We start from the raw sequence: 71460 nt of genomic DNA on the forward strand, positions 1-71460 counted from the left end.
TTGCTATTGTAGGTAGGAATTGCGCACAAAAGACACACACAGGAAAAACACGAGGGAGACTGAAAGAGCGCAAACTATCAACTGGTGTTTATTTGATTCAGTGCCGCTTTATAGGCAGTGTGCACACGTGCCTACAAAAAGGGGAAGGAGAGCATAAGGAGGCAAATCAACCCTGCGCGACGATCCACCAAAAACGCTCAAAAAAATTCTTTTCCGCGTTGTACAATGAAACGGAGGTGTCACTCACATATTTATCACCTCTTGCCTTGATGTGGTATGCCTCTAGAAGTTCACGGGAAACTTTGTCATTGCTCCTGCCCAGAATTCTGATATTATTTAGCAGTGGCTCACAACCGGTGCATGCAATGCAATGAGCAGGCACATTTGCTCCTTCTCTATTCCTAATTGAACGCTGATGCTCCCCTGCGCGTTCCTGCGCGTTCATTCACGCAGCGTCCTGTCTGGCCCACATACACGCGCCCACACAGGGACTCATACCCGAAGATGTAAGTTCTATGGTCGGCATCCTAAAAACCGCGAGCGAGCCTTTTAAAACGCATATGCAGGTACCTCAGATCGGAACTCTGGCGTCAAGTGCGCAGGTTCCAAGATCTTTTGGGAACGATTTGCTATGCCCTAGACCAGGTCTGGCTAGTTGAAATCAAGCTATGTGCTGCCAGAAGATTTGCTGCTCAGTTGATTGAATTTAGGTGGGCTCAGTGCCTGCACCAGGTCCGGGCTTATGATAGAACTTCGTCCAAGCCAATCCAGGGAAGAGGTCTTCAAGTCCTGGGAGACGTTGCGTTACCTGAAGAAGTTGCATGTATACTCAGCAAGGGTTCTCGAAGGAAGCGCGTCTACGCATACAGCACTCTGAACAATTCGTTCACGGCTGTACAGCTACGAGCCTACGGTCCCAGCTCACGACCTGCTAGCACTTAACCGGAGTGTTTCAAGCAAGGTTGAACAAGAAGATCGTGAAAAGTGCCTCCTGGAAGGAGTAGAAGCTCTAGCAAGAACAGTGAACACTAAACACACCAAAGACCCGACCAGAAGTGTTGTCTCTTTCTTCAGGGAAAACAACCTGTGGTTGCTACAGGCTGATAAGACTGGAGGGTTCGTCGCTTTACGAGAAGAACCGTTCAACGAAAAGGCTGGCCAAGTGATCGCTAAGAACTTTGTACGCGTCAAGCCCAGTGCAACAAGAATCAAGAGCAGGGCCGCGGCTCTGTGCAGTGATCTTGATTTAACTAAGCTGGCAAGATCGATAACTGATTGCAGGAAGAGAGCGTTATCGGTCTTCTTCACCGCAAAGACCCACAAGGACTCAGTGCCGTTCAGAGCAATTGTTAGTGAGAAGGGTTCGTGGCAGTTCCTAATAAGCCAGTATTTGCAGAAGCATCTGAGTGGGTTACAAGTTGAGGACCCATTTGCCACAAAAACCTCCGGTGATGTTGTGCGCTTTTTGAAATCCAACGCTCCTATTGGCTACGCATTCTCTGTAGATGTGGAGGATTTGTTTTATTCCGTGCCTCATGATGAATTGTTTGTTGCCGTCAGAGAATGTATTGAGAGGACTGGTGAAGTAAGTTTTCGAAACTAAGCCGGTGTGCCAGCAGACAGCTTCATTTCCTTGCTAGAATTTTATTTGCAAGCCACTTATATTTGTTTTAACGATGACTTTTACATTCAACGACAAGGCATTTGCATTGGATCCTGCGTCGCACCGACCCTCTGCAATATTTTTTTAGCCGCTATTGACCGATCCCTGAATCAGGTGTTTAGTAACCAGGGTGTACTTAAGGCATTTAGATACGTTGACGATTTTCTAACTGTTTTATCTAAACAAAAAACCTTGACCCCCACTCATTCAGTGGATAGCATTTTAACTCTTTTTACACGTTATGGGAAGGGTTTAAATTTTACGCACGAACTTCCGAACCATGGTTCGCTGCAATTTTTAGATCTCAACCTAGAGATTGGTTTGCATCACATCTGCTGGCACTACGCACCGAGAGCGCAGAAAGGGCTCCTTCCCTATGATTCTGCCCACTCGAAGATAGTTACGAGAGCCATAGTTAGCTCGTGCCTGGAATCTTCTCTGACGAAGTCATGCCCGCATGCAATGCACACCAGCTTTCATAATCAGATAAACAGGCTGCTTTCAGCCGGCTTCCCCTGCGAGGTCATCTCAGCTGTGGCCGAGAACCTTCTTCAGAAGGTAAAAAAAGGAAACCGCGCCAACAACGAGGAGCGATTGCCGCGAAGAAAAACTACGGTCATCCCGTATATGCACAAGGCGGCCCACAACATAAAAAAAGTGGCAAATAGGCTTGGCGTCCCTGTGGTGTTTTCGGCGCCACGCAAGCTCGCCGGGTTGTACCCAAGGATCAGCGCGGAAAGCGCTCGACGAAGAATATGCGTGATAAAGCATGCGGCACAATTCGTAAAATGCGCCACGGGCGTTGTGTATCTCAACCCGCTCAAGTGTGGTCGCGTGTATGTGGGCCAGACAGGACGCTGCGTGAATGAACGTGCAGGAACGCGCAGGGGAGCATCAGCGTTCAATTAGGAATAGAGAAGGAGCAAATTTGCCTGCTCATTGCATTGCATGCACCGGTTGTGAGCCACTGCTAAATAATATCAGAATTCTGGGCAGGAGCAATGACAAAGTTTCCCGTGAACTTCTAGAGGCCTACCACATCAAGGCAAGAGGTGATAAATGTGTGAGTGACACCTCCGTTTCATTGTACAACGCGGAAAAGAATTTTTTGGAGCGTTTTTGATGGATCGTCGCGCAGGGTTTGATTTGCCTCCTTATGCTCTCCTTCCCCTCTTTGTAGGCACGTGTGCACACTGCCTATAAAGCGGCACTGAATCAAATAAACACCAGTTGATAGTTTTCGCTCTTTCAGTCTCCCTCGTGTTTTTCCTGTGTGTGTCTTTTGTGCGCAATTCCTACCTACAACAGTATGCACCAACTCGCCCAACAAGAAGTTCTTCTTAACTACCAGTTTTTATAGAGGTCTAGAATCTGCTTTTTTCATTCGTTAATCAATCAACTACTTTCTGCGATTTTGACCTGCCTTTTAGAACTCTTCATTTATTTACTTAGTCCTGAAATTCCCCTGGGCAGGTGTTTTACATGAGGGTTGGCGATCTTTACAGAAGAATGTTTTCAATGGCGGTCATGAAATTCATCGCAGTGCAGTGATTAATTGCCATTGAAAACTTTCATCTGTGAAGCCACCCAACGCTCGTGTAAAACGCACTGGAGTGGCGTACAACTTCTTCAGGCAGGTCATTCCAGCCTTTCGCTATATGTGGAAAAAACGAGTGAAGATGCGATGATGTGCGCGTGCGGAGGGTATACGAGGGGGCACCCAAAAGAATCCGAACTAATTTTTTGAATCGGCACAGCTTCTGTGGTACCGCGTTTTGCCACTAGGAGCGCATAGAACGAACATTCCAGAGTCAGTAAGCCGAGTGCCGTCGCTAAAGGAGGTCAGACTAGTTTAGGCAGAGCTTTAGAGTGACGACTGTTTTGGGTCAGTGTCGTTTTTGCAATGGCTGATCTTCGTGAACAGCGTGCGCCGGTGAGATTCTGATTTTTTCGCCAAAAAACTGGAACGGAAACTCTTGAAATATTCAGTAAGACGTTCAAGGACGATGCTATGGGTACAACTCAAGTGTTCCTGAATCAAAGCAACAATCGTGCCAATGAAAAACTTCAAATTCACCGCGCCTCAAAAATGCTCGTCAGGTGAAACCAAACCTCAAAACAATGCTGATTTGTTTTTTCGACGTGAGGAGTCGTCCATTCAGAATTTGTTCCGCGGGGTCAGACAGTTAACCAGGCTTTCTACTTGGATGTTTTGAAAAGATTGGGCAACAGTGTGCGGTTGAAGCGGCCTGATTTGTGGCAGACAGGTGACTGGTTTTTCCACCATGGCAATGCCCCTGCTCACACAGCCCTGTCTCTACGACAATTTTGGACCAAAAATGGCATGACCTCTGCTCCTCAACCCTCATACTTACCCGACCTTGCCACGTGCTACTTTCTTTGTTTCGTAGAATGAAAAGACAGGTGAATGGAAAGCGTTTCGCTGTTGTTGCTGAGGTGAAGAAAAAACGGAGGGACTGTCAAGCATCACAAAAGATGAATTTAAACAATGTTTTGAAAAGTGGAATGAGAGATTCGACAAACGTATCATTGCAAGTGGAGAGTACTTTGAAGGAGATTGAAGGTCTGTGCTTAAAATGTGAACAAATAAGCTCAAACAAAAATAAGTTCGGTTTCTTTTCGGTACCCCCTCGTACTGACTAGGAATCACATGGTTCGGAATAAATGGCGATGAGGGAGATACAACGATGTTATCAACCGGAACATGATATTTACTATTTCGTTTTCTAAGCCTTTTCCCCCACTCTGAGTGAACACTCTTGCTGTGCAAGCATTTAAAACATTAGCTGCCAATCTGTAGCCTTCCAATTCCTTGAGGCCTTTTTCACAGATTATATATTATTTTGAGCTTCCCGCCATTCAAACGACACCAAGGCTATGCCGACCTGTACTGCCTCTTATGTGATTTAGCCGTGGGAAGCTAGCGCTAATTTGCCAACAGCTCTCTGATTTAATTCTAGCCTCGACTGGACTTCTGCCCTCATGCACAAAACTCGATTCCCTTTCTTGGTTCAGTCTGCGGGGAAATTACGCAGTATGTCGTCCTCATCTGGAAGAAAGGGGCGGGGAGAAAATAGTTCATTTCATGATGACGAGGTAGAGGTGAAGTGAAGGAAATATTTAGTGGACCTGTCGCACGTCGATCGAATGCCCTAAGCAATATCCTGGCGCTGGTGACAGCTCAGGTACGAGGTGAAATTCCGCAGAGTAGTGTCTTTTCAGTATACATATGCTAGCCTAACAAATGAAATGTACAGTGTTGACCAAGGTAAAAACTGGAATTCACATGTAATATCTGCACCACGCCTGGCTAGTTAGGTCTACGTCCTACGAGCGGCACGTTTAAATAGCGAGCTTACCGTGGCGTCTTCGCTTTATGCGCATCAAATCTAGTAGGGCCTGGGCGACTTCGAAAGTGGCTGAATAGCGATGTTTGGGGTCAAGTTCAAGCTCCGGAACCAACTCCACTTCCAAGGTGAACCAAGAGGGCAGCACCAAGGTCATTCCGTTTGCGCAGACCACCCTAAGAAGCCCTTTCAGTACTCACTTCGTCGCTGTGGAGCTGACCAGTCGAGGCGGCTCGACAAGCCCGAGAGGTAACGTTGCTTTCGGTAGGCCTGAGAGATCCTAGGCAAACAGCAGCGCGCGGCTGGGAGCTGATGTGGACACTGCCGAGTGCGATAACTGCTGCTGCCTGACTGAGGCTGGCTGATGTCCAGTGCTCCGCGAGATAAGAGCCTCGCAATCGCAGACAGGACAGAAACAGAAAGAGCGGTGAGTAATACTTGTTTATGTGACAAGACATGCATATTCCTGCTGTAGACGGCAGCCGCATGAAGATGCGAGGGCGTAGTTTCGCGGAGATCTCGTTTTCTCTTCTCACCCCCCCCCCCCCCCCCCCCCCACCAACCCACACCGTTTCCTTCGAGGGTGTCCGTTCCAGCGGTGGCATGAGAATCACAAAAAAAAAAAGCCGCTAAGGTTGTCGCAACCACGGTGGAAGATTAGACTTCGCAGAAAGAAGAGTTGGGAAACAACGCCGCTCTGCGGCGATAGTGGGAGCTGCCTGTCCTATTCTTTTACTTCTTAAAGTAGAGATGGCAGCACGCGCAATGCAGGCGTAGAGCACGTGGCGTAGAGTAACTGGAAATTTTTCTCCGGAACTCTTAAGGGCCACAGTGGGCCGGGATGTATTATAATGACATATTTGTTGGTTTATTGAGGTTTTACGTCTCAAAGCAACTCAGGCTAGGAGGGACGCCGTAGTGAAGGGCTCCGGAAATTTCGACCACCTGGGGTTCTTTAACGTGCACTACATCGCACAGCACACGGGCCTCTAGGATTTCGCCTTCATCGAAATTCGGCCGCCGCGGCCGGGATCGAACCCGCGTCTTTCGTGTCAGCAGCCGAGCGCCGTAACCACTGAGCCACCGAGGCGGGATTACATATTTGTGTTCGCACATAGTTTTCCGGCACCCTCTTGACGTCCTGTCTCCTGGTGCTCTTGGTTTGTTTAGATCCAAGGCCTCTTCGTGCTCCGGTTTCACCCTTGTTTTCAGACCACCTCTCTTTAACCAATGAACGCAAGCTACCACAGACATTACCACGCCATAGCGATGATCAGATCAGGGCCCTCTGATCTGTTAAATCATGGAACCGGAAACCGTCAATACGGCGCCCTACTGAAATCGAGAGGAGGCAACACAAAATTTATCTAAAAAGTTAAAATGCCCAAGAAGGGAAATACCCCTTCAATCGGCCAACCTTTGGTAATTCCTCGGGGAAAATGAAAAAGAAAGCTCAGTGTTGGCCGTATGTCTCCCGGGTAACCAAATCTAGCTGAAGAGAAACTTCTAGTCGATTCGTTGCGTTTGGAACAGCACGAAAACAATGAATGACAAACAAAGGCACTGGCTCACAACTGAGAATTTTTAAATAAGAAAAATGGATTTAATACATGGCAATCATCTGACCATGCAGAGCCTAGTGTGCATGAGCAGACAACTTCCCAGGCGTATTTCTCAAGCTGTCTCACCAGCCACATGTTGAAAGCCCTATCAAATCAGCCCCCTTCCTCTCTTTCCCTTTTGAGCACTAGGCTCTGCAAGGTCACTATTTGACTGAAATTTATTTTTTCTTAATAGAATATTTTTAGTTGTGAGTCAGGGTTCGTCTGTGTAACTTCTTTTATCGTTCGTCTTGTTCTCGCGCTTTTGGATCAGTAGTGAACTGTTACTGAATAGCCGAACTTTCCATTCCACTTCTCATCAATACAGCACCGAAAATCGTCTGTAGGAATTTGCGCGAATGTAAAACACGTATAACCAAAAGTAAGAACAGGAGAATCCGAAACTCTTATGCACCGCCGCAGCTCATATGTCTGTCGGCCTTTGTCTCGCGCTCATCCTTTGAATTGCCCCAAACTGTTTTTTAATGAAGCCGATCAAAAAAGCCGCCCCCCGCGTTCTAATCGGCGATGATCCCGAAGTCGTGGATCAATGACTACGGCATTTGGCTACTGATCCCGTAGGTCGCGGGATCAAATACCGTCGAGGCGGCCGCATTTCGATAGTGGCTAAGTTCCCGTACCACGCGTGTGTTCTGTGCGGTGTTAGCGCACGTAAGACAACCACAGGCGGCCATTATGAATCAGGCGTCATTAAGGCGTCCCTCGTGGCCCATGTGACGCTGCGGGAAGTTAAACTCCACATACCGTACCGAAGCGCGTCATACGATACCATTTAAATTGGTCTTCGAAGTAGACTGGCTTACAGGTTGGGCAACATATACTGCTTCTGCAGCTTATGGCCGCTATAAACAGTAAGAGCACAATAATATGACTTTGTTTCTCATGCATGAGAAGAATATCTATCGCATTCGAACCACAGTCACAAAATTTCATTTTAAAGGGGAAAACTGCATGCGCGGATGAAAAACGATAGTATATTAACAGCTGGCAACAAAAGGGAAGAAACGTGCAATAAGAATGCATTGTTAACATTTTGCAGTTGCAGCAAAACGACGCAACACGAAGTGGAAGCACACTGTGACACGAATACTGTTTAGATTATTTTGTTTAAATATTCCCTATTGTCAAGAAGGAAATTTACGCAATAACAATTAGGGACAAAAAATTTCGAGATCTTTTGTCGTCCTCCGCTGCGAAGAAGCTCTTCAGCAGCCCTCTAATTGTGAACCTACCTGCCATAGTCGTACCTTGGCCCGGCAGTCATATGCTATCTAGCCTTAAAATGTTTTAATAACTTCAGTTGTTTCGGTGAAACATGCATATATATTCTTCTTTACTGATTTTTTCTAAACTTTTCGCCACTTCACGCGTAAACAATGCAGTAAAATGCCCAGAAAGGTATTTACACTTCCAAGCAACACGTAAACACGTCAGCAATTTTCGCCAGAATGGAGAAGTCGCCTGCCAGTCTTGAGCCGCCAGCTACGACAGCACACACCTTCAGCCAACACACTGTAAGGAGCAAGGTGCATTCACAGGTACCAAACAAAAACATTAAAGCGCAGAACAATAGGAAAAGTCGTGTATTGTCCTAGCCAGTTGCCAAGCAGGCCCAATATGAGAAATGTCTCGGCAAAGGCGGATCCTACAAAGGATCGGTGTAAAGCCATCCATTACCAGTACTGCTTGAGATAGCACATGGCCCCTGTGGATACTATGTGGGCATTTTGGGCTGGGACAACCCTTCTAATATTTTTTGCGACCGCTGTGAAAAATATACGGGCAAATGCGACCTGGCCTTGCCCCTCTTGATTCCACATGGGTCCCACGTGGGCTCTGCAAGGCCCAACTATGCTCGAATTCTTATATCCAGTTCACGCTGATCCCTTGTGGTGTACTTCTAGGCAGACGCAGTGCAAATGTTGCCTTTATGTATAAAACATCAGGGCTAGTCAAAATAAAGCTGCCCGTAAAAAAGTGCTGTGGAATCTGCATGGGCCGCGGCGTGCTGAAAAGCGGACGTACCCACATGGGTCCCAAGTGAGGTTCTTGAGGGCAGATGCCATCGGCTTAGGTCCCACAGGGGCTTAGGTCCCGCAGTGGTGGGGCTGGAAAGCTGGTGTGCCTTCTTTTCCTTATGCCCTGATCGGTCATTTCTGCGGTAGTTAAGGGCAGTTGAAGCACACGTCTGGCCTGACGCAGACAAACCTGTTGGGTTTGTGGGGGCAATATATTCCCCCTGTGAGGAATATGTGCATTGGGATGGCGCCTGTAAGACCCACATCGGTCCCATTAAGGAACGCGAGTGGCCCCAGAACGCCCGCCTTGGCCCCCTAGAGAGAGAGAGAGAGACTCATTAATGAAATACAGAGAATTTAGCTGGCGTTTCAATGTCGCTGGCATGCTACTCTGCGTAGGGCGGGGAATTTGGGAGAAAAAGACAGGAGGGGAGCAGCGTGGAAGAGGTAAAAGAAAAAAAAAGAAGATAAAATGCGGCCATGAAATGGGTACTGAGGATGCAATGGCGAATATTGATGTAACCTATGGAATGATGGAGTGAATAGTCCGACAAATGGGCTGACGAAGTTCACTGCATGAAGAATGCATGAAGATAACGTGCAAGTGAATTTAAAGCTTATCGAGATGTCCAATCTCTTATAAATATGTAAATAGAAAGTTCATTGCAAGTCTCTGTTGCCTGAAACAGGCTAAGGGACCTAAAGCTTTGTCCATTGTTAGGGGCACTGGGCACAGCTTCTGCATGCAATGTTCATAGTACGCACGCTCGTTAGCATACGCAGGACACTCAAGCAGGATATGTTACACAGTTTCTATCGAGGCACAGTTGTCAAAATGCGGCCTGTGCATTTGTCTAAAACGGTATCGCAAGCAGTTTGTATATGCAGCATTTAGACGAAGTCGGTGATAAAGTGTTTCCAGTTGTCGAGGAATTCTGGGTGAGAGTCTTGATCTAAGATGTGGGTCGATTGAGTGAAGAAATTGGTACTGATGTGTCGGCTAACTCCAAAGCCGATACGTTTCTTCGTAAGCAAAACTTTTAGCCATTTGGGACGCTTCAGATTTCGTGAAAAAAGTTCGAATGTAGCTCCGATGTTGATGGCCCTTACGGGCCGCTTCATCTGCTTTTTCATTAGCCTGAATGCCACAGTGAGCAGGTACCCACTGAAATGTTACGCAGTGGCCTGCGGTAATAGCTAAATGATGTAGATACCCGATGTCCAGGGAAACTGGCTGGTGACTCGTTTTCTTGAGTTGGTTGGCCAGGATCAGCAGAGATGCTTTTGAATCGGTGAAGACAACCCAACGGCCGGCGGTTCGGCGCAGGATGTAAGAAACAGCTTCCTTAATGCCGTGAAGCTCAGCTGTCGTAGAGGATGTCCTCCGCTGCAGCCGGTAAGAAAGGGCATGGCCTGTTGAGGGCACATAAAGGCCACATGAAGAGGTTTCTTTAGTAGTTGAACCATCGGTGAAGATATGGGTGTGCTGCGTATATTCTTCGATTAAGTAGGCGAGAGTAGCTTGCAGAAGCGCTGCCTGTGGCATGCGGCTCTTTGCATTCACACCAGGAACAGACTTCTTCACCTTTAGAGGAGAGAGTGTCCATGGAGGAAAGGCCAGAGGTAGTAGTTTCTGTGGCTGATGAATTGTAGGGAGGGGCAGGAGCTGCACTGCCTGGCCAAAGCTAGAGTTGCTGTGAGTTAGGTGCAGTTTTGGTCGAATTGTTGGCCTGATTGAACTCAGAAAGGACCGACCGAGAATGGCTTCGCTTTCTTTGTGTCATGTGCCATAAATAGGTGAAATAGGCGCAACGACCCAACCACGCTGTGCAACCATTACTTTCGGAGGCATTATTTGCTTCAGACAGCAGATACTAAATGAGAACCCTCACGAGAGCTCAGTGGCTGTGGCGCTCGGCTGCTGGTCCCATGGTCGCGGGTTCGATCCCGGCCGCAAGGCCGCACTTCGAAGGCGCGAAGTGCAAAAACGCGTGTACTGTGCGATGTGAGCGCATATTGTGGAACCCCAGCGGATCCAGTTAATCCAGAGTCCTCCGCTACTGCGTTCCTGTTAGCCTCCGCCTAGCTTCGACACATTAAACCCACAATATTAATACCATTACTGCAAAAAATAAATTATAAATTGGTACAGTTTCTTTGTCTTTTTTTAGAATTGGAGCATTGCTGCATGCGGCAGAAATAAGCAAGGAATGGCGGGATTTTAGCAGCGGTAGAAATACTTAAGTAACAATAAATAGAGATTACACAAAAAGGCAGTGCGGAAATACAAGCGCTGGCTGGCATGCGATAACGATTGTGCCCAGAAAGGTGCTACTCCAATGAAATGTAACTGTGATGCAATGATTTTATGTTATGCCAATGCGCTGAAATTGTTCTGCTTTTACAAAAAAAAAAATGCCAACCACTAGCGGCGCCTTCCACACGCTATTCTAGGATTGCTGGATCTTGAATTCTCTGACAGGCCGTTTATACCTGTCAGTCGCTGTCAAACATCGGTTGTTTGGGGTCTGAGACGCGAGTCTTGTGCTTGTTGGCGCTCTTAAGTAGAATGCTTTGGCGGCGACATGCGTGGATCATTCACAGCAATTCGCCTCGGCTACACTGGCCGCAGATGGAATGAGGTTAGGGGGGGGGGGGGGGGGGGGTGAAGGTCGGTGAAGATGCGTTTTTACCAGTGAGTGCACGGATGTGCTCCCACCAGAGTGCGCATCAAGGGTGGAGGCTGCACATGCAGAAGCGCGCGCATGCGCATGCACAGGCACACGCAGGCACGCACCAGGGTAATTTTTGGTCAGAAGAGGGCATGTATTGTTATTAAGGCAGTAAAGAAAACAACTAACGTACTCTAACCCCGAGTGGGATTCCAGCAACAGAGAACCTTTGTTTAATGATGCGTTAGGTTACTCAGCCATCTCCGGAGCTTTTATTGTTGCCGCATGGAATATCAAGAACAACCCGTACCCTCCTCGTGCCTTACTTGACCGGGTCTACAAACTTGACCGGATGCATACTTGGTCTGTATACTTGCATACTTGACTGCATACTTGACTTAAATCACCTGATGTCTGCATACGGGCTCACGCCACCATCACTCCCTCACTCCGCTAGCACATTCATCAAAATTCCAAAAAGCGCTCACGTCAACAATGGGCAACCAGTGAGGAGGCTGAACCTGAGCAGCGTATACCTCCTGCACTAAAATGCACGGTTCTCTGAACAGTGACCTCGCTGAACGTTACGGTTGTGCGCGTTTATCCATCATGCAGCTTTTCCACAAGCTAAACAGTCTTATTAACAAGAAAATTTCACGCGGAATTTCCTTGTCTCTCATCACAGGCAGAAATCTTATAGTGTAGGCGTGATCTCAATGGCTGAAGTATTTCTCAAACGAAGATAGCATTACAACATAATACAAATAACTTCATTATTAAATTGTTTCTCGTTGCTCGCACATGTCGCAATTCACTGATGGCGGCACAAACAAATTTAAGCTGATATCTTAAGTTTTTTTCCCCACAAGCAGAAACATTACTGGGTGGTCAATGTCCCTGAGTTCGCTTAATTATGTCCCAGAAGAGCAGATTATCCCACCAACGCAAACGAAAGATCAATGGAAAAAGACCACTCGGAAGAGCGTAGGTCGCCGTATTGATAACTCGTGGCAGACGCATACCGCACTGATGCCAAGATGAAGGGCCCCAAATAGTCATCGGCATCATCGGTTACCTCCGCACTTTTACGGTCATCCTGCTTGTCCGTTTGTTTGATGGTAGTAGTGCCTGCGCAGTGTAACAGGCGTGCTGGAAGTTATTCGCTAAAACAAAGGCAAGAAAACAGCGTACCAGTTTAGTTTTAATTCACTGCATCCTTTTTCAGTTCACAGCTTGCATTAATTCGCAGCTCAGAGCTCACTACTCGACCTCGCCCCTTTCGTCTTGTCTCGACCTGGAAGTCAGCATTTCGGTTGAGGTGAAAATGCTGACCTAAGTCGCATTGCTTAGACCATTCGCCCACTTTACCTAAACCATACAGTTATTGTTCTCCGCAAAAATGAATTATCCTGCTCTTTCTGGGTATGTTGACGTTTGCCCGACAAGAAAAAAAAAACATTTGTGCTGTAATGAGGCGACTCGCACAATTAGTTTGTTTGTTTGTTTATGGGGTTTAACGTCCCAAAGCGACTAAGGCTATGAGAGACGCCGTAGTGGAGGGCTCCGGAAATTTCGACCACCTGGGGTTCTTTAACGTGCACTGACATCGCACAGTACACGGGCCTCTAGAATTTCTCCTCCAAAGAAATTCCAGCCGCCGCGGCCGGGATCGAACCCGCGTCTTTTGGGTCAGCAGCCGAGCACCATAAGCGCTGAGCCACCGCGGCGGCGTGTATGTTTGTGTGCTAACACAATAGAAGAACGGCAGAGCGTCACTGCTCCAGTTTTTATGCCAGCAATACAGAGAGACCACAAAAATTGGATTTTCTAGGCTATAACCGAACGCACGCAGAACCGTGCGGCGCAGTTCCTACGAAGCAGACAGCCTATATTTCTAAAAAAATAATTTGTCTGGATAGAGGGCCATGTTTAAACATGCGACGCTTTTTGTTATGATCCATCGCTGAGCACACATTACTAACGGGACCTTTTTAAGTGCTTGACAGTTTCATTAATCTCGGGAATTATTACAGCATTCATGTGTGGCGTTACCGCGCTTCGTTTTCCCCAGAGAGGTTGGGGAGGCTGATACATAATTTCGTTTGCATTCCATTCCATTCCGCCTCTTTTGCGACCTTCATAGCCACATGCGCTCACCGAGCTGTCGCTGTAATCAGGCAGATGGGCGGATGGCACGAGTCGCTGATAAAAGCGCTGAAAGATTTGTATGCCTGCATGTCACTGCTTGCCAACAAACTGAAGCCAAAGGGCACGGTTAACTGCTCCGAGAAGAAATTGCGCGGAAAATGGCGACCTTATTGTTTTCGATTTCTACCTGTACACGCGATAACAAAATTGTATCCATATTGCCGCGTCTACAACAATAGCCGCTCGGCGGCTGTTCGGCACGCAGCTCGTGCGCCACGCGGTTCGCTGCTGAAGAAGACGAAGCTCGACGTTCCATCCTGGCCGTCTCGGTGTGCGCTGGCATCACCTCGGTGTTGGCGTTCCTCTGCCGTCTGGACGCGGCGCTACCTGTACCAACTGCTACGTGACACTGGTGGAGGTTGCGGGCTCGACGTCCCATGTCCAACACCTCTTCAGACAGCCGCTCATCGAGTCCCGACCAGCTACCCCTTGTCTGCACGCCCGTTCACCGCAGCAGCCGCCGCCTCCTGGGACTGGTCCCAGAGTTTGGTCTTCTCCCAAAAGAGGCACGCACTCATCGACCTGGTGAGCATACCACCATGGCGCAGGCTAGCGCTTCACACTTGACGCTCCAGCAACCCCGCGTGCCAGCCAGCTTCCATGGCGTCACCTTCGAAGACGTTGAAGACTGGCTTGACCAGTTTGAGCGGGTTGCCGATTTCAACCAATGGAGCCCTGCGCAGAAGCTGCGGAACGTGTATTTCGCCCTCGAAGACGGAGCCAAGATTTGGTTCGAGAACAGGGAGGCCGATCTCCAAAGCTGGGATACCTTTCGCCAGCAGGTCCGGGACACCTTTGCTAGCACGGACCGCCGGGATCGTGCGCGGCGCCTCCTGGACGCCCGCGTCCAAAAGCCTAATGAGAGCGTTGCCATGTTCGCCGAGGACGTGACCCGTCTTTGTCGGCGCGCTGACCCAGATATGGCGGAATCCACGAAGCTCCGCCACCTGATGCAAGGTGTGAAGGACCAACTCTTCGCTGGTTTGGTCCGCAATCCCCCGCAGACGGTAGCCGACTTCATCAAAGAGGCGACCGCCATTGAGCGGGCCTTGCATCAGCGCTGCCGCCGAAATGACTCCTTGTGCGGTGAGCCAAGCGCCAGTGCGGCTTCTTTGAGCGTGTCCAGCGACAATGCGTCGCTGCGTGAGCTCATACGCGCGGTGGTCCGTGAAGAGCTGCAGAACCTGACCCTTGCCTCTTCTGATCCGACGGCTGCGGCTCTTACCGAGGTTGTGCGCGGCGAGATTCGCCAAGCATTTTCACCGCCTCCTCCAGTCATGCCGGAGCCACGACCCATGAGCTACGCCGCGGCTCTCCGTTCCGAGTTGCCACCTGTGCAACGCTTGCCGTACCACCCGCCGCCGCCAACCGCTCCGTCACCGTCATTCTACCAGCGGCCTCAGCGAGGACCTGCCATGCGTCCACCGGCCCGGAAGGCGGCTGTTTGGCGCACTTCTGATCAGCAGCCGCTCTGTTACCATTGCGGGGAAGCCGGCCACCTGTATCGCCGTTGCCCATACCGTGAAATCGGCCTCCGGGGTTTCCCACGTGACGCTCCCTGTCCCCGTTTCGGTGAGCGACCCCACGAAATAGAGGAGTACCTTGCTGCCCATGACACCACCTCTACCTGCCGACCCCGATCTCCGTCTCCCGCACGCATCACGTCGCCCAGTCGCCAGGCTTTCCCAGATGGACGGCGGGGCCGGTCTCCAAGCCCGCGCCGGGGAAACTGAAAGCGGCGACCTCAGGGGGGAAGGTTGCTGACAGCGGATATAACGAAGACCCCCGAACGCCGCCGGAGCGCGATGCCGAGATCCCGATGCCGCCGCAGCCCGATTCTGTGAACCCGAGTTTCCCTGACACCGATGCAGTTAGCGCCGACCTCCGCATTCACGTTGACGGGCACCCAGTGACTGCTTTAGTTGATACAGGCGCGGACTTTTCGATAATAAGCAAGCACCTCGCGGATCGCCTCAGCAAGGTAAAGACAGCATGGGATGGACCTCAAATTCGTACTGCTGGCGGTCACCTCATGACGCCTGTCGGAAGATGCACTGCTCGAGTCACCATTGCCAATTCTGCTTTTGTTGGCACTTTTGTTGTTCTGCCGCACTGCTGCAAAGACCTGATTCTCGGAATGGACTTCTTGCGTGAGCATGGTGCCATCATAAACCTTCCTGATCGTCTGGTAACATTTTCGACCCCTGGAACGATTTCAGCCGACACCGAACCACGCAGAGTGGCCCTGCGCATAATCGACGCCGATGTGACCGTGCCTCCGCGATCCTGTGCCCTCGTTACTGTCATTTGTGACGACCGGTGCAGTGCTGACGGCGTAGCAGAACAGAACACTGCGCTTGTGCTCTCTCATGGGGTCTGCATCGCGAGGGGTATCGTCACGCTACGGAACGGCCTGGCAGATGTCCTTCTAACGAATTTCGGGACCGAACGGCAACACATCGCCAAGGGCACTGCGGTCGCATACTTCGAGGGAATCGCTGAAATTAACGACTGCCTTGCCCTCCAGAGCGAAACGTGCAATTCTTGCACACCTCAGCTGATCCTCGACGTGAACCCAGACTTACCCCCAGCCGATAGGGAGAGCCTAGTCGGCCTACTGCATCAGTTCCAAGACTGTTTCTCGTCTACGTCGGCAGTCAAACAGACGCCTCTCGCTAAGCACCGCATCATTACGGACTACAGTACCCGACCAATTCGACAAAACCCATACCGTGTCTCACTGAGGGAGCGTGAAGCCATAGCTGAACAAGTCAAAGAGATGCTGCAGGATGGTGTTATTCAGCCGTCGAGGAGCCCGTGGGCTTCGCCTGTGGTTTTGGTTAAGAAGAAGGATGGTAGTCTGCGATTTTGCGTTGACTACCGGAAGCTTAACCAGGTTACCAAGAAAGACGTCTACCCGTTACCACGCATTGACGACTCTCTTGACCGGCTGCGGCACGCGCGCTACTTTTCTTCGCTGGACTTAAAAAGTGGTTACTGGCAGATCGAAGTTGACGAGCGGGATCGCGAGAAGACAGCGTTCGTGACGCCGGATGGCCTTTATGAGTTCAAGGTCCTTCCTTTCGGTTTGTGTTCAGCTCCGGCAACATTTCAGAGAATGATGGACGCTGTTTTGTCGGGCCTGAAATGGCAGACGTGCTTGGTATACCTGGACGACGTTGTTGTATTTTCGCCAACGTTCGAAGAACACCTCCAGCGCCTCTTGACCGTGCTACAGGCTATAAGATCTGCCGGCCTGACGTTGAAGCCCGAGAAATGCCACTTTGGTTATGAGGAGCTCCTTTTCCTGGGCCATGTCGTCAGCCATCGTGGAGTCCGGCCGGATCCTGCTAAAACAGCTGCCGTCGCCAACTTTCCCACTCCTTCGGACAAGAAAACGGTCCGGCGTTTTTTGGGCCTTTGCGCGTATTACCGGCGGTTCATTGCCAACTTTTCCCGACTTGCTGCACCGTTGACGCATCTTACAAGAGAGGACGTCCCATTCGCGTGAACAGAACAGCAGCAGCAGGCATTTGATGAATTACGGCGACGCTTGCAATCCACGCCTGTCCTTGGTCATTTCGATTCTCGTGCGGAGACTCTCGTCCACACAGATGCCAGCAACGTGGGTCTCGGTGCTGTACTCGTCCAGTGGCAGGACGGCGCTGAGCGTGTAATAGCATACGCCAGCCGCACTCTGTCTCGTGCTGAATTTAATTATTCCACGACCGAAAAAGAATGCCTTGCCGTGGTATGGGCTGTGACAAAATTTCGACCTTACCTGTACGGCCGGCATTTTCAAGTTGTAACCGACCACCACTGTCTCTGCTGGTTGACGAACTTACGGGATCCCTCTGGCCGCCTTGCGCGTTGGAGCTTACGCCTTCAGGAGTTTGACATGTCCATCGTGTATAAATCAGGGCGCCAGCACAACGATGCCGACTGCTTATCCAGATATCCAGTCGAAGCTGCGCTCGACGACGACGAACCGGACTTTCCTCTCATCGCAGCCGTAGACGCAGCGACTATTTCCAGTCAGCAACGTGAAGACCCGGCGTTGAAACCTCTCATCGACTTCCTGGAAGCACGTACCGAGGAGGTTCCCCAGCCCTTCGCAAGAACCCAGTCCTCCTTTTGTCTGCGCAACAACGTGCTGTACAAAGCCAACTTTTCTCCAACCGGAAGCGACTACCTCCTCGTCGTTCCAGCGAATCTCCGTGAAGAAATCTTGCAGGCGTGTCACGACGAGCCCACCGCAGGTCACCTCGGCTACGCCCGCACTCTGGCTCGGATCAAAAAGAGCTATTACTGGCCTAAGCTTGCAGCGACTGTACGACACTATGTGCGCACGTGCCGTAATTGTCAACGAAGAAAAACACCCCCTGTCAAGCCAGCTGGACTTTTGCATCCCGTTCAAGTGCCCAGACTCCCGTTTGAGCAAGTTGGCATGGACCTTCTCGGCCCTTTTCCAACATCATCTTCGGGAAACCGGTGGATTATCGTTGCCACCGATTACCTTACGCGCTACGCTGAAACCAAGGCCCTCCAGCGCGGCACAGCAGCCGAGGCTGCGAAATTTTTCGTGGAATGCATCGTCCTCCGCCATGGCGCTCCAGAACTAATTATCACAGATAGAGGCACCGCTTTCACTGCCAAACTCTTGGAATCCCTCATGCGGCTGAGTGGCACTACTCACAGGAAAACAACCGCCTACCATCCCCAGACGAATGGCCTGACCGAGCGCCTCAACAAAACTCTCGTCGACATGCTGTCCATGTATGTTGACGTTGAGCATCGATCTTGGGACGATATCCTGCCATATATTACTTTCGCGTATAACACGGCTCAACAGGAAACAACGCGGAGGACGCCCTTCTGTCTGTTGTACGGCCGCGAAGTGTCGACAATGTTGGAAGCAATGCTGCCCCATGATGGCCGCGACCCCGACGTTGGCGCCCAGGAGTTCACGCTTCGCGCAGAAGAAGCTCGACAACTTGCAAGAGTGCGCATCATGAACCAACAAGACCGTGACGCCCGACGTTACAACCGCCGCCACAGACTGATGACGTTCGCCCCGGACGACAAAGTGTGGGTATGGACCCCCATTCGACGCCGTGGTCTTTCCGAAAAACTGCTCAAGCAGTATTTCGGCCCCTACCGAGTTCTCCGTCAGCTAAGTGACGTAACCTATGAAGTTCTCCCGGATGGGGCTTCCCAGACTACTCGCCGAAAGCAGAGACCAGAGATTGTTCATGTAGTGCGGATGAAGCCCTATTTTTCGCGAGACATTCAGTGACTAAGTGCTGTGTGTTACTGTGTTTTTTTTTTATTTCTTTCTCTCTATTTTCTTGTTAAAGCATCGGGCCGATGCTCTTTCCGAGAGGGAGGGTAATGCCGCGTCTACAACAATAGCCGCTCGGCGGCTGTTCGGCACGCAGCTCGTGCGCCACGCGGTTCGCTGCTGAAGAAGACGAAGCTCGACGTTCCATCCTGGCCGTCTCGGTGTGCGCTGGCATCACCTCGGTGTTGGCGTTCCTCTGCCGTCTGGACGCGGCGCTACCTGTACCAACTGCTACGTGACAATATTTAAATTAGCACATGAATAATAAAATATCAATCCGCAAAAGGAAAGAAAATAGCGCAGTAATTGTCTCACATCTCGTCGGACACCCGAACCGCTCCACAAGGAAAGGGAGGAAGGTGGGACTGCGAGAAGAAAAAAGTGCCGTAATGAAGGGCTCCGGAATAATTTCGGCCATCTAGAGTTCCATTGGATCGTAGACCGGTACCCCCGCTAGACACGATATTAAACAACAGACAGGCAGTCGCGTGGAGGCGTCTACAAACCTACACGAATCCGAACTCGGTTATTGCGCAAGCGCACACTCTGGACGGTGGGATCGACTGTATTAAGATAAAGTAAAGTTGTTTTTTTTATCACGGGTAAAGATTATAACTTTTTTTTTATCTTAATGCAGTCGATCCCATTGTCCACAGTGCGAGCTTGCGCAGGGAAACATTTAAATGTGGTGGTTCTCATGGAAATAAATCAGTTGCAAGTCCAGCGGTGCGGTGTGTGTTCCTCCTTTTTTCTTGTCCTGCGTCTGTGTTCCGCTTTTTCCACCCTGATTCTGTTACGTGCACGCCGATCCTCTATAGACTAGTCCGCGGCACCGCCGCAGCTTGGCGTTGATTTCATGAAAACCGCCAGTTAACTCTGGGTAGGTTTGCTTTTTGCTGGTAGCGTTGGAGTAGCCTGTTGCAGTAACGTGTAATGGAGTGCGGAGGGATGGACTGGGTTCATGGAGGTAGGAGTGCAGGGTAGCCGTGCGTCACAAACGACTGTGTGCCACTCAGGTGATGACTTACGAGGAGGTGGAATTCGTGACGTCACGAGTGTCGTCAGTGTGTTCAAATCAGACGTGTTCTGATGGCGTCATGTGTTACGAGCTAAGGACAACGACACAGCGCTATAAGCTGCCGCTGTAAAATATATGCTTGCCCCGGCATGTATCAGAACTCACAAACTCGCGCCCAATAGCTGAACGCATAGCCGCTCACCCGTCGCGCCTTGCGTGGCACGACAGTAACAGATACTAGTTTTAGATGTCGATTCGTGAGCTGTGCAAGTGCAGTCGCATTCGGCAACTGAATACTGGTAACTGTGGGAAATCTTGTATTCGGCCGAATTATTTACGATAAACGTCTTTGACAACACAAAATAGCTACAAAAGAATTTCGGACATAAAACTCCAAACAAACGCAAAGAAAATTAAGTCCACCAGTATGGCTTGTTGTTGATGGCTCATGTTTATCTAGAAATCATGTTTATCAAGCGCAAAAATATTATAGGGCCGGTTAACGCGGCTTGAAAGGGCAATGAGCTACATAATTCCAGCCATTGAAAAAGTCCCGCTCAATTTCAGTCAGTTACTGACAGCGCATTTCGAAAACTAAGAACTTTCCGTCCCTGCAACAAATTATTGTTCAACGTTTCTGAGTGCCCTGCTTTTGTTTATTTATTTATTTTATTTGTGTGTGTGTTCCAGATTGTTCTTCACTTAGTGCATCGTTTTTTTTCTCACTTTTGGTGCATTTATTTTGATGCCCTGTGCTCATTATGCTTACATTATGATTTTGATTTACTCGCTTATATTGTTGTCTGTGCATATATATACTGACTCTTTAACTCGGCTCATAACATTGACCCATTGTGTTATGCAATGGATCTCCCCGCCTCCTCTTTATGTAATGCCCAAACCTAGGGCGTTTGAAGGTTGAATAAATGATGATGATCATGATGGTGTGTTCTGGGCCATGCGCCCGGGCAGCAGTTCATGAACACGACATCCAGCGCATAGCGCGAGAGACTGGGAGTCAAACACGCGAGTTGTCCTGCGGCGATGGCATAGTTATGATATTAGTAATATGCTTTGCATTGCCTCTCTTCTCCCAGCTAGCTGCTGAGGTTTGTCGTATTACGCATCGTGTGGTTTTGCCACTCTTTTCTTCATGGTTTGTACGTAGTTCGGGTGGAAAAACATTGCTTCACTGCAATAAATACTTGGCTTAAAAAAAGAAAAACAGCGGCGGTGGCGTAGTGGTCTAATGCAGTGAGCAGCGAAGCTGATCTGTTCGCGTCGCTGCGTGTTTGAAACTTACTTGGGGCCATGAAGTGTTTTATTTTATTTAGTTACTGCACACCCCGCCCGCCTGACACTCGACGCACCCTGCCACGCATGCCATCTCCGTTAGTCATGTCGATAGGGCCGCAGACTCCCAGCTACTCCGTTGGTGATGGATTTTGAAATCTGACTGTCATTGTGATTGGTACCTTGATGTCACGTGACCTCGATGACGTCACAAGTATCTCAACCAATAACTGAATTTCGTGAGAGAGAACGCCAGGGCGCTGTTTCACGACAGCATCGCATTAAAAACGAGGACCTACCTGCTCTTTATTTTGTCCCTCGTTTTTAGCGCTGGTTTTCGAGCCAAACTTGAAATGCAAAGCCACTCACCCAGCAGACGGATGGTGCGCTCCAGTTCCTCTTTCAGGATGTCCAAAACCTTGCGGACGCCTTCTTTTCCCTGCGAAGCCGACAAGCATCGCCACGTGAGGAACATAATGATCTGAAAATGAGAAATTTAGCGCAAAAAAGACAGGGGCTGAGAAAGGCGGAAACATACAACACTGTACAGGGTCTGTTCTGAAAGTAGTAGGACTGGTTTTTTCCTGGGCGAACGGGCGGACGAGAGGTGGTCTGCGCGTGCAGGATCGTTGAAGGGGGATATTGGGAATGGTGGGGAAAATCGGCAATCGGCCGTTGAAGAGAGGAGGTCGCTTGTAATGTGAACCCCTGTCGAAACGTCTCGTCACGCAGAATTTACTGGAGCGTTCACTGGATCAGCGATACGCGATCAAATTTTGAGTAAATCTTGGTAAAACGGGCAAAGCGACCCACAACATGATTAAGGAGGCCTACGGTGACGCTTTCATGGGTAGATCAGGTGTTTTTTGAGCGGCACAAGCTTTTCCAAGAAGGTAAGGAAAGAGTGGAGGAAGACGACCGCTTCAGACGCCCTTCGACCAGCAAGACCAACGAAAATGTGTAGCGAGGGAAACATTTACTTAACATTGATCGTAGAATGAGTATCAGAATGATTTCTGATGACTTGAGCATTCCTCAAACCCAAGTTTTTGAGATCGTGACAGAAAACTTATCCATGAGGAAAGCGTGCGCGAAGTTGGTGCCAGGAGTGTTGTCAGAGGAGGAAATGGCCAACCGGTAGGATCTTCTTCATCATGTGAATGAGGACCCCGATTTTTTGCCCAGCAGAAGGCGGCAACGCTGCTTCAGGCCCCCTACAGCCTCGACTTGGCCCCGCCAGACTTTTTTCTATTCCCGAGAATAAAATCGACGCTCGAGGGGAAACATCACGGATCGGTAGAGGTGGTTCAACCGGCCGTGACGAGGGAGCTAAACAGCATTCCGGTCCAGGCGTTCCTGGAGGCGTACGAAAACTGTAAAACTCATTGGCAGCAGCGTGTAGGTGCGGAAGGGTGCTACCTTGAAAAATTGTAATCGTTTGTGCTATTCTCTTGAATAAATTTTGTTTAAGAAAATGAGTCCTACTACTTTCAGAACAGATCATGTATGTGTCCGTCTTTCTCAGTCCGTGCCTTTGCTTGTGCTGCGTTTTCTCCCTGAATCGTGAACCAACAAGCCGAAGCATCTGCCCTTCGGGACCTGGCTCAGTTTACAATTAGGCGATTATAATTTATTTAACGAAGAAAGACAGGAGGGAAAAATAAATAATCCATGAGCAGAATCAAACAGGCGAATGTCCAGTAGCTTTTTTTACTGGCCGCTAGCGTCACAGAAATTGTTGGCGAACAAAATATTATGCGTAGCGGTCTCATCTCATATGGCGTAGACTTGTAACATTGAGCCATTACAGAATAGGAATTATCTTTATACTCAGCTGTCGCCTGCTGTTTTATACATGGGTCCTCGGCACTCTCAAGCAGTCTGCGAGTGCTTTTTTGTTGCGTGCTCCTACAGTGTCGAGTTGCGAAAATAAAAATTTGCGACTGTAATATTACTTGATTGGACCAGTCTACCGGATCATTGCCGATTAAAATCGGCAATTTAGTTTTCTTTCCTGCTGGCTAACAGATGGCGTGGCGACACTATTTGGTAACGCCTTATACATTTTTAATTGAAGATTCATTCGCTCTCGCTGTAATATTTTCTAACCGTCTTGGTTATATTAACTGGTGGAGTGGCTTAGATGGAAACGCGGCGTCTCGGTTGAGAGCATTGACCTACGACGTATTTTCACTCTGCAAAGATTCTGAGCGAGAAGTGCGTCTTTCTTTGTACCCATATTGTTGCTCGGGATGGATGGAAACTGGTAGAGTTGCTTTGTTATGAAATTCTGATCCAACTGCTGTTCCACGAGGCCACTTCGCTGAGGTTAAATCGGCAGGCACCCCTCATGAACTGGGCAACAAGCTGTCGATCGCGACCTGAAGCTTGTTCAATCTAATCTGTACACCTTTTAAGTGAAACATTCAGGGCCGCCATCATATTGTACACTTGGCTCAGGGCTCGAAACATCGGCTCGTAGGACTGGCCAAAGTTTACATAGGGAGCTTCTACACGCTCTCCGCAGAGACGCCATTAAGCAGGTATTCAGAGGTTCGTAACAATCTATATTCATGCATTTTAGAAACTCTGCGCTCATATCAGAGCTCGTAACAATCTATATTCATGCATTTTAGCAACTCTGCGCTCATATCAGAGCTCGTAACAATCTACATTCATGCATTTTAGCAACTCCGCGCTCATATCAGAGCGCGTAACGATCTATATTCATGCATTTTAGCAACTCTGCGCTCATATCAGAGCGCCGGCGGTGCTGTGACAGTCTGCTAACGGCCTATTTCGATACACTGGCTTATGGGGAGGTTAAGAACTCGTAGCACCAACAAATGTTTGCTGTCGAGCAACCGCTTTCGTCGTTCAGATGTCTAAACGTGACCCATTCCTCCAATCCATGTGGTCTGTTGCTGCAGCCGTAAAGACTGTTCTGAGCTTCTAGCACCTCTTTACGTTCGCTGGTCGTATATCCAATGCGCAGGTACCAGTGGAGTTGTGGGAGAGGTTCTCTTTTCAGAGTTATCTGGTGTTCGCTGAGTAATGGTCCGGTATACAGGCCTCGCAATACCGATGTGTCCACTTTTAAAAACGACGTTGCAGGTCTACAACACGCGGGGATCTGGGGAGTGTGCGTACGTCGTACGCGAGTCCCCAGAGCACGGGCCTTCCCACGAACACGGCCCTGGCGCCGAGAGCGAGCGCCTTGCACACGTCGGCACCCGTGCGCACTCCGCCGTCCAGGTACACCTCCATGCGGTCGCCCACGGCTGCCACCACCTCGGGCAGGACATCCATCTGTGACAGAGAGAAAGCATTACTGAATGTATTGCGCAGAAGGGACAATCACATGAAAGAAGACGGGACAAGCGCTTGCATCGTCTTCTTTCACGTGATGGCCTCTTTTGCGCAACCCATCTTTACGCTACAATGAACCAACTTGCCCAACAACTCATCCTGCTGGATTACTGAATGTTCGAAGTCCGAGTCGTCAAGGTAAGCGGTCGTTCCGTGGCCCATGGTTCGGTTGGTATGCTGGTCGCCTAACACATGTGGGCCACCATCAGAAGCGGCAATAGCGTTGGGAGGAGTGCAGCAGGAAATATGGCCAGTTTTTCAGGAATAGAGTGCCTGGTGATGAAGGAGGTTCACGGGGTGGTAGTGCTCTAATTTAGTATTACGTGGAGAGCATGTTTGTGCGTTCCCCATACCCGACAGTGGGCGTGGCTGGGCTGGTGAGTGTTTCAAACTTCGGCAGGTGGCAGGGAAGGGAATGCCTTTCCCACAAAGGCAGCATGCCTTACATTCCTTTATTTACATGTTCATAAAGAAGCGAAACCGATAGAGAAAGAATAAAATATAGAACGGGTGGTAGATTCGCAAAGCTTCAGGAACATCCGCACTGTAAAACAGATCTACAGGAGCAAAAGTAAGCGGCGGGCCTTGTGTTTGTGTGCAGCACAGCGCGAGATGCTGGCTGTTTAAAAGTGGGGAGAAAGGCTGCGACGATAGCTGCGAGTGCTCTAAAGCTCCGCCCAGCAAGGCTTATCTGTTTGTCCTGCCGTGGTTTGGAATCCCTCTCAATCATATCAGTATAGTAAACTTCTTGATGAGGACAGGACTACTGTTTAAAACTATAAATATACCGGCAGGTGTTATGAAACTACCACTCATGTGCAACACGATGAGGGCGGCTACACACATTACAAATGCAAAATACATTTGTCACAGATATAATACGAATGCGAATCAATTCGTTTCAAAGAATGCACGGCAAATGCCAGTTTTAATTACCAATTTGGCCGACCCATAGTTCTGAACACATACTTAGGACTCTGTAGGAACGAAGCGATCTAATTAGGCAGTCTAGAATTACCACAGTGTTTTGAGATTTTGGTCTCAGGTTGCCAGGAAGCCGTTACAAGGCGGGAAGAACGGTAGAAGTGAGGATGTTGCTCGCCTGTAGGGAATTTGGGGCCCAACTGTGACACAGAAGTTGTGCAGTACAAGGAAATTTCTAAGAAGAAATGTTAAGTGGCCGCTTTATCTCCGTATAAAAAAAATTGACACTGGCTTAGCTCGGCTATGTCAGCTAACGACGAGCGCAACAATGAGGCAAGCGGTGTGATGTCATACCAAACGGCGGCGGCGGCTCCGCGGCGAGGCGCGCAGTGTGACGTCATGACAGATGGCGCGGCGAGCGCGCGGCGTCCCCCAGCTGCGGCGCCTGCTAGGCAACGGCTCAAGGTCGGTCTCTGTGCCTCCTCGGAGCACCGCCACAGCGAAATCGCAAGTTCGTTAGCAATGTAGCTTTCGCTACCAAAAGCAGTGCGTTCATCTTAAGCACACAACAAAGTGAGAAAAAGCCATTAGGATGGTATGCTTACAATTCCGTTTTATACTACAGCGCACTCATTCTCATATTTTTGTTCGCTCTTGTGTTTTGAAGTGCATCCAGTAGTTTAATTCTTTTTTTCTGACGCACTCACCGTCGAGGGAGTGCCGTCCAGCTGGCGTCCGCCGTGGTTGGATACCATGACAGCTGCAGCACCGTGCTTGTACGCTGCCAGCGCCGCCTCGGCTGCAACGCAATGAATGGCGTTTATCAGGCGTGTGAGGCCTGACTGAAAAAAGGTGTTTGTAATAGTTTCTGCTATCGTTTGCTGCATGTCCTTACTGAGATACAACTGTTTTCGAGAAATACGGCTATGAAATTGATGGAATTTCTCGTATATGGAGCGCACCAATAATTATTCGTGCCGTAATGAAAAATTCCTTCAATCAGACAAAAAAAAAAACACGAATGTCGGCCACCTTTCCCCTGCAGCAATTTGGGAAAAGTTTGAATTTTAGTCCGCGTCATATTATAGTACATTCTTCTTTGCTGTCTGTCAGGATTAGCTCTTTACTTGCTAATGTTTAGAAATAGAAACATGACCGTACGTTAATTTTTATTTTTCTTCCAAATACACCATATGTCTTGGAATTTTTATTTTCTTATGCGGTACAATAACAATGAGAACATCACAAATACCGGGTGTTTTTTAGAAGATTCAAATTAAAGAAAAGGTAAATTGCTCTAGATTTATTTTAGCACTGGGGCTATACTGGAGGCTACGGCGGGCACCAGGCAAGAGGAAAACTGCTTTATTAGTTCGCTGATTAACTAAATATGTTAATAGACTTTTCTAATTTTTATTTTAGGGGGTGTGTTGTATTCACAGAATTGGAGATCGCCCTCCAAACAGTCTAACCGAGAAAAAACAATTTCAATTAAAAATTTTTCATGCATGTTACGAGGCGCGAAAAAGTCACCCTGGTAGGCATCTTCACACCGTAACAGAGCGGCGGTGAGCGCCTCTGACGTAGTTCGCTCCGCCCTGCGCTTTGTGTCACACGGCTGACGCCACCTAAAGCCCGGACGGGCGGCCTGCGCTATCGCTGCTTGTTTCAATTCGCTCCGCGGCCTCACGGAATGCCGCGTTGGAACAAAAACGCACTGACACAAAGCGCAGGGCAGAGCCAACTACGTCACAGGCGCTCACAGACGCTGTGTTACAGCGCGACGCTGCCTACCAGGGTGACTTTTTCTCGCTTCGTAACGCGCGCAAAAAAGTTTTTCATGAAAAGTTTTTTTCTTGGCTGGACTGTTTGGAAGACGATCTTCAATTCTGCTAATACAACATATCCCCTAAAATAAAAATTATAAAACTTATTTATCGTATTCGGTTAATCAGCGAACTAATTAAAGTAGTTTGCCTCTTACCTGGCGTCAACCGTAGAGTTCAGTATAGCCCCAGGGTTAAAATAAATGTAAAGGAATTTACCTTTCTTTAAAAATTTTGTACCTTCTAAAAAAAACCCGGTATATGTCATATATTTAGGGGAAACCCCAAAGATGGAGCAGATTTGCAGTTATTGTACTCCTGTATTATATCACAAATATAAAACAATTTGAATTATTACAGGCACACGGGCGTGTTTTGAGCCTGGTCACAGCCCAGTGCTCATGCAGCCCTTTGCCAGGAAAAAAAACATTATTAAGACTAGGAAAACACAGCAGGGGCAATGACCAAGATTCTCGTGCATTGTTGCGCTTACGAAGGAACTGGGACACAATCAGGGACAACACAGAACAGATGTGCGCAAACTATCAACTGCAAGTTTATTTCTGAGTGCATGTATATATAGGCATTGTCAAGACAAAAACACAAATAAAAACAAATCCGTGATCACATCGTCAAGGCAAGATATCTTTTAACGTCCTGTCCAGCAGTAAAAAACATGCATTATCTTTCTGACTTAGCTGTTTGTTTTTATTTTTCCAAAAATTCTTTTTCCTGATTTGAGAGCTCGATAGAAGGCACGCTTACACATGGCCCTTCTTTTCCTGATTGTATGCAGTATGCTTCCCAAAGTTCCCTGATTGATTGTGTCCCAGTTCCTTCGTAAGCGCAACAATGCACGAGAATAACAACCACCAACTAGCCCAATTTGAAACTCTCCCAATGACCAAGAGGTGAGGATTTCGTGAAAGGAAGATAAAAACCAAAATCTCAGCGTCCTTTACTGGCGGAGTTTTATGAAAACGTGCTAGTTTTGGAACACTGACGTTTAAATGTAGCAGAATTCGAAGACAGGTTATAATGCTATCCTAGGGACACCCGCATTACATTGGTTAACGTAAACTTCAACCGATGTAACCTGGTCTAACAAAAAATGTCAGCCGATATTTTCTGAGTTCCGAGCAGCGCATTTGTGGGCAGCGTGCCAAGTGCATGCTAGGCATGTTGGACCTGCCGCATGTCTTCGGGCGCTCGCCTGCATGCGCCGTCTGAGAGGGGATTCGAAGGATGCCTCACGACCACGCGTCCCCCGCGATGACAACAGATATCTCACTAGAGAAAAAGGGGGGGGGGGGGGGAAGGGGAGGGTGAGCAGCGGGGTCACGCCACCCTCCACATAACATGCACCTCACGGGAAGACGAGAGAGGCAGCACGAGGAACGTGCAGTGGGTGGTCACGCGATCGTAGAAGTGAGCCGCGCGTTGGTCGTTGTGGGACGTGAGTGCCAAAGCTATGCTGTAAAAGCCGTTGCTCAAGAAATCCTTTCCAGCCTGCCGCAGTTTTTGAAGTGCTGTATGCGGTGCAGCTCGCACGGTGAAAGATAAATCGGTTTAGCCATTACTGCTTCTCCCTATAATTCGCGAAGACATTTCGGGCAGCTGTAACTTTGTCTTCAGATAGCAAGGAGAAGAAATTTGCACTGCACAGGCCATAAGTACTGCTTGAGACGACATGAGCATTTTGCATGTGGGAAACGCCAATGTTCCAGAAATGGCACACGAAAAAAAAAGAAATGTCAGTCGATTTGGGCAATTAGGCCAAATACCGTTATGTGCGTGAGCGTGACGTCAGTTGTTGGTTGGACCTACAGCCTACTAGTTGGTACCATGCTGCCACCTAATTACCACCCAAGTTCTTTTTTTCGTTTAGCTACAGTGTAGGCATCATTAGAATCAGGTTCTCCTCCTAAACGCTGCTGCGCCTTCCGTTTAGCTCGGAGTGCTTATGGGTGGTACCGCCTAATTAGCACCCCAGGTTCTCGCTTGCTTTACCATCGGCTACACCTTGGCAAGTGTGTCAATCGTTGGGCAGCTGAGCAGTGGCGCAGTGGCGCGAGGCAGCTGCTATGGCAGGTGTAGCAATAGCTGGGACTTGGGTTGCTTTGGCTGGATCGCGACGCAAGTTTCTCTTCCCGAACATCCTTTCAAGATTAAATGGTTTGTCGCCTAAGACGGCAGGCAACCTGCCCTGCAGGCAACCTGACGGCTTCAGACAAACAAACAAACACACAACGCCCAAATGCTGTAATGGCCACTATAAGTGCTAGCGCACTGGAAAAGCGCGCTTAGTTATTTTCAACGTATCTACATTTTTTTTAATGTTAATTTCGAAAGCATATATAAACTGTCGATAGTAATGGTGCTCAAACTGCAAAAATTAGCTTAGTACCACTCGTTGGGCGGGTTTTCGTTTCTCTTCCACGCTTCACACGTATTTCAAGGCGGAGCATTCGATGACGCAAATTGGGCGTAATCAACAGCATGGCTACCTCTTTAAGAAAAGGCCGTGTGGATGTGCTTTTCAAGCTTTATTGGAACAGAACGCTCTTCTTTACGAGGAGCAATGTTAAAAAGCGCTCAATTTAATGACTAGAGCACGAGCTGTTATGTCGGACGTGAGATTTACAATTCACCGGCCAAATGACTAGCGTATTTACGCCCACATTGACCTATTCGTCATAAGGGTCGATTCCAGTAATTCAGAAACTGGAAAAAAATTAAATGCTGATTTGGAATGACGTATAGGTCACCCAACGAAAACTTTAGCCACTGACATCTGATTAATGTGACCGGTCCAGCATATCGCATGTAGCTGAGGCAGCGGCGTCAAGGTCGATTTACATAGAGTCGCGAAGACGGAGCACGAATGCGGTGTAAAACCAAGTAACAGCAAAATCAGTCAGGGATTTGGGACCGAAAACCGTAAGTGAGTTGAGTGGACAAACACAAAGAAGAGAGAAATATTTCTCTATATATTCGTGATTTACAACCACTGAAAACACCATTCCAGTTGCTGGCTTTTAAAAAAAAAATATTTCAGTTGTGTACATTTCGATAAAAGCAGAACGCCTGTTTTATAAAGTGTCCACGTTTGCGTTCTCTCAAACTAACGGGCGGCGACCCTTATGCCATACAAGTTGACCACGGGCTAGCAATTGGTTTCTCCGTTAGCTGCCGGCCTTAAATGTCTTGCGTTGGTCTCGTCGTGCGGCTGCTCGCATTGTATAAGCGCCAATTTCAAGCGCTGTGTTGCTTTTCGTTGTCCTGCTACATTCACGTCTGCTACGTGTGGTTGCTCGTTTTTCCTGACACGGGCCACAGTTCCACTCGCACATTTTGCCGCTGCTGCCTTCAGAACGACGGCCGGGTGTGAGACGAAGAGTGCATAGTACGCAATGCACTGATGTTCCGTTCGAAACTGTCGAAGGGCAAATTGCTCCGCTGGCCTTCCACTGCGACCATAGATCATTACAGTCAATCTAGTACGCCGTGTCAAAGGGCGCCCCAGAAGGTTGTCTTATAACGCCTGTGTGCGAGATGTCAGATGTGGCTTTCGGATGATCGCTTGGTAGTTTGCACGAAAGAACCGGCTCCATTATGCATTTGTTAATTTCCTGGCACCTGCAATAGGACTTCAAAAAACCGATAAAGTTGCTGTCCTTTGTCTGCAAGGTAGTTACTAAGGTAACCCTAATAAAGTGAGGACAACTTTCGATCAACGAAATGATCACGCAGGCTTTCTTAAAGGCTACTCGACAGATGATATTGCGACAAAAAAAAGAACAAGAAAAATGTGTCCCCCTGGCTCTACCACCAGTTCGGGTCAGTGTAGTTCCGGCTACTAGACTACGTTCTGGTGCGGCTCCAGAGGTAGAGATGGGTATGGCCGGGACCCATACTCTGGGAATGAGAACCCCATGGGAGTGGCAGCGACTCCCATGCGACTGTGAGGGCCAGTTGTTCCCGTGAGGTCTGAAGCCTGAGCGGAGGGAGGCCGGAATTCATAATCAGGTTGGACCCACGGAATCCTTCACGGAAGGCATGTACAAATGTCGAAAGGTTTTCAAGTACATGCTACCACCCTCCGCATGCGGAGCGTGTGCGTCTGGCTACCGACGCGTCGGTTTCTGGTCCCGGAGAAACCAGGTCCGCGTGGGGGTCCGCGCCGGGCTCTAAACGACGCCTCAGGGAAGGGGTCTGTCCAGCCGCGGGGCCGTAAAGGTCGTTGCGGGACGCCGACCCAGGGGGTCGTAGTACGACCGAATGCAAAAGCCGTCGATGTTGTGGAGTTCCGGCGAAGTAGGCCCTGGTCATCTCATCCTAAGTTATGTTCTTGGTATGCGGCCTGGTTAGCCCTGCCCTGAACACTTCCTCCTCTGTAGGTTCGGAGCAAGCCAGGGGAGAAAATATGAAATGCGCGGTTGGTTGGTTGGAAGCACAAGTGGGTCCCCCAGCAGGTGTTAGGTCATGGTGCCGAGGGCCGTTGGGCTAACAGGGTGACGATCTAAGCTTCTGCTGGCAGGATCACACCATACATACTTCCGGTGTCTTATAAATCGCGAAAACCACTCGACGGCTAGTAGCTAGTAGGTTGGAAACACTCCTGTGCTTTGGAATGACTGACGATCTGGTCTGCGGTTGGAATGGGCTGTGGAATCGGGCATCGCGGAGGGGCCCTAGGTAGCTAATCCCGTGTTAGGTTCTCCTGTCTCCGCTGGTCGACGCTGGTTGCGTTTGGTGGGTGGTCGGACATGTCGTGAGTGGGGGACACACCATTTGGCGATCTTGACGTCCTCCTTGTCCTGGCCAGGCCGGCCAGTAATGGAGTCAAGACATATTCGAAGGACCTGAGCAAAAAATTTCCGGTCCCCATTCCCATCCAAATTCTCATAGCCCATTTCCTGACAACCTTAAAGCCCATCCTAACCGCTACTTTCCAAGAGATATCAGGGGAGTCTCCTTGGGCTTGCTTCCCTGACTGTGAGTCGCTACAGTAGCCCTCCCCCCCCCCCGTTTATTTTTTCACCTTCGCGTGACAGAAATCACAATTGCCCTTGGGCGGCCTCTAGTATTTTATAATTGATTTAAGCCTGTTCTACGTACGAGGTGCAGGCAGTGACTATTACTTTTCATTCTTTTAGGTAGCCTCAACCTACGGAGTGGCAATCAGGTGAAGAGAAATGCGCAGAATGCAACCAACCCCTACATATAGCCATCATAGATTACGAGTAAGCCTTTCACTCAGTCGAAATCTCAGTATTCATGCACACATTACGGAAGCAGAGTGTGATGAGCCTTATGTAAAAATACTGGAAGATTGGCTGGTTTATTGGGGTTTAACGTCCCAAAGCAACTAAGGCTATGAGAGACGCCGTAGTGAAGGGCTCCGGAAATTTCGACCACCTGGGGTTCTTTAACGTGCACTGACATCGCACAGCACACGGGCCTCTAGAATTTCGCCTCCATCGAAATTCAGCCGCCGCGGCCGGGATCGAACCCGCGTCTTTCGGGACAGCAGCCGAGCGCCGTAACCACTGAGCCACCGCGGCGGGGTAAAAAAAAAATACTGGAAGACGTCTATAAGACTATCTATGCACGGCTACCGCAGTCCACCATAAAGTACGGAATAAAGTTCTACTAATGAAGGGAGTCAGGCAAGGAGACATGATCTTGCCAATGCTATTCACCGCCTGCTTAAGGAAGGTATTCAGAGGAAACACTTAGGAACTCAGAGGGATTGGGAACACTTTGGAATAAAGAGGGGATGGCACATGCTTTCGTAATCCGTGATTCGCTCATGACATTGCCCCGCTGAGTCACTCAGGGGATGAACTACAAAACAGGATCAATGACTTAGACAGGCAGAGCAGAAAATTAATATGCAGAAAACTAAAGTAATCTTCAATCGTCTCAGGGCGGATTAGCAGTTTACAATTGGTGGGGAGGCGCTGGAAGTGGTACGGTTATACGTATGCTTAGGGCACGTAGTGACCGCAGATCCGGTTCACGAGAGTGAAATAACTGGAAGAATAAGAATAGGGTGAAGCGCACTTGGCAGGTCTTTGCAGATCATCAATGGCAGTTTACTAATATACCTCAAAAGAAAAGTGTATAATACCGGCGTTTTACGAGCAGACATCTCCGGGCAGAAGCATGGAGGATAACTAAAAAGGTTTAGCCTAAACTGAGGACAACATGGCGAGCTCAGGATATGAAAATGGTACATCAAGAGACAGGAAGAGATAAGAATGGCTAAGGGTACAAATGCGTGTTAATGACATCCTAGTCGAAATCAAGGAGAACATATGGGCTTTTGTAGAACATGTAATACGAAGGTAAAGAAGCGATGGTCCTTAAGGGTAACAGACTGGACTCCAAGATAGGGGAAGCGTGGCAGAGTGCTGCAGATATATCAGTTGGCGGTTGAGATTGAGAACTTTGCAGGAATAGGGTAGCTGGCACCGAACAGTGTTAATTGGAGAGATATGGGAGAGTTTTATCCTGCAGTGGTCGCAATCATGCGGATGATCAAGATAGCGACGTTGTTAAAGCGGTTAACAGAGAACCACGGACGCGACTGCAAAGCTGGCGACGTCAGGCAGAGGCAGTCATGAAGTTTCCGAATCCGTTGGCGTGGAGAGGTATACATCGCGGTACACTGAAAACTTATCCAGTCACTCTAAGTAACTAGACACGTGGATTAACTGTTGAATATCTAGGTTATTTTGGCATGACAGCTACTGAAGAAATGTAACTTCATGAGTTCAGGATGCGCTTGAAATCCGCCACTCACCGGTGACAACACCCTTGACTACTACGGGCAGCTCCGAGATGCTGCATAGCCATTTGAGATCCATAAGTGTGGCTGTATCCCTGGCGTGCATGGCAGGGAAATAGTCGCTGCAGTTTGTCTCGATACTGCTTTTGCTGCTCTTGAGTGAAGCCAACAGGTTGGCGTAACTGGAAATACCATAAAAACACTGAATTTAGTGAATTGCCTGTAGCGGAACACATTGTAGAAATTGATCAGTGGGGTTGTCGTGGGGCCACTGATATACCGCTAACTGTGTAACTGGAATTCGACATATGACGAAAAAGAAAACGAGCGGAATTATTTTTTGAAAACTTCTGGAAAAAGAAATTTACGGGTTGGTGCGACAATTCTGGTAAAGCAGTTGGATCTGATTAATACTTTCCTGAACTGTAATGAATGCTCTTACTCAAAGCCGAAGCTAAAGCCATGAGAAACTTTTTCTAGAGTGTGAAAGTGGGCGGAGATGGGTGAGTGATGCTTTTGGAGAGTGGTGTCGGGTGGGTGAACAGCCACCTACATGAAGAAATGGGGTAGAGATGTGGCTGATGTGTGGCACTTCTGAACGGCAGCTGTTTTTGGTGCGGTAACATTAAGGTCTGACAGAAAATTCCGGCTTCTCTGTCAAGGCTCTTCTTGATTTGTCCAGAGATGTCACGTGGCATTGTTACATCATCACAACCTGCGCACCGGACTGTGAGATCACTGGGCCATCGTGGCGCTGCGTATGTGTCTTACGGGAGCTTGGCAAGAGCCTGGGTCTCACAAGCCCCACAGATGGCAATGTTTGAAACAGCCACTTGCCGGAGTGGCGGCAAATCGCTTGACCGTTTCACCACTGCGCCAATAATGGCATGAGGTCACACGCTGAATTATGAATACGATCGAGAGGGTCGTGACGCCATGAACATCACGTGACCACCAGTGGGCCAATCATGAAGCACCGCCTAATTCGAAATTTCTGGACTTCCCAATTTTTAAAGTTGGCCATCCCCCAAAATTCTAAAGTACTCGCAAAATTTTGTAAGCAGGTGCATCCGAGAAAATGAATTAAGGGGGCATAGTGGCCTGGGTTTGTTTATTCACATATGATAATTTTATGGAATGTGCTCGAACATTTTACAAGGTGAGGACTCATGCATACAGTATAAGGGCAATGGAACTGGTTGTAACCGGAGTTTTGGAGGGCAAATTTCCATAACACTAAACACTTATTTTAGACACCATAGCAGGTAACCTAAATGTTATCGCATTTTCTTCTTTCAGGATGTGGATAAAATGGCCCCTTATTTTTGCCATACTGTGTCTTTTAATTTGATTTCGCCGTTACTTTTCGGTTCTGCTGCCGCCTGAACTTCTAGCGAGTAGAGGCCTTGTGGAGAGGGAGGTAGGAGGGTTGTTGGGGGCCGGCGCTTGTGAAGGGTAGTTTTGTGTGGGTGAGTGAGATGATGGATGATGCCTCTGGAGGGTAGAGGTGGGCGTAGGTAGGGGGAGGGGGGTGGGGATTCGGTAGGCAGTTGTTATTGGTGCGCCTGGAAGGCTGAGGCTGCAGATAGACGCCGCCATTTTCCCATTGCGACACCAGTTCTGCCTACGCAGTAAACACAAAGGTTAGCAAAACAATCTGTTGTAAAAAGTAAGGTGGCACTCGGTATGCTGGTGCCGAATTACTTGGCAGTTGACTACGGAAACGGTGTTTATGTGGAGCCACTGAGCTGCGAAATGCAAAAAAAAAAAAAATCATGCAGCTGTTTAGATTTTGTAGTCATCTCATAATCTCAATAAATAGTGCGCTTCTTAGGCATATTGTTGCTAGGCAGCACATAGCCCCTTCGCTTAACTCGCCCAAACACAGGACACTAAGATATACGCCGAGCTTTACATTAATTCGGATTGTTATTTAAAGTGCTTGTTTCATTTATTCTTACCATTGTGAAGCGCCCTCCCCGTCAGCTAAGCCGAGATTTCTAACAAGTGGACTCTCAGAGGTCGTCCGTAGGAAAAGCAATCTACAAAACGGACCGCGTCCAGCCTATAAAGAAAACGACGTTTCCATGCGCGCTAAGCTGAGACAAAGTGGTCCCATGAGAGCACTTTTTACTTGCGCATTTTTCAGTGCAGTTTTTCTCCCGTTCACACATTTATGTAAATGCTATGCTATGAAGGAACCTTGAAGTTTTAACCTGAGGTCCCCAGGGAGATGGGTCAAGCTCTGGCGGCGACCTGTGCCGTCTCCTGGAACGGGTGAGTCCGCGGTGACTACGATGGCAGTGTAACCGTGGGCAGAAGCCCTCTTGACCAGGGACTCGGTAAGGGACCTGTCGTTGAAGATGAATACCTGCTGCCAGAGGAAGCAGTCCGGAGCGCTGGCCCTCACGTCTTCCAGACACACGGTGCTGTGGGCGCTTAAGATCATCACCGTTCCGGCTTCCTGCGCCGCTGCGGGGAGGCATAATCGAAACATAATCGAAACATCGAAACTCTTCAGAGACACAATGCAGGTCGAGAAAGTCTAGCACGTAGATCGGTAACGTGGGTGGTAACGGCTATGGCACCCGTGGCGGGGACTGGATGCCACTACAGCTGGAATGGACTTTTGTTTAGTTGGGTTCAGCAAGCCATAAGCATGTTATCGCACTCCTGTGATGCTGGAAAGCGGTGAGCTAGACGAGGAACGCAGAGGCGTAAAGTAGTCCTTGTTTGAAGGTCAGAAATTCTTGATTTATATTAAGAAATAAAATAGAGAAATAGGTGAGAAAAATGTCTAAAGATAAAGAAAGAAATAAAACATCGTACGAAGGAATGATCCTACCAATTATTTCCCTTGACTGCTTCACCGCCTGTGCACCGCCATAAATAGGACAATATTTAGCGTCACACACTTCAATATTAGTGGTAGAAATCGTCAACTTGCTAGCAAGAACTATAAGACTGTATTTATATATTATCAGTACGAGCACGAAAAAGCACGTTTCTTCTTAGCCACGGCAACAACATCGATATTGTCGCGGCGACGTGTTCTCTGGAGATTGCTTCTAAATTTGCGACTGTAGTTAGCCTCTGCGTGCTTACGCTGTCACAGAGTCGTTTTCTATTTGTCGACGCGCACCACTGACTGTCAGCCGTTGAGTCGCAATGCTAAAATCTTGGAACCTTTTGCTTCTTGGTTCGTGCACTTAAACCGTAAATTGATAGGACCACACCATTTCTGTGTACGCGTGTTTCCTTTAATATAAGATGTGGGAATCTGGCTTTCCGCCGTCGCCTTTGCGCGGCTCTGCCGGCCTACCGCGTCGTTTCTCCTCTTTCCCTTGCTCCCGCCTCAGGCGGTGGAGAGGCGGCTAGGTGACTAATCACTGTCATTTGGCCTCAGCTCCGCCCCGGCTCCCCAATGGCCTTTGCCATTGGCGCCTTTTGGCGGGAATTCCGGGACCCGTTTTGGCGGCCGCGCATCCCGCGACCGTCCGAGCGGGGCCCAGAGAGAGATCCCTCCGAGACAGCGTAAGGTGCGTACGTTACTGTTTGTCCGTGCCGGCCTTGGCCGTTCGGACCAGTGCATACTCGAGCTCGCCCGCACGTGTCCTCTGACCTGCAGCGGCTCGATCCTGTCCAGCGGGGTCCAGCGACCTCTGACAGGCGTACCTTGCGTTGATTGCCCACTCTCTCTCGCAACCGGCCCAACGGTCGACACGAGAGAGACATCACCGCACTGCCGCGGGGACATTCTCCTGCAGCGGGGTGCTAGCGGCGCTCATTACTCGAGTCGCTTCGTGCGCGCAGCGGAGCCTTGCTCCTCGCGCGCTCCCGGGACGGGGTGACGATTGAGTGTGTGTGTACTGCTGAAGGACGACGTGAATAAACGTCTCCTTGGTGAACTTGGAGGCCTATTTCTTTGCGGCGAATCGCTCTCCTCCCAGCGGAGGTTGAGTGCACCGCATCGGTGTCCCAGTGGTGTGTGGTGACGGCTGATCGGGGCCCTTGGCTCGCGCGAAGCTCGAACCCGCGGTGGGTGGTGGCCTGTGTCCACTTAGGAACCCACAACTGGCGCCCAACGTGCTAAGTCATTGGCGCTTACGCCTTTGATGGCACATTAGCCGAGCAGGTCGCCTTGACGATCACGCTTGCGCACCGTGTCTACCACCCCCAGCGCGGCACTCGGCAGCTACATGTCGGCTCCCTACGGAGTTGTAGCGTCGTTTGATGCGCTGGCTGCTGTTCCTTCGAATAGCTAGACACCGTGGTTGGCCGCGGCCCCCATTGGGGTTTACTGCGGCACAACCCAAAATGTCGACCACGCGGTTCCCATTGGAGCTGTACCGGGAGCACCCTGCGGTGCATCCGCTGGTCACATGCCTCAGCTGTGCATGCTTTCCGCCCAGTGCGAAAGCAGTTCGTGTCACGCTGCCGCAACCGGCAGTTTCGAACAGCAGCAGCCGTGCCCCGCGAGCAGTCAATTCTGCTCTGGGAACGGCGAGGCGCTGGCCCGGTTCCCTGCGGAAACCACGCCGCTCATCGAACTAGGAGCCTTGCCTCCCTCGTTCGTGCCGCCCACCCAAGCCTCCACTGAGGCAGGGGTGCAGTACGCTTAGTTGGCTGATGCGGCTCCGCGAGCCTGCGGGTCGGCTGGCGCGCTGGGCTCTCCTGATACAGCATTGCGACTTTTCCGTGCAGTGTCGAAAGGGGAGCACAAACGTGGTAGCTGACGCGCTATCCCGTGCCCCACTCGCCAGCGGCGCCTTGACGCCTGTAGGCGGAGGGGGCGAAACAGCGGACGAGCCGCCGGGCGGCAAGGAGGGGGAACCCGCAAACGGGTAACCCATTCCGCTAACCAGGCGAGCAGCGCTTCGCAAAGCGGACGAGAGGCAAAGCTCTTCGTGAGCGCCTCGGAGGTGCCGACGCGAACGGAAATTTTGGCTGCAAACCTGAGTGGGGACGAGACCATGCTCCCCTCTGGGATGACTGGAATAGTTTTCAGCCGTAAGAGCTACTGAAAGCCCAGCAAAATGACCTTTTTTGTCGCGAGGTGAGCGACGGTCTCAGGGAGACGGAGCGCCGTGACGCTACTTGTATTGTAGCGGGCGCAGGGGGGAAGAAGCCAGCGTGTGTCGCGGCGAACCCCGGGGATTCATATTTGCTGGACCATGACGGGCTCGTGCTGAAATACATAGCCACCGATGACGAGTCCATCGACCCGCTCTAGGTGGTTATCCCCAAAAGTCTGAGAGGCGCACTGTTGAGATTCTCTCATGACTAACCACTGGCCGGTCATTTGAGTGGCTCCAAAGTTTTTGCAAAACTGAGCCATTCGGTGACGTGGCCCGGCATGAAGCGTGACATTTTCCGCTATTGCCGTTCCTGCCATGTCTGTCAAGCGGTGAAGTCACGGGGCGGCAAGCCGCCTGGAATGATGAAACCGATTGACAGTGTGCGTCCGTGGCAGATGGCCACCTGCGATTTGATGGGGCCTTTCCCCAGGAGCAAGCAGGGGTTCATAGACTTGAAGGCCTACGCGTCACGGTCTGACGAGCTTGCGCCGGTACCCATTGGTATCAAAGGCAAGCGCAAAGGCACAACTGGTGCTGCGGAACGCAAGCGTACGGAGCACCGGTACAATCTGAGGCGACGGTCACCAGTGTGATTGATGCCGGACGGCGGACTTTTCCGCAACCGAAGGCACGCAGCCTCAGCTAGCTGGCGAGCTTTCTCGTCAGGCCCTACCTAGGCGAAGCACGGTGTGTTTTTTTTTCTGTTGTTGTTTTGGCAGCATGCTCAGTTCCAGCCTTGTGTGTTTATCAGTTTATTTATTTTTTTTTGCTTTTAGTCAGTTTTCTAGCCACTTTCGTTTCCTGCTGGTTCGTCTGTTTTTGTTCTAACGTACCAGACTTGTACATATGTAAACTTCAGCCCGCTCGTTCTTGCTCTTATCTTCTAGAAGGAATAGATTGGATTAGGTGTCGTTTGTACAGCGAGCCTTTTCTCATTTCCGGCCCGACTGTGGGTGGTGGGCTCGTTAAGGAGCCGTGTGTCGCGGTGCGAGTTTTGTGCGGCCCGTATGGAGGGGAAGTTGGCGGGGCGTTTGGGGCGATGGGGGGCGGAAAGTGCACCCTTTGACCCTCGCCGCGGCGCCTCTGGACGCTTCTGATGGGGGGGTCGTTGTCGCCGACCAGCGTCCGCGCACGTGCCGGTGTATGCGTGTTTGTGGCTGTGGCTGTGTGCGCGCGTAACCATGAGCCAAGGCGACGCCTGTGAGTTGTGCCGCTGTGCTTCTGCGTGAGCGCGAGGATGAGAAGGACCCCTCGCTGTGGCCAAGGTTACACATCAGGACGCCGCCGAACGTCCTCGCCCGTTTCAGCCGGCGTGAAAGGGATGCACTAACTTTCTTGTGCCCGAACGTGATGTCGTGTCCAAGGGCGCGAGGTCAGTGCTCTGCCGCGGCCCCGTCGTCATCAACGCACCCTACATCAACGGAAAGAAGACCGCCATCAGTCGTCGGCCCTCCCAACCCGTTCAACTTGAAGTCTGCGAGCGGTGAGTCGCCGACCGGCCCATTGGGCCGCGCCATCGAACTTTGAGGCTGACATCCACCTGTCACATAGCTGTACAGTTTTATTCACATCTCCTTGTGAACCGTGTATATAATCTGCAAGCTGTTTTTGATTTACTGAAGCGTATGCAAGTGTTTGTTTGCCTTGTTTTCCTTTGTGTGTTGTTTTTTTTACGTTGTTGTGGCTGGAACTGAAGTGTAGCTAGTTTTTTTTTGTGCATTCATTTCTTTATTCTGGAACTGAAGGGTAGCTAGTTTTGTTTTGTGTATTCATTTCTTTATTTTGGAACTGAAGTGTAGCTTATTTTTTTGTGTATTGATTTCTTTATTTTGGCCGCGTGCTTTGCCGATGGGTAGGAGGGCATTTAAGGAGAGGGGGATGTGGGAATCTGGCTTTCCGCCGTCGCCTTTGCGCGGCTGTGCCGGCCTACCGCGTCGTTTCTCCTCTTTCCCTTGCTCCCGCCTCAGGCGGTGGAGAGGCGGCTAGGTGACTAATCACTGTCATTTGGCCTCAGCTCCGCCCCGGCTCCCCAATGGCCTTTGCCATTGGCGCCTTTTGGCGGGAATTCCGGGACCCGTTTTGGTGGCCGCGCATCCCGCGACCGTCCGAGCGGGGCCCAGAGAGAGATCCCTCCGAGACAGCGTAAGGTGCGTACGTTACTGTTTGTCCGTGCCGGCCTTGGCCGTTCGGACCAGTGCATACTCGAGCTCGCCCGCACGTGTCCTCTGACCTGCAGCGGCTCGATCCTGTCCAGCGGGGTCCAGCGACCTCTGACAGGCGTACCTTGCGTTGATTGCCCACTCTCTCTCGCAACCGGCCCAACGGTCGACACGAGAGAGACATCACCGCACTGCCACGGGGACATTCTCCTGCAGCGGGGTGCTAGCGGCGCTCATTACTCGAGTCGCTTCGTGCGCGCAGCGGAGCCTTGCTCCTCGCGCGCTCCCGGGACGGGGTGACGATTGAGTGTGTGTGTACTGCTGAAGGACGACGTGAATAAACGTCTCCTTGGTGAACTTGGAGGCCTATTTCTTTGCGGCGAATCGCTCTCCTCCCAGCGGAGGTTGAGTGCACCGCATCGGTGTCCCAGTGGTGTGTGGTGACGGCTGATCGGGGCCCTTGGCTCGCGCGAAGCTCGAACCCGCGGTGGGTGGTGGCCTGTGTCCACTTAGGAACCCACAAAGCTTTAGAACGAAATATGCCAGCGATACGTGCATGTGGCAGCATCAGCAGCGACCATGATCCAGTAACCTAAAAAGCTAGGATAAAACATCTTCTTTCGACATTTCTGAAAGGAGCTCTATACACGCAATCATTCAGGGCACGTAGCCTGTTTCAACGCAAAAGACAGAGGGCCAAATACTCTTCGGTATCAGCAAGGTTCTGAACTGCCTTACATGAAATGATGGAATCGAGAAGAAACTTTGCTGATGGCTCGATTTAGCCACTACAACGCGAGGCAACATTGAGATACCAAGGCAACAAAACCAACCTCTTGTCTACGCTCTTGTGCAGGTGTTTCTTTATGAGTGTTCTCGTGACTGGATAGCGCCATCCGTGGTTGTTATTATTTCAGGTAATGTTCTCCTTGCCTTTATGTAGTGTTCCATGCGAATGTATAGAGCAATTATCATGATGCGAAAGTATAGAGCAATATCATGATGCATATATTGTGCCTATGATATGGTCGACTGGAAACTCTTAATGCTCCATAAAGACAAAAACGGCGAAGTGATTTGGTTTATGGTTTATGGGGTTTGCGATCCAAAATGGCTCAGGTTAGGAGGCACGCCATAGGGGAGGGCTCCGGATCATTTCGACCACCTGGGGTTCTTTAGCGTGCACTGACATCGCACAGTACACGGGCCTCTAGCATTTCGCCTCGACTGAAATGCGGCCGTCGCGGCCGGGAGCGGACCAGCGGTTTTTCAGGTCGGCAACCGAGCACCATAATGACTGAGCCATGCGGCCTCAGAAGCAAAGCAGTGAGCCACAGGCTGAGTGTTGGAGCTAAGAAAGGGCACGTTCCATATTCATCAGGCATGATCTGAGGTTTATAGTTTTACCAATGCAACTGCCACTTTAATCCCAATTCATATGAAAGTTCGGTAAGAATTCTCCTTAAAGTCCCGACCTTTTTGTCCGCTGACTTCATCCTCATTGCAGACACACTGGTTGCTAGCTTTTAGCTCAAGCAGCCACAGCGTGTAGTTGTGTTGCATGCAGATCTCGCTGCCATTTTCTTCAACTAGCAACGGTGTCATTGAACCGGGCGATAGCATGCTTGCTGTAGGCTAGAAGCTGATTGACCTGTGATGGTCGCCGTAATATCGGCATCGTTCAGCCCCGTCCTTGTTGCCAGAAGTTATCCTCCTTATTATTGTAGTACCTCCGCAGTGAGGCTTCGCTTAATCTAAAGGATCTATACATGTAGCCCCATAAAGTGTTCCGCACCTATACCGCGCAGAATTCTCATAGTAACCGCTGCTTTCTGAAGATGTTGCAGCCGCAAGCGTAGGAGGATGGCAGCTTGCCATAATCTTTTAACATTCGGAGACGCTTTAAAAGTAGTAATAATAAGATGAGCTCAAGCATTGATTTGATGAAAGCTACGTTCAAGAGACCGGAAAACTGGACGACTTGTTACGGGTTCATGCTTATGCAGCGCAGACAACAAAAGAAAAGAGCTTGTGCCCCGTCTCCCTTTTGTCCTGCTTTCTGCGCTGTTTGAGCGTGGAGCTACGATAAATGAAATTTTCAGATCTAACAAAAAAACCTGTAGTTATGAATAAATATTAAAGCTTGAGACTAGATTTTAAATTTGTTTATATTCCTAATTTTTAGACATCTGTAATTTTTCTCTTAAATATCCCCCTGAAGAGCACTAATGTGACGCGTACAGAAAGGCACATTTGCGTTACACACCTGCAACCAGGATGTCAAGCCTGCATAAACAACTACATTTTTCATAATTTATTTTTCGTATCACTTAGTTACCTGGCTAACTGAGAACAGGGAACGAAATTTTAGGGAATGTAGTTTTTATGTAGGCTAGTTACTCTAGTTTAAGGAGCGTTATAAAAATGTTCCTTTGCACATTTATACTTGGCGCTGTAAGGAAAGCCATTTCAGACTGAATGGCGCTATTGTGCAAGAATTTAATACAAACATTACACGAATATTCGTGACAAAGTCTAAGGTTTATATAATTAATTTTTCTAGGCATATTTTGTGGAAATTTTCTTCACCATGGCGTTTATTATACCGCTGCTACTACATATTTTAATACAACTGCATCTGAAGTTTCACCATAAATTAAGCTGTTGGCTTTTTCTCCCATCTCACCTACCAACTCAGCGAGTCTGTCCGTCCTATAAAATTATACAACAGCGCAGAAGACAAGACCCAAAACGAAGAGCAGACGACATGAGCGCTGACTTTAAACTGAATTTTATTACGCGCTTGTATACATTTAAACCACTCCTGTCCCTCTTATGATCCGGATCAGCGGCCACTACCTGCCCCAAGTACACGCACCACTTACCACTTCCAGCACCTGGCTATCAATTGTGAATTGCTGTTCCCTTGCGAGGCTGTTGAATGTTGCGTTGGTCTTCTGCATGTTAATTTTAAGACGTACTGTTTTGCTCTGCCTGTTTAACTCATTGATCAAACTTTCCAGCTCATCTGCTGAGTGACTTAGCAAGACAATGTCATCAGCGAATTGCAAACTACTTAGGTATTCTCAGTTAACTCTTATCCCCAACCGTTCCTATTTCAGGCCTCGGAATACCTCCTGTAAACAGGCGGTGAAGAGCATTGGCGAGATCGTGTCTCCCTGCCTGACACCCTTCCTTATTGGAATTTTATCGCTGACTTTATGGAGGACTATGGTGGCTGCGCTGTCTTTATAAATATCTTCCAATATTTTCACATAACACTCTATTGAACTCCGATTCCGCAATGCCAGCATACAGCTGAGGATTCCACCGAGACAAATGCTTTCTCGTTATCAAAGAAGGCTACATATATAAGGGTTGGTTATATTCTGCGCATTTCTCTATCACCTGATTGATAGTGTGAATATGGTATATTGTCGAATATCCTTTACGAAAGTCTGCCTGATCATTTGGCGGATGGAAGTCTAAGGTTCTCCTTGTTCTATTTGCATTTGCCTTAGTAAATACCTTGTAGGCAACAGACCGTAAGTTCATCGGTCTACATGTTTTCAAGAGCGGGGGGGGGGGGGGGAGGAATCCGACTGTGCGGCCTGCTCGTGGCCCCTTCCCCCCCGCCACCGGATACGGGCCGGTGTAGTTTCGGCTACTAGGCTTTGTTCCGGTGCAACGCCAGCAGTGGGGATGGGACGGCCGGGACCCATCCTCTGGGGATGCAAAACCCCATGGGAGTGGCAGCGACTCCCAGGCGACTGTGAGGGCCAGTCACGCGCGTGAGGTCCGATGCCTGAGCGGAGGCAGGCCTGGGTTTATACTCAGGTTGGACCCATGGAATCCGGCACGGAAGGCATGTGCAAATCTCAAATGGTTTTCAAATACATGCTACATCCCTCCGCATGCGGGGCGTATGTGTCTGGCTACCGACGCGTCGGTTTCTGGTTACGGAGAAACCAGGTCCGCGCGGGGTTTCATAGTGGCCAGGCTCTGAGGACACGGCGCCTCGGGGAGGCGGCCTCACGGTCGGCCGCAGGCTTAACCGCCTTGCGGGACGCGGGGGATGGGGGCCTAGTACGACCTCGGAAGAGTCTGGCAAAAACCGTCGATGTTGTGGAGTACCGGTGGAGTAGGCCCGGGCCATCGCACCCTGAGCCACGTTCTTGGTTTGTGGCCTGGTCACCCGGCCTTGAACACTCCCTGCTCAGTAGGAGAAGAGCAAGCTAGGGGAGGAAATAAGTGCATGGTTGGTTGGTTGGGAGCACAGATGGGTCGCCCCGGAGGTGTTAGGTCATGGTGCCGAGGGCCGGTGGGCCGATAGGCTGATGACCCAAGCCTCTACTGGCTGGATCACATCACACATACTTCCGGTGTCTGAAGAACCGCGAAAAGCAGTCGACGGTACGTAGCTGGCTGGTCGGAAACACCCCCCAGGGGCGTGGAGAGGCCCCAGTTAGCTGACCCCGTGTTAGGTTCTCCTGTCTCCGGCGGTCGGAGCCCGCTGCGTATGGTGGGTGGTCGGGCATCCCGTGTGCAGGGTCGCACCACTGGGCAATCTCGATGCTCTCCCTGCCCTGGCCAGGCAGGCCAGAAATGGAGTCGAGATATTTGAAGGATCAGAGAAAAAACCTCGCTGTCCCCATTCCCATCCATAATTCCTAACCCATTCCTGACAACCATTCAACCCATCCCTTTTACCCATCCTTCCCGCTACGTCCCATGGCAGATCAGCGAAGTCTTTCCGGGCCCGCTCCCCCGGCTGTGGGTCGCAATAGTAGCTTTTCCTTTTTCTTTTTACTTTTCCACGTACGGGTGGTAAATATGCCATTTGCCCACGGGCCTATTGTTTTGTTTTCAAATTGGGTTAAGCCTGTTGTACGTATGTGGTGCAGGCAGCAGCTTATTATTTTTATTCCTTTTTAGGTCGCCCCAATCAATTGATTGTCATTGTATGTTTTCAAGACTTTGACGTCTCCTTTCTTATGAAATAAGATAATGCTACCCTCCCTCCTTTAAGGGATCTGCTGTTACCTGATCCTCACAAGCTGCTTTCCCCCTTTGCATTGCTCCTAAGGCTTTCTTTACTTTCTCTTTCGTTTCTGACGGGATGTCCAGCTGCTGTGCGCTACTACCTCTCTCATTAACGTTCTGATTACGTTGGCTACTGTACAGATTTGTGTACAACTTTTCCGCTTAATTTTACCATCTCATCCATACTACCAATGACATTGCCCTCTTTGTCTCTTTGCGTATACATCTGGTTTTTACCTGCGCCTAGCTTCTCCTTCACTGTTTTCAGGTTACCTCCATTCCTTAGAGCATGCTCCATTTTCTCCTTGTTAAACTTCCTTATGTCGGGCTTCCATGCGCGAATTTATTTACTCTGGTAGCTCTGGCAATTCTACTCTGTCCGTAGGGTTAAAGGCTTTCAGGCTTCGGTGTTTCTTGATCAGATTTTTCGTCTCCTGATATAGCTGGCCGGTATCCTGTCGAACCATCCTACCGTCTATTTCTACTACACACTCCGTAATGATGACTGTGACATTATTGTTCATTGTTAGAACATTAGGATTGCCTTCTTTAGTTAATGCCGAATAACTGTTTGGCAGCGATAAGCTGAATTCCTGTACTTTCTTCGTTACCGCTGTTTGGTTAATGGGAGCAAAGCGGAAAGTTGGGCAAGTTGGATAACGTTCATGATGTAAAAAATAGCGCGCAGGGAACACACGGGACGGAAAGTAAACGACGCAGACAAGCGCTTGTCTGCGTCGTTTACTTTCCGTCCCGTGTGTTCCCTGTGCGCTATTTTTTACATCTTGGTTAATGGGCTTCCGCTTCACTGGTTTCTTTCGTTCGCTCTCCAATTTTGGGCTAATCCGAAACTTCACCACTTTTCGAGGACCTCCACATCCTCTACGATGCCAGGGTGAGCGCACAGTATGAGGTGTTTTTCATTTTTAGGCTCACCATTGAGACTCTTCCACGACCACTTCCAGTCCTTTTGAGGCGGAAGCCTTTAATGCCTCATCGCTGTAAGCAGGAGTTGTCGACAGAAATGTCACGCTTTTCAATTAGTCGAAACGGTCGTGACGTCACAGTGCGCGAATTTCAAACGGGACCAATTGTACTTTGGCTAGTAACCATGCAACCAATTAAAGGGATCGTATAGTGATGCTGAGTTTAGTTAATTGCTTAATTGTCCAATTAGCCTTATTTACCTTTCTAGTCAGGCCAGATAAATAAATAAAACCGTGTAGGAAATTGGTCGAGTTCGGGAATCGAACCTTGGTCTCCAGAGCGCGAGACGAGCATGCTAAACACTCCGCCATGGCAGCTCGACTGTTTGGAATGAACAAAGGCGCGTCTAGTGAATACGGTGTCTTCGTTCACTCCCATCTTCCACCCTTACCGTTATGACGTGGTTTAGGTGTCCACCCAGATATGCGAGACAGAGACATTTCCTTTCCTCAAAAACCAATTTACCGACGAGCAAGGCGTACAGCCGAACGGGCGATGGCTTTCTATGGACTCCCTGGCAGCGTTGCAAGACGCTGTCGCGTTTCACTCTTAGAGGCGAAGCCTAACATCTTAACAACGCATCAGTGACACAAGCAGCAACACCGCGCTTAAAGGGGCCGAGAAACACAATCTTAGTTGACTGTTTTGCCTGTTCATCGCATACAGTGAGTTACAATGGTGCTATTAGCGTCGGTAATACCGCATATAATCCGTTTTTTAATATTTTATTGTCCTCCTCAAAACAAATTCATGGCTCTGATGGTGTCCCCACACAGTGGCCGGTTTTAGCAGCTGATATGACATCACCTGGGGGAGCTTGGTGATTGACAAACAGTAAATATACTGCAAATTGTGTAAATAACTAGAGACACATTTTTTCACCTGTGGGTGTTTTATATTAGATCAACAAAAACAACTTGTTCGTCTGAGACAAAATCCCTGCAAAGCAAGTAAAATAAAAATACACCACCAGGGGCTCTGGCATGGAAACGGCGCTTTGAGTCTCCGCAAGAACAAGTTACAGAGAGCAGGCAACCATGGAGTGCAAACTTCCGCGACGTGCTCTGGCAGGCTGTTTTGATTGGTTGCGCCAGGTGCCGTCATTGGGAGAGCGAAATAGGAGTGGGAAGCCCCGCCAAAATCGAGTTAGAGGGTAGCGTTTTGTTTGCTTATATTTTGCAATTTCTTCATTGAATAACTCCCGTTCCTCTGCATCGATTCCTGTCATTGTTTTTAGGTCAGCGTCTGTGTGACATAAAGAATCCACCTGAAGTATAGCTGGTATCCCCCCAAGCAGTGTTTCGCAGCCCCTTTAAGGCTTTTGCCTCACCGCACTTTATGCCAACAAAGTGCCCCCCCCCCCCCCCCCCCCCCGAATTTTTGTTTCCGGAAGGAGGTAGTAATGATCTGTAAATTATCTATCTCTGCGAATTATACAAATAACTCTCCGCTGCTATTCCTGGAGCCTATGCCGTAGTCGCCAACTACCTACTCTCCGTCCTGTTTCTTGCCTACCTTCGCATTGAAGTCGCCCATTAGTGCAGTGTACTGAGATTTTGCTTAGTTCATTGACGATTCCACGTCTTCATAGAAGGGTTGTTTCGCGCCTATGGTGACGAAACGTTGCGGCGATTTGCGGCGGTGGATATGTGGTGATAGCTAAATTGGCCGTACCCTTTTTCGATTGGATGGATGCGCAGCGTGAGCGTAGTTGTTACATACTTAGGAAAGGAATCTGAAATATAATTTTTCTCAGTACTGCCACTGAGGAAAAGACTACAAAAGAAAAGTAGTACAATCGAATCAAATCTAATAAGAATCAATCAATGCCTTGAGTCAGAGCAGGGAGATTTGCAGAGCCATTTCTCTTTCATTCCATCGACATCTGTTCTCCATGATGAACGCTTCCGGCAGCATGCATCAAGGGTTGTTTGCAAGTGTTGGAAAGAAAATTAATGCTTTCAATTTCATGCATGCCTCCGGAATTGCACTGCTTATGTTCTTCCATTGGGCCACCCGGTTCGCTAAAAGCGTAGATGCACAGCCGTCCGTAGTTTTCCAGGCGTAATTTCAGAACTTCCACAAGGCAAGTCATGAACGATAGCCCACCTTGCGCCGTGCCGATCTCACCGATGGGGTTCGCCAGCTTCTGAGCACCAGTTGGGGACAAACCCACAGGAAAGGATATGGTGCGACCCAGAACACTTGTAGCGGTGTTGACTGCCTCCACGTCAACGAGAATCTGCGGCCTGAAGCGCAACCTGCACACCACGATGATTGGCAAAGTGGAGAAAGCTGCACAAGTGGAACTCCCCAGTCAGATTTGCAATGGCCAAGACGCACCTTTAACTAGGCTAATCTTTTAGGGCAGCGGCTCTGAAGACTACATTCAAGGAAAATAAACCGTTTGTCCTTCTGATCCTCCGGTAACCAGATGGCAATCTTCTGGTTGGTTCGTTTATGGGGTTTAACGTCCCAAAGCGACTCCGGCTATGAGAGACGCCGTAGTGAAGGGCTCCGGAAATTGCGAGCACCTGGGGTTCTTTAACATGCACTGACATCGCACAGTACACGGGCCTCTAGAATTTCTCCTCCATAGAAATTCAACCCCCGCGGCCTTCCATGATGTTGCGTTTGTGTATATATAAATATTGCCGCGAATCTTTGTAATGTTTTGTAGTGTTTGTTCATGCTTCAAGGCTGCCGACACGTTGCTTTATCACTTCGTTTGTGGCGCAAGACGCGCCTAGATTTATCTCGATTGATCGCATCCAGGCGGAGGCGGTTCTAGTTTGCTCCTTTCCAAGCTTTATCTCGATTATACACTATCAGCTTTAAAAAGAGCACGGCCGACAGCGGCGGTCTTTCTGTTCGACGACCGCCGAACACGCTTGTTGCTACGCCGCCGCCGAGTGATTCAGTGCTTCGCGGGTGCAAGTCAGCCCAAATAAACAGTATCGTTTCGAAGACGTTCTGGCTGTCTTCCTGTTCGCCGTACTGCAGTCACCACTACGTGACAATATCGTCATGAGCAAATTGCATCGGGCTGCACCAGATATGATTACTATGCAGTGTTTAGGAGAGAATCTCTGATTTGCAATGTTTAATGTGTGCTTAACTATTTTACCGATCACAAGACAGTCTTTGTAACCCATATAACCAAGGCTAATATATGTATACAACGACTGCAATAGATTTTAAAGAAGGTGTATAAAAAAAAAGCTATCAAATATCATTTATTGAATGTAAGTTTTGGTTTATGCGCCCGTCCAGTGTAGGGTGCGTGCTCGCTACTGCATTAAGGCGTCGTGCGGACAGGAACAGTTCTGCGGAAGACAAGCAACTTTGTGCGTACGCAAACGCGGTCACTTGGGCGGATGTGTCCCAGAGCACATTTAACTAATTCGAAAGCAAAAAGCTCTGAAGAACGCTCAAAATTTGCACTGGCTGGCCGTGTGCTGCCACAGTATTAATGTGGTGGCATTAAAAGCCTCAAACGAGCTGAAATACTTGGCGTCGGCCGACGGCGCCCGGCGTCGTCTGCATAAAAAGCGCTCAATTGTGGAGGAAGTGCGGGACGTCAAGAAAACACGTGACATGAACGAGATAGCAGGTGCACTGGTCACGTGACAGAGCCGAGCGTTATGGCGCACTTGGCGTCATTTGACAGCTGTGCTTGGTTTTGTGCGGATGTGTCCAGACAGCGCCGCATATCAGATTGGAATGAAACCTTAATCAACGCCGCGTGTTTCAATCGTAATGCAAAATCCCTGCATGCGGAGAGGGAGACCACCGAAGTATGTCACTGCAGATGGTGTATCTGCGGCTGTACAGGCTAAGTGCATGCGGCGAGCAGCAATGACGGAGAGGAACCACGACGAGCGGACTTCCGACTTTATAGTATTCTCAACGCGTAATTTAATTAGGTGCTTCGTAACTTCTTTTTTTTTTTGCAGGAGACACAAGGTTGATTTTCGGGTGTGTGGTTGCCCTTGTCATTGCTTTATCGTACCGCTAGATTGCTGAGCTTAAGGTCGTAGGATCAAACCCCGTTGCTGCGGCTTCATGTAGATGAAGGTGAGAAAGGAAATGGAGTCTGTGCTCTGCGTTGTCGCTTCACGTTCAGGAACTACAGGTCTAAATTAATCAGGAGCCCTCCAGTACGGCGTCCCTCATCTGTGAAGTGCAGCTTTGAGCCTTCGACTCTTCATATCACATGAACATACGGGCACCATGGAGGGATTTTGTGCTGAAAACAGCACTTATCTTTCCATTCCTCGTTCTCTCTTTCGCTGGCTTGAGTCCCATCTCCACGTGTAGGGTAAGAAATTAGACGCTGCCTGGCTTACCTGTAAACCTGGCCTCCTTAAGACTTAAGGTTTATTAAAACGAAGTATAAATAAATCGAAAGTGCATAAAAAGTTACTACAGTAGGGGTCCCAAAGTAAAACTGTCTGGGGGGCCTCCCGTCAGAAATACATGAGTCTGAGGAGCTGGAAAAAAGGTGTAAATCAAATAGAAACCTATTAGTATAATTTGCGACAATGAATAAATTATACAATAGTTAGAGGGGCATAACTCTTCAGACAAAGAAACAAAGGCATAAAACGCCAAAGCGTAAGAGCGTCTATCTATGCCCATCTCAGGGCTCTATGCCTGCATTCTTTCGGTTCGTCTTCTGCAGAGCCCTAGCTTGACATTGCCTTTCCTTTACACAAATGATGGACGAGCTACCACCTGACACCTGCAGAGACTATCTGCGTCCAGGCGTGCTACGGCGCTAATCGCGCCCTCAGATTTCACCACGAAAATTATTATTTACGGTTAGCGGACACACCATGATAGTAAGTCCTGGGGTTCAATATGAACGTGTCTCACATTCGTTAAAAGCATTAATGTAAAGCTTGCAAGAGTGGCTGATCGGGCAAGTTGATAACTTGTGACAGCTAGGAATATAACACAGCGCTACGTTTAGGAAAGGGCGAAGAAAAGACGGGATATCGACGAGCTGTGGTCTCTCTCTTTATATCGTCCTTTTCTGAAGGTTGCGCTGTGCTGTATTCCCAGCTATTGCAAAGCTGTCACGGAGGGGAAGTCCTTACTGCAGAAGTGCTTGGCGCGGATGTGTACGGAGATCGTCACCGTGTATTTACAGATGTCCCCATAGGTACTGTTACATCGTGACGGCAGTCCGGCGTGCAGGAAGAGCTTCCAAAGGAATTTTTTATTAGGCTGACTTCCGCCCGGAAAGAAGTGAATGACTCGGCGGCGGCGTAGCAACAAGCGCGATCGGCGGTCGTCGAACAGAACGTCCTCTGCTCTCAGCTGTGCTGAATATAAAGCTGATAGCGAATTTTTGAGATATGACGTGCAAAGTTACCACAACATTCTGGAACAACGACGAATCAGTTACAACTGGATGCGATCAATGAAGATAAATCTGGTCACACGTTGCATCACAAACAAAGCGATAAAGCCGCGTGTCGGCTGCAGCTTTGAAGAATGAGCAAAAAAGCAGTACAAAGATTCGAGGCAATATGAAACGCGAAATTTACGCTGCATTCGTGACTGCATACTTGAATGCATTTCGGGACTCGCGCCTTGTCTTGCATCGTTTCCTTGTGAGCCTTGTGAAGGCGCTGAAATACAGCTTTTCCTCTCATCTGTCATGTACTCTCGAGTACTCTCGAGTACATGACATAGAAAATGAAACAAAAGGGCTGAACAGCTACCCGACTATAACTCCAGTCTTTATTTTTGATGGTTGGGTCCGCAACAGGCACACCTAGTATACCGTGGTACGATAACTGCTCGATGCCTTTGTCAGCAGTTCTCGGATAGCTGTCGCTTACGGATTTTTTTCTCTGAGCTGCACAGCCATCAGAACATATCTCAGGCGTTTAACGACATATTTATAAGAGCACTGGCCGTCAAATTTCGAGCGCACCTCATGGCATTAGCTGAAGCGTCTAATGCACATTAGGTTGAACAAGTGGCTTTCTCTCACAATATTAGTTAGGACTCTCGCGTCCGTGTATAGGGACGTTATCAAAGAGGAATAAAGCACCTGTCATACTGATATTCAGAACTAGGAGAAAACTTGCTGCTTAGATAAGTTACTGGGACCACGCCAGATACAGTGGAACCATATTGCTAACATGGTTTACAGACAAACATTGAGAAATGACGGCAACAGTAAATGTCAATTTTTTTTGTCTTCCTTCAGAAGCTTCAAGTTAAGGCTTGCGGCTGGTATTTACCCAGACCTGTGTAAAAGTGCTACGCGTGCAAAGGGAGGAAGAGCTCACCTTTTGAAAGCCTCGACGTTTTCTCTCAAGGTCTGGCCTTGACCGGCTCCAAAGGAGACGTACGCCCTCGCATTGTCGTCCATTTTGGCCTGACCGAGGCTTTCGATGTCCGACAAGGTGGCCGCCATTGACTGCGCTGCTGAGAAAGTGCGAAATTCTGTTTCAATTCGGTGTCTCTCTCAGTTTGACACGATCAGGTTTTGCTCACCTTCTAGCGGTACGGGATATACCTTGGTTTTGCAGGGTTTTGGTCGGAAACGTATGTTACTTCCTGTCTGATAAGTAATAGATGTCGTGTGAAAGTTAGGACACCCTCACTTAATAAAGTCTAAAAACTGCAAAAAAATAGTTTTAAGCTGTGTTTTCGACGTATTTGTGGAGGCAGATTTGTGATTAAGTCCAGGCCACAGCGATTGCATTACAATGAATGCCAACTGTCAAAGACACCGTTTTTTTTTGCACTTTGCGATGTCAATGTGAAGGAACAAAATAATAAACATAGTTTGGTCAAGCAGTCCATGTCGGAATTAAAAGGGACTCGTCTATGTGAGAATAATACGCCATCACAAACACTTATTAGCTATGCAATGACAACTACAAAATAATGCAATAATTCAATGGTGAATAGCGAACATGAAGTCTGCAACAATAGGCCAATGCACGGCAAATTGGTTTCCAACCAACATTCAATACGCGCAACCGTAATAACCATCGTACAGTCAAGACACTATGCCACAGATTCAGAGCAGTACACAAAAATTGCAGGAAATGACAGGGACACGGGAAGAGAGGTCAGAGATCGCATGAACGAAGTTTTGGCTGTAATTGACGCTATTAAAAATTTAATATCACTGCTCACAAGAAACTTCCTACAGTATTTTTTAAAAGTCTGGAGACCTGTATTTATTTTATTTATTTATTTCATTTATAAATACTGCAGTCTTGAACAACAAGACCATCGTAGGTGGGTACATAATTTGTGTAACACCAAAGGACAAAAAGAAAAAAAATGCAGCAGACAAGGCGTTACCAGCAGCGAAACTACTACATCACACAGTATCGTTTCACAACATTAGAATACATGCACTGCAGTCATCGAGCCAAGCATATAACCGGTTATAATCAAGCACTTTGAGTAAATAAGCACAAAATACTAAGGAAACGAACATTTAAAAGTTCATCCTTGTTGCAGCAGTGCATCAAAATGGCGCAAATAATTCGGTTCTACTATATGACCAGCAATGTTGTTCCATTCGGTGACAGTTCTGGGTAAATAGGAATATTTGTAGCAGTTCATTCTTGTGGATAAAGGTTTTACGGAAGGAGAATGTCGCAGGCGCGCTGCATAACCACTAGAGTAAGTAACAATTTTCGAGATGTCAATGTTGTAATGCGCATGAATTAACTGGAAAAAGAATTTCAGACTTCAAATTTCAAAACATTGAAGTTCAACTGTAAATCTTTGCTGTTCAATGCATTAGTTATCTGAAAATCTAGTGTTTGCCTTCCGTAGTTAGTTCTAACTTGTGGCATTTCTCGTTTTGGGTTGCGAACGTTGTATGAACTTGAACTGTGTACTGGGGAAATATGTAGCTTGTGTTTATGAATCTATTGCAGTAGTTCGAAGAAGTACACGTGGTCAGCGTCTAACATATTGTTGCAGGAAAGAATATATTTACAAATATTTACAAATAGAAGAGAAGAGCTGCGAGCGGCACCGAGAACACAGTCCGAACTTCGTTGTCTTCTACTCCGCCCACTCGTGCCAATCTTCATTGTCGTCGTCGTCTACCCGCTTCAGGACCCCCGGCTGCTGAAACGCCGTCTCGGCGTTAGGGCGGCGGCGTATGAGCGTCGTAATAAGGTTTAAGGCGACAGACGTGGACGATGTCGGTGGTGGCGCCAGAGGACGATGGCGAGGTCTCAAGGGGAGCAATTTCATAGTTCACGTCGGTAACACGGCGCACGACACGGTAAGGGCCACGGTAGTGCGAAAGAAGCTTCTCGGAGAGACCGACGGTGCGAGAGGGCGTCCAGAGAAGGACGAGTGATCCTGGGGTATATTAGACTGCCTGGTGACGGCGGTCGTAGGCGGACTTTGCGAAACTTGAGAGGCTTGGAGCCTACTACATGCCATTTGGCGCGCCAGCGTGGCCTAGGAGATGGCGTCCCGAGCTTAAGCAGTGGTGGGGACTGAAGAAGGCGGCATGAGTGTGTCCAAAGGCAAGGTGGGATGCCTACCAAACAAAAGGTAGAAAGGAGAATAGCCTGTTCTGTCATGAAGGGAAGAGTTATATGCAAACGTCACATAAGGCAAGGCTGCGTCCCAATCTCGGTGGTCTGGCGATACGTACGTGGCTAACATGTCAGTGAGCGTGCGGTTGAACCTTTCCGTAAGCCCATTGGTTTGTGGGTGGTAAGCTGTCGCGAGCTGGTGCTGCGTGTCACACGAACGCAGAATGTCGAGAACTACTCTGGATAGAAAATAACTACTGCGGTCGGTGAGCAGTTGGCGAGGGGCGCCATGGTGAAGGATGGCGTCTTGCAGAAGAAAATCGGCGTCATCAGTAGCGCAGCTGGACGGCAAAGCACGCGTGATGGCGTACCGAGTCGTACAGGGTCTGTTCTGAAAGTAGTAGGACTGGTTTCTTCCTGGGCGGACGGGCGGACGAGAGGCGGTCTGCGCGTGCAGGATCGTTGAAGGGAGATATTGGAAATGCTGGGGAAAATCGGCAGTCGGTCTCGACCGTTCAAGAGAGGAGGTCGCTTGTACTGTGGACCCCTGTCGAAACGTCTCGTCACGCAGAATCGTCGAGCGTTTACTGGATCAGCGATACGCGATCAAATTTTGTGTAACGGAGTGTCTAGCGTTCCGTCCAGACGGAACATTTGCTGCTGCTGCAGTTCCGTCCAGACGGAATATTTACTGCAGCTAGAGTTCCGTCCATACAACAGACAGTAGACAGTTTTAGTTCCACGTACGTAGAGCGCTTACGGGTCACCAGTGCGCATGCGCAGAACGTGAAGTGTCTGCGTGGGTCTCATGGACGTACGTGAGATTCGGATCTTTGCGTTGCGGTCTTCACGTTGCTTGCGTGCGTGGCGTTGGCAAGATGGCGGCGCCCTGCCTGCCCACTTCACAACGATAACAGCTTCGTCGCTAATCCCTCGACGTGGTATCGTGCTGTATATTGCTGTCTCGCGTCCTGCATGAGGGCCGTCGTCATGCGGCCGCGCAGCACCATTCCCCTCTGATTGATACCCAGGGTGTAGCCTACACGGACGGCTCTTTCGTGGCTCCTGGAGGTTCCTGTGGCTACGCTCTTTACCATCCCCAACTCTCTGCACCTGAGACTCGTCTAATCTATTGTTCGAGAGTTCCAGTTTAGCGACTGCCCCACATTACATATCAGCATGTCTAACAGTCTTGTGCTGAAAGAGAGCTAAGATACAACTGCATGACAATTAAAGCTGATGACTGGAGCCTCTGCATTTTGTCTGCTTGTTTGTTCCCAGTCATCAAAGTCGATATACACAGGTCTCTGCGTTCTGAGCATAATTAACGTTGGCGACAAATACGAATCTAGAACAACTTTTAGACGGGTTAGATGATTTCGCTGTGGCGTTTCTTGTGTCTTTTGCGTGTTCTGGTCTTCGTTTTCTTGCGCCATTGTATTCGTTTTAAGATGGTCTACGTCTTTAGGAAGCATACAGAGCGAACAACGGACAAATGCAGAAAGAAGAATCGACACAAGAGAGGCGCTGTAATTCGGGACAGGTGTTTGTGTCTTATGTGCTATAATGGATCCTGGAATACAAATATGAAAATTGATAATGGCAGTTTCTTGCTTCTGCCTGTACCCCAATTAATTAATTTATGTAACTTTTGGAACTATAGGTGTGTGTATAGGCACCCGCGTCACGGTTTTTTTCAGCCCAAGCAATTTGTAAGTTACTGACAGTCCAAGCGGCATCATCATCATCATCATCATCAGCCTGACTACACCCACTCCAGGGCAAAGGCCTCTCCCATGCCTCTCGAATTAACCCTGTCCTTTGTCAGTTGCCGCCACTGTATCCCAGCAAACTTCTTAATCTCATCCGCCCACCTAACTTTCTGCCGTCCCTTGCTACGTTAGCTTTCTCTTGGAATCCACTCCGTTACCCTTACGTACTAGCGGTTATCTTGCCTTCGCATTACATGTCCTGCCCAAGCCCACTTCTTCCTCTTGATTTCAACTAGGATATCATCAACCCGCTTTTGTTCCCTCACCCACTCCGCCCTCTTCCAATCTCTTAACGTTACACCTATCATTTTCCTTTCCATAGCTCGCTGCGTTGTTCTTAACTTAAGCTGAACCCTGCATATGTACCCCCAAGCTGCATATGTACCCGGATATCGGCAAACCTTAGAAGAAAAAATCTCTTCGCTACTTTTTCTCGTCACTATGACCTGGAACGCAGTGAAACGGGAGAGATGGAAATAGAAATTCTGGGAGAAGGTGCATTGTAATACAATCGTCAGAGCTGTTAACAACGGCGTGCAAATCACTGTTTACTTACTCTTGTAGTCGGATGAGTCAACGCTGCAAATGCACACGATGCACTTGTACAGTTCCTCCGTTGAACTTATCCAGGTGATTTTAGATCTTTCTGCTTGTCTACGCCACCCGAGTGCAAGTTCCGAAAGCCAAAAACAGCACTAACACTTTTCCCGTGAGCAGCGCCTGCGTCTGCCGCCCTGTCCACTAACTGGGAAAAAAATAACCGGATCCAGTGAGCAGCGGTGCTGCATTTCTGTAGCATGTGTCATCCATCTGGCACTGGAGAGCAGCTGTTTTCAGTCTGTTGGAGGACAGCTGCGCACGTTGGCCGCATCGGCTCTCTACAGTCGTAACGTGGAAAGCCGAGTGCTTTCACAGCTACCTGATTACCATAGTAGAAAATCTGAAATGAAAGTTTCTGCAGATGAGCTGGTTGATTTCTGTTTATTTTTTATCGCTCATGGAGGAACCGATCGACGCTCAACTGGAGCACTTTATTAGTCGCGAGACTCCTCATGGTACCTATGTGCTCATTCTGGAACAAAACCGCTCAGCACATGGATATTCCGCAGTGAGATGGACATGCCGGGGCAGACATTTATTTGTTTATATTACCCCTCTATGCCATGGGCGTGGCAGACGGGGGGGGGGGGGGGGGGTCGCGCGAAAAACTGGAAGGGACACTTTAGCTCAGCCTTAAGGATATGACGCGATAGCGCTTAGACACTTCATGCGGAAATGTTATTTCTACAGGCGATGCAGTTGTTCAATAAATAAATAAAGTATAAATAAATAAATAACTTTACATTCACAGGTCCCTGGGAGTCCTTCCGCAATGGTGCAGCGGTTAAGGGATGCGCCACTTCCCTGCGATGGAAGGCGCTGTCACTGGTGGTGCTCTTGCTACCCAGGTCGCTCTCCCCGAGAAACCTCTCGCGATCAATGTTTAATTTAAGTGCCACCCGCCACGGTGGTCTGTTCGCTCACAATCCGGTGGGCAGGTTAAGATGACGCCACATAGTCACGTGACCTTGGTGGCCCTCCTAGTTTGCTCCTCTGGCGGCTGTCCATCTGAGCCACCCTACGCCACCCTATTAACGCTGTAGCGTTAAGGGCCCCGCGTTGCAGAAAATGCGGTGCCATCGTCGGTGTCGGTGGCGTTGGCCATGAGCTAAAAATCCCAGGAGCATTAATAAATAAAGCTCAGTAGGAAATAGGTCGAGTTGGGGAGTCGAACCAGGGCCTCCGGAGTGCGAGACGAGCACGCTAACCACTCCGCCATGCCAGCTTTTTTTTTTCTTTATTGCCTGTCTTTGGCTCATGACATTGCACAACAAAAATGCACATAACGCTATATACATACGACACTGTTGTGGTCAGCCAGCACGAGACTGGCTTCGTCAGCTTAAAATGCCAGCTCGATGATTTGGAATGAACAAAGGCGCGTCTAGTGAATACGGTGTTGGCCTATAAGGGTGCTTTGGAGACGTCTACTGTGGTGTATATTAGTAATTATGAGCATCTAAATTACAGAAGTCGCAGTTAAGCGAGTAGCAAAGTACGTTTCCGCTACTTTACCTCTTCGTTTGGCGCGCACGCAGCGCCATCAGGCGGCGCCCACTAAAACCACTCCCTCCTCATCGCAATGTACGCCACTGCCCCAACAGATAGCGAGCGACGGCAGCGCCTCCTGCTCGTCTCGTTCGGGTGCAGTGGGGCCGCTCGTGGACGCAGGAATCACGCGATGAGCGGCGAACAACGCAGCGCACATCCAAGGCGCGCTCACCACGAAGTTTGCGGCTAGGTGACCGTTCGTTCGGCGCGGAAGCTTTGCTGGCATTCGTACCATCGGCTTTTTTTAGAATGATGTGCCGACGAACTACGACTGCAACATGAGTTTAGGTGAGAAGTAAAAAAGAGGAAGGCGTGGGAAGAGGAAAAAGGAGGTGAAAGCGCTATCGCGTCTCCTCTTAAGGCGAAGCCTAAGTGTTTTCCTGATTTTTTTTCGCTCACAACGCCGATAGCGTCGACGCCAGATTTTCTGGTTAACGGGCCCTTTAACGCTATCGCTTTAATAAGAATACATTCATATAAACACTGAAAGACAAATGGCTATACAAAAGTTTGTAGCTTTAAGGAGGATATGAGTATAGAACGTTCGCTGAAACATCGCGAAACATTTGGCCATCGCTAATATGCAGGAGTTCTACGGGAAGGTGGTTCCATTTCCTAGCATTACGGGGTATGAAAGACGGAGCGAAAGTTCGAGTGATCTGTAATTCAATGCCCATTTCGTGCCGACGGTCGAAGCGAAGCGAAGGTAGTGCTGCGGAATTCTGAGGAAAAAGCCCGAACGGAATATTATTTTACGGGATGATTAAGTGGATTGAATAGGATGAATTTTTCTATCACTTCTGGTATAACTCTTTTCTCATAAAGGGATTAAAGGGACTCTAAACATGATTACTAAGTCAAGCTAGACTGGTTTGATTGATGGGTGTTCAACGTCCAACATGTACTCAGGCTATGAGGGACGCCGTAGCGAAAGGCTCCGGAAATTTCGACCTCCTGGGGTCAGGCTAGAATGATTGGATAACTTAACGTCATAAAAAATATGTCATTTTTACCGAAAGCAAATGTTTCATATAGCAGACAGTTGCGTAAAAGCGAAGTACCCGAGGCGCCGCTACAGGCGGTTTAGTAGAACTGCGCAGTGACATGTTTACAGCGCTTTCTCGCAGAACGATATATCATGATCAAAGAACAGTCGCCGTCTAGTTCATAATAATATTACTTTCATGCACCAAATACAAACAAAATGTGCTAGCATCCGGCCTGGCAAAGCCTCCTAGGATTTTAGCGGCAGAGCCCGACGAATAGCGGTACCATGCATACATACACAGAATAAATGATGTCATATTGTCACCTAGTGGTGACTGCAGTCCGGCGATCAGGAAACCAGCGAGAATGTCTTCGAAACGAAGCTCTTTATTCGGGCTGACTTGCGCCCGCAAAGAACTGAATCACTTGGCGGCGGCGTAGAAAGAGAAGTTTATTTTTTCTAATGTGACAAAAATACAATGCAAAACTGCTGAACTCAATGCTCTGATCAGTCAAGCACATGCGCAGTGACGCAGCACTGAGCACGTGGCGGCGGCGTAGCAACAAGCGTGCTCGGCGGTCGTCGAACAGAATGCCCGCCGCTGTCGGCCGTGCTCTATTTGAAGCCGATAGCGAACATTCGAGATAAAGCTTGGGAAGTTACTTGAACATTCTGGCAACAAGTAGAATCAGCTCCGCCTTGATGCGACCAATCGAGATAAATCTAGGCGCGTCTTGCGTCACAAACGAAGCGATAAAGCTGCGTGCCGGCAGCCTTGAAGCATGAACACAAACACATCAAACACAACACAACAAACAAACATAAACACAACAAACAAACGCTACAAAGATGCGCGTATATAATTATTTCTGTGAGTGAAACGAACATGTATAAAGAAAGAAAAACATGTTCAGTATTGAATACCACTCCTCTGAAAGGTCACGCGAAAAAGAAGACGACTGTGACATGGCAATAAATAACATCAGTACGCTTGGAAATACAGGAGGAAATCTTCCAACGTATACACTTAAATAACAAACCCTATTACGATGGCGGTATAAATCCCTATGCATGCCCGAATTCGAGGAAAACCAGTAGCACAGTTCTGAATTTTACCTAATAGGGGGTAAAAAATCATCGATGCTGAGTGATCAACTATTTCCCAGAATATTTGAGCATCTTCTTTTACTTAGCTTTGGCATGAAGAACAATTCGAGATAATCTGTTCAAGTAAAAAGGAACGTAATATTCTCTTGCTCGCTTATGATATTTTGTGGCCCGTCGGGGTGTACGATAAGGTATATGCAACATGCGGAATCTATACTTACTTAACCAAAGATACTTCAAAACGACAGTTTCTATCAAAAGGCGATCAAAATCAGGTAGCGAAAATCTTTTAATAAGAATAGAATTTAAGCAAAGGCCCAAATTATAGCTAATATTTTGTGCTTACTTTATTTTATTTATTAATACATACTGCTGACCAAATTTGGGATTGTGGAAGGGGGCGTAGGTTTGCAAGACAGCGTTCTAATATTGATAGGAGCATTCAACCAGTCAGCGTGTAATGAAAAAACAACAAATAGCTAAACACAAATACAACAAAGCAGTGACGTAAACAATATAATAGTAGATGAAGTTGTAGTAGTAGAATACCCTTATAAAAATTTCTATAGATAGTCCATAGACTGTCTATGAAGTCTATAGACTGTCTATAGACAAATCCTTTAGACTGGTCTATAGACAGTCTATAGATTTATGGCCATACACTTTTAGTAGACTTTTGTCTATAGACAGTCTATAGACAAATGTCTACTGAAAGTCTATAGGTATATAGGAAGTCTATAGACACAGGTCTATAGACAGGCTATAGACGATCTATAGACTTATGGTCATACATTTCCTATAGAGCTGTCTATAGACCGTCTATAGACACTTGTCTATAGACGGACTATAGACGACCTATAGACTTATGGCCATAGACTTCCTGTAGATTAGTCTATAGACAGTCTACAGACAAGTCTACTGGTCCAGTAGACATATGTCTATAGACTGTCTATAGACATTCCATAGGTGTGTGGCATGGCAGTGCTATAGACCTTTGTCTATACACAGTCTATAGACCTCTGTCAACTAAACTATTAGTAGACCATTATCTATAGACTGCCTATAGACTGTCTACGATCATTGAAAAAGGTCACCAGACAGATTTCACACATGAAACAATCAATATACTTACAAATTTAGTTTATTTCCAAGCTATCCAGGCTGGGAATATGCAATACATGCACCATAAGAATGCACCACAGTAACATAAAAGTTGAAAGTAACAGTCCGGCTAGTTTCCTCAGAAGCATTCTTGTGGCCTGTTGTCTGCAGTAAATCATCCGGGCATGTTCACCTGTACAGCACACAGGAAAAAAATAATATAAGAGGAACTGAAAAATTCCCATTCCATCTCTACACATGTGCTTTACAATGCAAGGCATATCCTGGCTATGCCATTCTAGAAAGGGAATCTTGATCTTTTGGTTTGGTTTTATGGGAGTTCAAAGACCCGTAAGGCGACACAGGCTACGAGACGCTGAAGTGAAAGGCTAGGGAATAATTACGGTCACCTGTGCAGTGTACACAGGCCTTTAGCATTTTGCCTCTAATGCGACCGCCTAGGCCGGAATCGAACCTGCATCTTTCAGGTCGCCATAAGAACATGATAGCCACTGAGCTATCACGCCGGCTCAATCATTTCAGTAAATACACGACAGATTATAAGTGTCGTCATAAAACATCGTAACAAAGAGCCCTAATCCCTGGAGCACTCTACTCTGAATCCAGTACTGATACTGATTACAGCGCCGTCCTTTTTGTCTCGTCTAGTCCTCGTCTCCTTGCGCTGCCATTTATTTGTTCAAGACATGTACCAACACGCCCAATTTTCCACGTTAGTCAAATACTGATTTCTGTATGGAAACACTGTTACAGCCAATACTGATCTCTTTATGGCAATCCTTTTACACTATTTGTAACAGAAGACTTCGAACAATTGTGGCACATATCTGCATTGACTCGCAAGGAGCTATTAAGAATGCCACCTCCATAAAATACAGATTCAGTGCACCTTACACAGGGATCCAAAAATAAGAATATTGCAGCATTTATTCTTATAACCGCTACAGAAGAAGCGCTTCAGAATACCCTGCGTGAATTAAGCCTGGTACACCCGGCCAAATTTTTGACTGGCTCCGGTGTTGCATCGCTAAATGCACCTTGTAAAAAAGGTGCCTTTCGGCTACACTGCTGGCATATTCATGCTGTAATTTAACGAGTGAAATGTCATTTCGTGGTTCCTTTTTGTTCATATAATGTTTGAGTGCAGTACTTGCGTGTTTAGATCAACGTTATCAGAAACATTCGTCTGCCACTACGAACAGCTGAAACAAGCGGCATACGCAGCAATGGATCTGGTCCATATGGCCTCATGCTCTGGGTAAAGTACCACTCCTTTCATGGCGGACAAGTCGTTTACCCATATTAGTGAAAATGCGCCACCAGAACCATTGCTGCGTATTCCGCTTGTTTCGGCTCTTCGTAGCGGCAGACGATGAATATTGCTGATAACTTTGATCTAAACATGCAAGTACTCCACTCAAACATTATATTAACAAAAAGAAACTATGAAATGCCATCTCACGCGTCAAATTACAGCATGAATATGCCAGCAGTGTAGCCAAAAGGCACCTTTTTACAAGGTGCATTTAGCGATGCAACACCTAAGCCAGTTAAAGATTTGGCCGAGTGTACGTAAGCCGATACTCAAACGGGCACAAGCTATACAAAACCAGCAGGCAGAAGCAACCAGTTAACCACAGATTTGCGCCTATAACTTGAAGCACAAAGACGGAACAGCATACTCATACATCTGCGCGCGCTCTTAGAAACAAGCGGGTTGCAGCGCTTCCATGCCGCGCTCATTATTCAGAAAACCAATACAGCACACAGAGGCTGCAGCTGCGCCGTTTCAAAAGCAGTCGCGAGGTTGAGACAACAAATTACTGTCACGATAAAATACCGTCTGAAATTCACTTAGTTTTTCCTTCAAGTGCAGCTCCAACAGCGTAGTAAAGAGGTGTGTTTCTTGCATGGAGGCAGCCTAACCCAACGCTGCTAGAAAAATCAGCGAAAGCATTGAACGTGCTCAAAGTAGGAGGTATTTCAATGAAACAATTAACGCCTTCAACAGGCGCAGCTATAATAACACGAGAGCTTAATTTAATTTCAGGCGCAAATAAGCGGCGAGTCACATCGGCGCTTTCGTAACGTAGCAGTATGAAATCAGAAACACATACTTTGCCTCTCGCGCAAAAGGTATTCTAGAAATCTGTCCACGCGTGAGCGGGATTCATGAACGAACCACTCGGAACGAAATGTAAGCCACCTCTTGTCGAGCCGACCTTTACCCAGCTTTCAAAATGAAGTGCCCGCAAGCCAGCGGCGGCGGCCAACGGCTCTGATGACAGACACGGACGAATCCATACGTGTGCAACGAAGGGGAGATGGGATGGAGCTCGTGGGTTCTTCGCGGTGTTTGAGCACGCCGGCCATTCGCGCCGGAAACGAATGTTATTCACCCATCACACTACAAGCATTCCTCCAGCGCCGCTTGAATACAACTTTGACAAATGTCTCGCGCTCCAGTCTATAGCGCGTTACAAGACACCTTTGCTGAAACGTCGGCGTCCACGACGCGCACCGAGCGAGCGTCCATACGTAGCAAGCAATGCACACCTCAAAAAGAACAGCACTCCATGGTCCAGACAGGCGATAACACAAAGATATGAAAATAAATGTAATCCACCACTGAACGAGACTGTATGTAAGTACGTTTCGGAGGTGCAAAGTAAATTGAGCTCACACGGCGATAACTAACACACAGTTCCATTTCGGCCGTCATTCACAGGCTAAACGACATTTCTGGCCGCGCATCTACCTTGAAACACGAAACATCTAGTAGACAGCTTGCGAGGAGCGGCTTATCATCAAGGGCATCGCACAGACTGCCTTTCCGCGCGTTAGTATAAAGACAGCGGGACAGAGATAAGCGGCATTAGTCGAGAACCCGATGGCTTCCGCCTTAGAAACGAAGATAGTACGTTTGTAACTGCGCACATAATCTGTTCTGCACACACAGCTCTGCTTAGAGTGGTTTAGGAGACCAAATGAATAAAATATAAACGTGTAGACTTACCGTAAGCGGACGATGAAGCTGGATTTTGAAGAAAACATAATCCGCGAGAGACACGCCAACGCCATTCATGCAGCCACGCACAGGGTTGTTTGCAGCCCGAATGATTTTCCGCCGTCTCGCAGTAAAATGGGTAAAACGTGAAACAGAAACCCATTTCACGGTCGTATCTTTATCGCTCGCACTCTTGCCGTGTGCAGCTTGATGTGATATCCAAGACCACAGGAGGCAATTGGTTTATAAGCTTAAATTCTTCGCTTACCCTCTAATAATCTTACTGTTTTCGTGAAAACAGAACCGAAATCTAGCTTCTTGTCGGTATACGCGCCGCATCTCCCACCGAATAGTATGTGGTACAATTCTCAAATAATAATTATAAGGTTGCATAGCATAACGTCTTTTTTGCGTGTGTTCGTGTTTAGAAAACTGATATGTGCCACATCAGCGTGTCATCGGCTCCGAAGCAAAAGGTGCAAGGGTAGGAACGAAAAAATACTGGCTTTGTGATTGTTGCGTCCCCGCACTTATTCACGTGAATGCAAACTGTAAAGGTAGAAATGGCAGATGTTAATCGCACAGAGGACCATGCAGGCTCTTTGAGATTAATCTAAGATGTTTCTAAGGGATGGGCGCTTCTTTGCATTCTCACACCCGTATTTCCCCCTTTATTTTCAGGACGTTTTAAAGAGAAATGTAGAACCGTTGATGAAACGTTTCTGATTTCAGCGCGTTGGACAGTAACGATCGAAAGATGGAATGGAATTGTGTAGAGCGATTCCTTTAAGGGGCAGCGTATTCGTTCGATGTAGTACAGTTTGCGGGCGCCCTTCAAGAACGGCTGCCTTTCCTCGGCTTACTTGTTAGCATTAAATATCTAATTGTATTGACAATATACGTCATGGTATAACGAAAAGGAGCTTGTCAATGCTCCTGAAAACAATATACAGGAGGGTGTTGTAATGGCCTTACGCAATCCTTTTTAATTTCCGTAATAGCGAAGGAGGTGGGGGACTCCCGACATAGTTGCGGTCACTAAATGCAGGTCCCCTCAACATGCAGTGCAAAAAGAAATTGACATTGTTCTGGACTTAGTCGAAAGTCAGTGTATCGAACATTGTTAGATAAAATTACGATTGTTATAGACTGGTTTATAGGCAGTAGACTATCTATAGTGTACAGTCTATAGACGAAAGGAAATTGAGGTAGTTGTAGACTGTAGTCTATAGAGAGTCTATAGACCGTCTATAGACAAAAGGAAATTGAAGCAGCTATAGACCGTAGTCTATAGAGAGTCTATAGACCTCTATAGACGAAAGGAAATTGAAGCAGCTATAGACCGTAGTCTATAGAGAGTCTATAGATCGTCTATAGACGAAAAGATAGTTGAGACAGCTATAGACCTTGGTCTATAGAGAGTCTATAGACCTTCTGTAGACGAAAGGATATTGTGGCAGCCATAGACCTTAGTCTATAGACCGTCTATAGACGAAAGGAAACTGAAGCAGTTATAGACTTTAGTCTATAGACAGTCTATAGACAAAAGTAAATTGAGGCAGCTGTAGACTTTAGTCTATAGCGAGTCTATAGACCGTCTATAGACGAAAGGAAATTGAAGCAATTATAGACTTTAGTCTATAGACAGTCTATAGACAAAAGGAAATTGAGGCGGCTATAGACCATAGACTATAGACAGTCTATAGACTGTCTATAGACAAAAGGAAATTGAGCCAGCTATAGACTTTAGTCTATAAAGTGTCTATAGACAGTCTATAGTCAAAAGGCAATTTGAGCCAGCTATAGACTTTAGTCTATAAAGTGTCTATAGACAGTCTATAGACAAAAGGAAATCAGGCAGCTATAGACCTTAGTCTATAGAGAGTCTATAGACGAAAGGAAATTGAGGCAGCTATAGACCTTAGTCTATAGAGGGTCTATAGACAGTCTATAGACGAAAGGAAATTGAGGCGGCTATAGACCTTAGTCTATAGAGTGTCTATAGACCGTCTATAGACAAAAGGAAATAGAAGCAGCTATAGACTTTAGTCCACAGATTTTCTATAGACTGTCTATAGACAAAAGGAAAAGTCTATAGGATGGCTATAGAGTCTATAAAAGTGTATAGAAAGCCTATAGACCATTTTTATAAGGGTAGTAGCATTATACAAGAACAAAATTAGGAAAACAATACCGCCTATTAGATTATAGATACAATAATTAAACAAGAAATAATACGCACCTACACTGCACAGGCAGTAAGGAAGTTTAGGTACCTTTTGTAACGCTGTATGGTCGGAATAAAAAGTTGAAACATGAAAAACTACATAACAATGGCTATGACATAATAGAACAAAAGCAATTGGGAAATGACTAGCTAATAACTATAGACGCTGTCAACTGCAATATTACATTTTTTTTAGTGATGAACTATAGATAATGAATGGACAAAGGCTGCTCGATTCTCTAATAGCTATGGGGAAAAATGAGTAGTTAAAACAGTGTATAGAAATGATACCCAACGCATGTGAACGCTTATGGCGCCTTGATCTTGATTCGAGGAGAGAAACTCATTAAGTTATGTTCAGTTTGAGATGTCGAATGATTAGCTGGAACATGCGTTTCAGCCGCGCGAGTTTAGGAGGAGTATGCAATGATTTGTTTACTTCTGTTATCATTATTTCAGTAGGCTAAATAGTTGTTTTCCATCTGTTATATAACTGCTTCAAGTTTGGTTACATCTTGATCAGTATAGAGACACCAAACGACGTTAGCTTATTCGGGAAGAGATCTAACCAAAACATGGTAAGCTTATAGCTCAGTTTCAAAAGAGGCTAATCTCGGGCGTTGTTTAATGAAAAAGACCCGTTTTAGAGCCGTATAGGTGTGTAAGGGATCGGTGGTGTACGCGGGGTCATCGGGACCGGGTGGGCGGCTGGGGCGCTCAAAGCGAAGCGTCTCCTTTCTCGGAACGCAGCCGCTCGCGAATGCGCCGGGAAGTACGGGTGTCCCCCGCCCCGCGGTACCGATTCATGCACGTGCTGGCACGAATGTGTATTTGTGTTTGTTTTTATTTTGATCTTGTGGTGGAGAGAATGTTCTACCCCGCACGTGCTGGCAGGACTGTGCGTTTGTGTTTGTTTTTGCTTTTATTTTGATGTGGAGAGGGTGGTTTACCTTATAGAAGTTGGAGGGCTGGCCATATCCTCGATAAACCAATCATATGAAGAGTGTAAATTGATTGGGTATTACCAAATGTTGGCCGGGCCTTTAGGGCTTTAAAACCGGGCCCCGGAGCCGGAAAAAGGGTTCTGGGCTAAGGTCAGGTGCTATGCATCTTCGGCTATGCCAAGTAGGGGCCTCCCCTAGTGTTAGCCAGTTCCGCCTTTTTGTTGTTTTATATATTTTTGCCGTTTAATTTGTCTCGAGTGCCTACATTTGTATGTCATGTAAATATCTGTACCAAGTATTCGCTTTATCCCTGTGTGTTAACTCATCTTGAGACCGTCTCTGACGGGGCACCCCAAGTGCGAAGATAGCATTTCAGTCTTCAAGTGAACAAACCGTCTCAGACGGGGCACCCCTGGTGCATGGAAGGAAGATAGGGAACCTGCGAACTTTACTCGCGCAGTCGACGAGGATCCTGCGGCCATCGGAAGACGGCGCAGGAAGAAGACTGAGGGCAGGGAAAAAGGCGACGACAAGGCAACAGGTCAGCTTTCGAGCGACGCGAGACTGCATCCGGTCAAGGAAAGCAGCGCGTCGAGAACTCGACGGTCACCGGCGGGTCGCAGCAAGTGACGACAACGTGCACAGGACCAGCAGAGTGCGACAGCTGATCGCAGCGTCCGGTGAAAGTGGCGGTGGACTCCGACGCCAATGTGGTGGCAATGCGGATCGACGCATCGAAACTGTCAGTTTCCTTCGTGGCATTGTTCACGTCCCTGTGCATGTGTTCGAGCCGGTAGGACAGTTGAGGGGTACAGACGGCGGTATGGAGAGTTATCCATGCCGGCCCTCACTAGATGTGAGGTACCCAGTGGAATTGACGAAGGCGCGCTTAGCTTATTTTCAGGCTGAGCTTGCAAAAGTGAATGGAGGAAAGGCGCCGCTATGGGAGGAAAAACCTCCGGATTTGCAGGTGTTAAAAGCAAGGCGCCAGCAGCTAGAGCTCGAGCTGGCTAAGCTGAAAGAGTCTAGGAGAGCTAGTGAACTAGCGAGGGACAACTGCTCCAAGTCCCGAGAGGAGAGGCCACCTGTGCTGGAAGGTAAAGCCTTATGCTTGTCATGCACAGGTCAGGAAAACAGCAGTGAGGACGCTGAAAGCAATCAGCCAGTATGCGGGAACGCATCTTCGTTAGGAAAGGCCGCAAAAGGTTCAGGAAGTGAAAACGAGATTCCTGAAGGGCGCGGAAATATCACAGCTTTTCCGCCACCGCGGGCGGCTAGCAATGAAAGGGAGCAGCCCGATTAAGATCATCTGGGGGCGTTCGAGACCAAACTGTGCGTCAACAAACAGGGCAACGATTAATCTGCAGAGGTTAGCTCTACCGCAGATAAGACCAGGGATGAGGGCGCGAGTTCAGGAATAAAAACTCGGTCTCAGGCAAGCTGCGAAAAAGAGCAGTTGGTTCAGCGTGAAACGACCAGCGACGACAGACGTCAGATCGGCGAGCTAGTGACAGCAGGAAACCTAGGGTTGCCGCAACCGCACACTGTGTCGGGCATAGGGCGTGGAGTGCCCAGTAGCGTTAGTGATGGCAGGGACATTCCATCCGAGGCAGAGAGCGGAGGTGGGCCCGCTGGGCCGACCGGGCAGAGCGCCGCGCAATTGTCGGACGCACCCGATGTGTGTCCGGCCAGGTAATTTGAGGACCCCGAAATAAGTGGCGACTTGCCACAAGGCAAATTAGTGTCAATTTACTGCGAGGGATCTCATGCAGCCTCAGAGTTAGACGATGCCACGAAGTCGGCAAGCGCCGATCAAGCAGGGAGCGGCAATTTCAAGGTTTGCCCGTGCAGGAAAGGTGCCAATGGCTCCAAGCGAGGCAGAGTACCAGGAGGCAGGTGCATGGCTTTCACGTTGAAAGTCGGCGCGGGGAACAGTACGTTCCGTGCTGCAGAACGCCAAATCAAATGTGGCAAAAGTGGCCGCCCTGATATGATTAGACTGGACAGGGGCTATGCTCCTGACGCAGTACGCGGCTCGAACCGGCGCGCCGGAGAACGCTAGCCCTCAAGTGTGTCGCGTGCTGAGGTATTTGGACTTATCGAGGATCAAGACGTTTTCGATCCTGGAGGGCAGCAATTTTTGAATTCTTGCCCCGCTGTGGCACCGGCCTAATGAGCATAGTAGCCATTGGGCGTTGATCGTGTCGATTGAGA

General features: G+C 48.4%; 2 protein-coding genes and 1 long non-coding RNA gene across 5 annotated transcripts in view; all 3 read right to left on the reverse strand.

Annotated features, from left to right (window-relative positions):
- Positions 1-5564, reverse strand: part of LOC149337416 (uncharacterized) — an 8859-nt gene extending 3295 nt beyond the window's left edge. The window contains exons 1-2 of one of the 3 annotated variants that reach the window (XM_089553427.1): positions 5232-5564; positions 248-808 (exon numbers count right to left, since the gene is read on the reverse strand). In XM_089553427.1, coding sequence (XP_089409553.1) covers positions 248-249 — 2 coding nt within the window. In that variant the 5' untranslated portion in view covers positions 250-808; positions 5232-5564. Of the gene's footprint in view, positions 1-247; positions 809-5043; positions 5180-5231 lie in introns of those variants that run through there. The other 2 variants (XM_089553428.1, XM_089553429.1) reach the window with 2 other exon arrangements.
- Positions 5565-8153: 2589 nt separating this feature from the next.
- On the reverse strand, positions 8154-58429 carry LOC149337417 (uncharacterized). The gene is made up of 10 exons (XM_089554424.1): positions 58257-58429; positions 53694-53829; positions 49495-49646; positions 36335-36590; positions 34134-34300; positions 26204-26295; positions 24354-24512; positions 21573-21642; positions 8683-8861; positions 8154-8165 (listed from the first exon to the last, which is right to left on the reverse strand). Exons 2-10 carry the CDS (start codon positions 53819-53821, stop codon positions 8154-8156), a joined length of 1215 nt encoding a protein of 404 aa, XP_089410550.1. The 5' UTR covers positions 53822-53829; positions 58257-58429.
- Positions 58430-63069: 4640 nt separating this feature from the next.
- On the reverse strand, positions 63070-66169 carry LOC149337418 (uncharacterized). Its single transcript, XR_016284629.1, has 2 exons — positions 66085-66169; positions 63070-63240 (listed from the first exon to the last, which is right to left on the reverse strand). It is a non-coding gene; the product is annotated as an uncharacterized LOC149337418 (long non-coding RNA).
- Positions 66170-71460: the final 5291 nt, after the last annotated feature.

This window comes from Amblyomma mixtum, chromosome 7 (assembly GCF_055824585.1).
Source record: "Amblyomma mixtum isolate Tamu chromosome 7, ASM5582458v1, whole genome shotgun sequence".
NCBI classification, from domain to species: Eukaryota; Metazoa; Arthropoda; class Arachnida; order Ixodida; family Ixodidae; genus Amblyomma; species Amblyomma mixtum.

Excerpts from the sequence above, each read along its gene's own strand:
- LOC149337417 (XM_089554424.1), bottom strand. The coding sequence starts at position 53,821 with ATGGCGGCCACCTTGTCGGACATCGAAAGCCTCGGTCAGGCCAAAATG. Across the intron at positions 49,647-53,693 it reads AACGTCGAGGCTTTCAAAAG|GTTGCGCTTCAGGCCGCAGA; the intron begins GTGAGCTCTTCC and ends CGTGGTGTGCAG. Across the intron at positions 36,591-49,494 it reads TGAGATCGGCACGGCGCAAG|CGGCGCAGGAAGCCGGAACG; the intron begins GTGGGCTATCGT and ends GCCTCCCCGCAG.